The 71,796-nt window shown below is 45.6% G+C and overlaps 2 protein-coding genes across 18 annotated transcripts; one reads left to right on the forward strand and one right to left on the reverse strand.

The window, feature by feature from the left end:
- Positions 1–13,055: 13,055 nt before the first annotated feature.
- On the reverse strand, positions 13,056–49,184 carry AKR1E2 (aldo-keto reductase family 1 member E2). Of its 17 annotated transcripts, none has more exons than XM_070500891.1 (15): positions 49,047–49,184; positions 45,515–45,610; positions 44,045–44,233; positions 41,027–41,210; positions 31,799–31,934; positions 27,387–27,518; positions 24,660–24,827; positions 22,409–22,525; positions 20,096–20,173; positions 18,328–18,450; positions 17,517–17,614; positions 15,460–15,532; positions 14,853–14,937; positions 13,725–13,806; positions 13,056–13,469 (listed from the first exon to the last, which is right to left on the reverse strand). In XM_070500891.1, the coding sequence occupies exons 5-15, from the start codon at positions 31,835–31,837 to the stop codon at positions 13,427–13,429; spliced, it is 1,038 nt and encodes a 345-aa protein (XP_070356992.1). In that variant the 5' UTR covers positions 31,838–31,934; positions 41,027–41,210; positions 44,045–44,233; positions 45,515–45,610; positions 49,047–49,184; the 3' UTR covers positions 13,056–13,426. The 17 variants fall into 17 exon arrangements, 14 of the variants coding, with proteins under 14 accessions (XP_070356992.1, XP_044617876.2, XP_070356994.1 ...); XM_044761941.2 differs by lacking the exon at positions 14,853–14,937 and adding an exon at positions 30,122–30,406 and having other exon boundaries at positions 13,725–13,807; XM_070500893.1 differs by lacking the exon at positions 49,047–49,184 and adding an exon at positions 48,770–49,044.
- On the forward strand, positions 49,086–50,064 carry LOC106827464 (malignant T-cell-amplified sequence 1). Its single transcript, XM_014835340.3, has one exon. The coding sequence runs from the start codon at positions 49,275–49,277 to the stop codon at positions 49,818–49,820; it is 546 nt and encodes a 181-aa protein (XP_014690826.2). The 5' UTR covers positions 49,086–49,274; the 3' UTR covers positions 49,821–50,064.
- Positions 50,065–71,796: the final 21,732 nt, after the last annotated feature.

Below are 71,796 nucleotides of genomic sequence, written 5' to 3' on the forward strand. Positions count from 1 at the left end.
ATGAATTATAGTGATTTTTAAGTGAGTGGTTACTGAAGTATTGTTTTTTTTTTTGAGGAAGATTAGACCTGAGCTAACTACTGCCAATCCTCCTCTTTTTGCTGAGGAAGACTAGCCCTGAGCTAACATCCGTGACCATCTTCCCCTACTTTATATGTGGGATGCCACCACAGCATGGCTTGCTAAGTGATGCCGTGTCGGCACCGGGGATCCGAACCAGTGAAACACAGGCCACCAAGAAGCAGAATGTGCGAACTTAACCCCTGTGCCCCTGAAGTAGTCTCTATTATTAATAATGCTGCAATAAATATGTTTGAATATATCTTTTTTAAAAAATTAGATAGTTTATTTAAGATAGAATCCTAGAAGTTGGATTTTTTTTGTGTCAAAGTTACAATATATTTTGAAGCTCTTACCTGATATTTCCAAATCAATTTCTCAAAAGCCTGTGCCCCCGAATTGCATTCTGATCAACAGAGCATGCAAATTCCTATCCCATTACTGTGTGACAGTATTGGGATAGCTCATTTAAAAGTTTCTAAATAGACTGATGAAAATGTATTTCCTTTTAATGTAGATTTCTTTTTTTTCACAGAAACAATTTTTATTGTGGTGTAATTAACATATAACATTAGTTTCATGTGTACGGCATAATGATTTGATATTTGTATATATTGTGAAATGATTACCACAATAAGTCTAGTTAACACGCATTTAATGTGTATTTCATATGTTTAAGTGAGGTTGAATATATTTACTAGTAATTTATAGTGCTTTTTTATTGGGAGGCCGGGGAGTGAGATGTTTTAATGCACCAAATCAGGAATGAGAGGAAAAAGATGTGAAAGATTAAAACAGATTCCAGGAATTAATCTACCAGTCTTACTTAGCTTCTTTTAATTAAATCCATTCTAATTACCAGGAATAATATATGACAGAAAAGAAATTTGACAACCCCAATGCATTTGTATTATTCTAACACAGTCTCAGCATGATTAATCCTTGATTATTTTGCCCTTAAACTATTTAATGAAGCTCCTACATTTCTAAGTTTGAATTAATAAATAAAAAGAGCAGATGAAATCCAGGCATTATTTGCCTCATGCTGTGATGCAGTAGAAAGTACACAACCCATCTCAAAAGTAGTTTTGAAAAAAATCCCAACAATCTAATCAAGCATTTAGAAATACCCACTTATAGGAAACTCAAGCAATGGAGGGACAACTTCAATAAAACCAGAAAGGAACCAATAAACCAAATCCAGTATGTAGAACAGTAGAAGAGTCTCCAAGAGGCTGATCTGGTTCATGCAGTAAACCAAAGGCATATATATATATGTTTTAAATCGAGGGACTATTGGAGAAAGCTGTGGCTTTCCTAGTTGTACACTAAAATCACCTGGGATGTGAAAAACTGCTGCCTGGCGTCTCCCTCCTCCATCCCGCCACAGGGATTCTGGTTGAATGCACCTGGGGAAGGCTGAGCTATGGGCGTGCTAAAAACTCCCCAGAGGATTCTTTGCAGATGATGACAATGCTCTGAAGTTGTATAGTGGTAATAACTCTATAAATATACTTGAACTGCTGAATTGTATTATTTAAAGGGGGTGATTTTATGGTATGTGACCCATATCTCATTAAAGCTGTTAAAAAAATATATCAATTGTATTATTTTCTTCGCTCTGCAGGTTTCTGTTAATGAAGAAGAAAATCAATGGTTGTTTGGCCAAAAGAGTGAAAGATGAGTCAAATGAGACTCTTTTCTCTAAAGCTGAATGATGGACGCTTCTTGCCTATACTAGGATTTAGCTCCTCTGCTCCTGGTAAGGTAGTCACATGGTTTTGGAGATGCGGGTGGTAAGCAGGCATGAATCCCAAACAGAACTAATCACTGTGTTAATTTGGGAAATTCAGATGGGCCTCACTTTCTTCATTGGCAAAATGCTTCTCTCCAGGTTAGATTATTTTGTGCATTAAGTCAGTGCTCTCCAAATTTTAATAGGCATGAAAACACCTGAGAACATTGTTAAAAATGCAGATTTAGGAAGGGTCTATTTACAAAGGTTCTGATTGAGTAGATCTGGGATCGGGCTCAAAAATCTACATTTCTAATGAGCTACCGTGTGATCCTGACGCAGCTTGTACAAAGATCTTACTTGGAGTGCGCTGTATCAAGGGAGATGGAAGTCATCTTTCAGCAATTCAATGGTGGTTACATCCATTTCTGTTAGTTCCACCTGCTGTCCAGATGTAGCCATTTCATAGTGTATTAGAGTAAATGAAATCCAGTTGTCATGATTACCGCATGTCAGAGACTTTGCAGCAAGCTTGCATGTGACAAACTTTCTCTGTAATTTCTAACATCAAGTTGTCCCTGTCCACCACTACTCATAAAATATCCAGAGAGATCTCGATGGCCAAAGGACCTGGAGAAAGAGAGACAAGATCAATGTTAGAGAGAGTTTTGGTGGTCTGGGGTGGAAATCATCTCCTAGAGGCCAGTTTGTTAATACTGTGCCATGGCGAGAGCCAAGTGGCACGCGGAAATTTTCTGTTTGGAAGACTGAATACCATGCATGTTTCTGGTTCGAACACTGCAACCTTGCAAGAGCACGTCTTTAGTGGTTCTTGGTGAAGAAGTTTATAATTGTTTAAGGAAAGTTGTAGGGTTGATCCCAACACGAGAGCCACAGGGTGTGTAAGTTGAGGATTGCAGCAAGACACCAGCATGAAGTGTTGGTTTTATTTTGACTTGACTCTTTAATCTGTAGACAGTCAATCTCCGTGAGACTAGTTAACTCATCAGGACTTGCAAATGAAAAAATATACCCAAGAGGCACTTAAATTACTGGGTGAGGTAGAGGAGGGTAATAGAGAGGGAAGGATTATGGATAACTTCAAAAGTCCAGCCTGGTGGGCCAGCAGAACATTAGGCAGCTAAGAAAAGTTACAACGTTGTGAAGCAGAAAGTGTCACCTAAGAACCAACTTAGTAACCAAAAAAAGAATTAATTATGAGATATTTTTGAATAAAAAAAGAGTTTATTTTCTTTTACATTTTTATCCTTCCTTAAAAGTAGTTTGAAATATTTTTCCAAGATTACATAGGTAAACCACTAATTTACTCTGTCTGAAGTTATATCCTGATTGCATTGATAGATAATTTTTGGCATTGGATTTCTGGGTGGAAACCAGGTTAATAATCTCTTATAGAGCGAATTTATTTAGGAATGTAAATCTATAGATCGTGTAAATCTATAGATCATGTGGATACTATAAATCCAGAAATAGACAGATAAACCTACTGATGTGCTGGGGCCAGCTCATGGGCTCAGATGATTTGATTGTGAACGTTTCCCAATATTGGTAGCTTCAAATTAGCCATGGTGGGAGTATTTATACCATAGAAATTGGCAAATACTAGAGATCAGGATTCTCTTCTTCAGAGAGCCAGTTGTTAAACATTTATAATATTGGTTATGTCAACTTTTAGCTTTGTCACCTCTTGCGCTTAGCCCTTAGAAAAGCCATAGGTTCTGCTGACCATAAAGACAAGTTGTACATTTTTATCTCAAAAAATACAAATGTTCTAAATTTTCTAAGTTCTGTGATGACTGACTTCAGATATTTTTGAAAAAGTATCACACACTATAAATCTGCTTCATGAAGTGTCTGACAATGAGTGATAAAGTACCTACATTCTAAAAGAAACTCATTGCACTAAGAGAATATTTTGGAAACAAACGTATGAAAATATTCCTGTCATTGTGATATTTTATTGCTAGAATGCTGAGTGTGGGGCCTATAAAAATTCCCTGAACATTTGAAAGTTTGGAGCACAGTTTTTAAATCTGTTTGGAAATCTTCCAAAGAAAAAGTTTTGGTAATTTTTAATCTGGTTGCAACTAATTATCAAGAACATTTGAAGACTCTTAGGCTAAAATTTTTTGCCATGAAAACCATGCTTCAAATTAAACTGAATTTAGAATAAAAACTTCAAATTTCTATTTCACAAAGTGTTAAATCAAGAATAACCAAAAAATAGTAAAGTATAGTCAAACTATTGCTTTGAAAAGAACTTTCTACTGATCACAGTATATTAGAGAGAGCAAAGAATTTAGACCATGAGTACAGTGCTTATTTTCCAATTTTTTATTTCATTTTTGGCTCAGCTTAAATTTTTTTTCTGTTTTGAGTGTATTTTATAATGTATATAACAAATGAGCAAAGAAGTGCACTTATATAATTAATACATAAAGAAACAGACATATTTGGGTGCAAGTTCAAAAAATTTTACTAATAGAGGTTCAATCAAAAAAGATGGATCCACTGTTTAGAGATCAAGTTTCCCCTGTGTGAATCAGAGAGGAAAACAATGATGTCCCGTGTCATAAAGGTTCTTCAGAGCACATACAAAAAGGTCAACATAACAGCTCTTGAAACTGGGTTTTGCTACATTGATTCAGCTTATATCTACAGGAATGAGGGCAAGATTGAACAGACTATTCCTCAAAAGAGTGCAGATGGCACTGTAAAGAGAAAGGACATATTTTACACCTCAAAAGTGTTGTGTGTTTACAGTCTTGTGCTGCATAACGACATTTTGGTCAACCATGGATCACATAGATATGACAGTGGTCCCATAAAATTAGCACCACACAGCCTAGGTGTGTAGAAGGACATACCATGTAGGTTTGCGTAAGTACTCTCCATGAGGATGGCACAACAATGAAATTCCCTAAAGACACGTTTCTCAGAACATCTCCATTGTTAAGCGATGCATGATGACACACACAGTACGAGTGGGGTGAGGTGCACATGAGCATGTGTTCATGACTTGTCTGTTGCCAGAATATTGCTCCATTAATTCACCATTTATCCTTCCCTGTTAAACCCATGGACAAGATGGATGGAACGTGAGATGACTATGAGTTTCTCTGTTTCATTATTAAACAGCTCTTTTTCAGACCTTCCCCACCACTGTTCAGCAGAGCCCATTCTAAACCTTCCCTGCAAGAATGGGAATGTAATTGTGGAAGTCAGAGACCAGAAGGTAAGCCCACGTGGTCGAGTCAGTGCTCAGAGTGGCACTTAGGTGACGCCGAGCCACTTCCTCCAGCTTTACCTCGAGCGTCCCACAGCTCAGGGAGAAAGAAGATTCCCTGCAGGTTTATCTACAGGAATGGACAGTCCAGCATCAGGCTCAGTCTTCCCAGGAATTCTCTGTGCAGGACACTACATAGGCTTGCCTCTTCTCATTGTAAACTCTTCCTCAGAGTGAGATCTCCATTCCTGTAAACAACTCCCTTTCTCATCACCATCTGAAATGTTTCATAGCCTCTGCTAAGGCCGCGCTCCAACTACCTTTGAGAACCATCTACACTGTCCTCCAAAGAAGGGAAGAGGGAATTCTAACTCGGGCCAAGGACAGACAATTGACCCAGGGCTAAAGCCCTTGTTTGTGCATTGAGCGCCTCAGGAGGGTCTCTTTCTCTCACCTCTATTGTTTTTAGAATGCTTACTTAGAGTTGCTCTTTGGTTCTCTTCTTGGTTGAAAGTCTATGGTCACAAAAGATCCCTGAGGCTTTCCCTGCTTGGAAGAAAATGCAGAGACGTTACAAGTCCCTGCAGAAATCAGAGTGGCGTCAAGGAGGAAAGATGGGATAGAGTCCCTAGGCTGATTGCTAGTCTAGGAAAAATGGACTTACGCAGGGCTTACCCAAGCTCATAAATAGGGATTAGAGACGAAAACCTCTGCTGGGGATGCACAGGCCTCGTCTGTGATGTTTTCTCTGCATGCTTCTCTGTCTTAGGTGCCCTGCACTGGTAGGTCAAGTTAAAGTAGACTAAGAAGCTGCATTCACAGTGGTGGGGAGCCTAATGGTGAGAAATAATCAACATGATCAACAACATTCTTACCCCATTATAAAAACCTCAACTTTCTACAATTCCAGTATGAGTCTCATCAATACTGATTAACACAGAGATTTTCCCAATTTAATGTATGAGAGACTTGATGGCTTTTCTGCTAATACTCAGCAGTTTACTGTTGATCACCCCCCATCTCAGCTAATACCATTTTAGGGTGTGCAATGCTGTTCGTCACCCTCTGGGTTGTGTTCATGTGATTCTGTCGTCACATGAAGAAGAAATCAACACCAACCCCCATCTTTCAACCACATTAGCTTTGCTGTACCTTCTGTCTCCCTGAATTGGTCCAGCCAGCCCTGGAAGCATCATTTCTCCTTCTCCTTTGGCCCTGAGTCTACCTCCATTTTGGAAAGATAGCTCTGCTGGACGTGGGGTTCCTGGTTCACAGCATTTTTTTAAAACACTTTGAATACACTGTTTCACTGCTTCCTGGAGTCCACCATTTCCGGTAAGAAGTCAGCTATCAATCACTTTGCAGTTTCCCTTATAAGTGATGCATCCTTTTTCTCCTGTTGTTTCAAGATTTCTCCTTGCCTTTGGCTTTCACCGTTTTTACTACGATATGCTCAAAGAATCCAGGATCAGCTTGCTGCATTACAAGAAACTTTAAAGGAATTTCTTCAGGTTGAAGTGAAATGATGCCAATGGAAAGCCAGATGCATAGTGAGGCATGAGAGCATTGAAATGGCAAGCACGTTGGAATGTAGAAAAGATGCTTTTCTTGTGGCTTGAATTCTTTAAAAGACAACTGATTATCTAAAGGAAAAGTAATAACATAGTATTGTCTATAACAACTGGAGGAAGAAAATACAGGAAAAAATGTAACAGAGGACAGGATAGGAGTGAATGAAAGCATCCTGCTGTGAGGCTGTCACATTAGGTGCCCCGCAGTCCACTGTCTCTCTAAGTGGAATGTAGTACATTAAGGTATATACTGTAAGCCCTAGAGCAACCACTCAGAAATCTGCTAGGTTGGTAGGTCTGGACTATCATAAAGTAGATCCAGGGGCCAGCCCCATAGCCGAGTGGTTAAAGTTCCATGTGGTCCACTTCCGTGGCCTAGGTTCACAGGTTCCGACCCCGGGTGTGGACCTACTCCACTCATCAGCCATGCTTTGGAGGCAGCCCACACACAAAGTAGAGGAAGACTGGCACAGATGTTACCTCAGGGCTAATCTTCCTCAAGCAAAAAAAGAGAGGCTTGGCAATGGATGTTAGCTCAGGGCTAATCTCCCTCACGCAAAAAATATATAAAATAAAATACATCCAGTCCAGCAACGTGGTTAAGAATACAAGGCCCTCAGTGTCTGGCCTCCATCTTTTTTTCCTGCCTCCTCAATAATTTCCTGCTTCCTTTTTCCCTGCCGGTCCTCCCTAATGTCTATCCACAACACACCACTGTTCCTTGAGCTAATGATGCCGTTACACATCTCCTGAGTTTGGTTATGCTGTTTTCTTCCTTGCTGTGTATGCCTTTAAATTTCGACTTATCCTTGGATTTTTCCATTCAAATGAAAAGAGAAAATGCCCAATGGGCAAAAGTATCCATTGAGATGAGCAGCCCTAGTCCTAAACTCATCAGAAACACCAGCCAGACATCTGACACAAGGAGGCCCCTTGAAGAGGTCCCGTTTGTAACTCCCCTCAGCAGAGCCTCTTTCCGCAGTCCCCCAGGTGGGAAAGAAGAACGTACACAGAAGCCACCTTATCTAGAGAACAGCAGGGTTGCAGAGAGAGGATGGCTTGTGAGGCAGAAGATGCACAGATAAAGCAAAAAAAAAAAAAAAAAAAACCTTCAAGTCAAATAAACAGGACAAGGCGCCCTCCCCTGTCAGATCCTCAAGGAGCTTGCCCATTAGGTAGTTCTCTGGCGCCACCTGGTGGCAGGTTTAGCTAACAGCTCTGATGCGGGCTGAGGAATAAATCCTTCCACGCAAAGGAAGGCGATAATTATTCAGGGTTCCATATTTGAGTCTTTGCCTACTCGCTAAAATTTATTTGTAATACCAAAATGAACACTCTCGGTGTCTTCCTTATCATTCTTGGACAGGCACAGAGAAACAAAAAATCTGAGCCACCTGAGCTGGTTCCCAGCTGAAGCAGAATAAGGCAATTCTCTCAGTGTGTAAACGTGTCCTCTGCACGATCTGTTTGGTACCAAGTGTTTATCATTTTTGTGAGTTTTGTTGGTGACTTTGCTATTTAAACTGGTCCTAGCAAAAAAAATATTTAAAAATTTGTAAAATTTTTTCTGTTAAATATAGAGTGATCTAAAAGTGGCAGCTGTTATTGGAACATATAGCCCCCTGGCATTGTTGAGTCTCTCAAGGCTTACGTATGTGAACTGACATTCATCAGCACCCAAGTTAAAGCATAGAGGTCAGAGGAAAATGCTCTCTCCAGCATGCAGTGCCTTTAAAAGATTTGAATTCAATTTATGATAATGAGGAGACTGTAAAATGTGTAACGCAAACTAGGTATCAAGATGTTATGATCAATTAAAAGGATGTCATTTAAAACATACAAAATTAAAGGTTCCATGATATTTATTTGCTTCCTTATAAAACTTTAAGCAAACAGTTGCATAAATGTGTATCCAGTATATGTGTATGTATATATGTGTATTTAAGAAAAGTAAGTTACTAACTATATACACTCTGGGTGATAGGTTTTATGAGATAGGTGTTTATGCACTTTACTATATATGTATATGTGTTACATATTTTATATAATTTACGTGTCTATATATGTCATAGATGGGGCAAAGATTAGAAGAATCCACTGCAAAAAGACAATTCTTCTTGGATATCGGCATTTTAGGCCATTTTTATTTTCTTTCATGGAGCTTTTTTCGGTGTTCTTTTCATTCTGAATCAAGTAGAATTACTTGATTAAATAAAAAATATTGTAAATATTATTAATGGAAAGCTCTATTAGGCATTGGGCAGAAATTTTCTTACACTTAACATAAACAGGGAAACATCTGGTAAGCAATTCACAAAAATGAGCCTTTTTCATCTAACATGATAATTTATAGCAGCTTGAAAAAATAGTGGTCCCAAAGTACAGTGCCAAATGGCTGTCTCTAGTCCCTAAGTGCAAGAAAGCTGTGATGAGACTCACAGAAAAAACATGTGCTAGCTCAGCTGTGTTCAGGCATGAATTATGGTGCTATTGGCTGTGGATTCAATTGCAGCGACTCAACAATATATATTCAATTAGCTGTCTTTAAACAGAAATGCACAAACCAAGGTTATACATTGATCCTTGATCGGTGATGCCAATGCTGTGACCAAAAGCTCACATAAACCCCCCGCTGTGTTTCTTCCAGGAGGAAAGGGTTGGTGTCTGTTAATTCCGTGTTCACGGTGACTTTATAACTAGCGTGAATAATGAGAATTGACTGTATTAATTGAAAGTATTTTGGGAGGCCGGAGCATTTTCAACACAGGAAGAGAGGTGCCAAGTATCTTTTACCAAAAATAATTCTCCCAGGGTTGACAGCCCCTGACTCCCCCTCAAACCTCCTGAGCCCTGGGGCACAGGTTCCCACCATGGGAGGCAACTCTGGTCCTGGACAGGGTTGAGCACTGGGCTCACCTCACAGGCCTGCCGGGGAGAGGTGGGGTGGCCTTGCAGATTGCAGGATCTTCTGTGGAAACAGGACACAGCACCGTCTTCGGGGGCTTCATGGGGGTGGGCTGAGGTACTGTGCGTCTCACAGGCTACACTCCCTCAGGAATGCAGACCCAGCCCCTCAACAAAACCACCCCCCCTGCACACACGCAGACCCTGAAGAAGGGAAAAGCAGGAACTTCCTCCTGGAAACTCAACTAGAAAAGTCTTGTCTCCACATCACCAGTGGTTTTTATGTCCTCTGGGTGTCAGGGATCAGCTGGAAACCAGCAACTGGCTATAAAAGGAGACTCACCTGGCTCTGTCTCCAAGGTCCCTGGCAAAGGAAAGGCGAGGGGCCTGCGGGGTGGTTGGGCAGCTCCCTTCTTCCCTGAGTCCCACCAGAGAACACGGGTCCCTGGAGCAGAGGAGCTGAGTGAAAGCAGAGGCAGGGCTGGCTGGGCCCCCGCCCTGCAGGGCTCGCAGACTGCACACAGACTGCAATGAGTCCCAAATTGCACCCCGATAGACTGGCAGTGTCTGAAGCCCGAGGCCCTGCGTCTGTTCCTCAGGCCACGATCTGGCCAACGGTTTGCTGGCGAAGAGCCATGAGATTCTAACTTTCCACTTTAGAGTTTGGGGCAAGTGCTGACCCCCAGCTAGTGTTCGTGAGCACTCCAGCACCAGCCCGTCTAGTTTGGTGGGAAGCGTGATCTCCACTCCCATCCAGCTAATTCACACCCAAGCCTTCATGAGCAGAAGAACCCTGGGACTGGCCCCTCCCCTGGGAATCAGTGCCTGAGTGAGAGAGAGGCAGAGACACAGAGAGAGAGAGAAACAGAGACACAGAGAGAGAAAGGGAGAGAGACAGAGAGAAATTCCAGAGTGAATGCTAGATTTACATTCTGCAGATGAAATATGCCCAGAAAACCTCTGAACAGTATGCGCCTATTTGCACGAAAAAGCAGAAAGTAGGATAAAAAGAAGAAAGGACAATGTGAGGTTCACCATCAGTTTCTCACTGTCATATATTTGATAGACGGGTTTTCTACAAAATTCTGGTCAAGGCAGAAATAACATGGAGTGCGGATGAAACAGATCAGCAAAATGTTGGAGCCGGACCAAAGGCAGATACATTGGGGTCCGTTATTCTATTCTCTCTACTTTGGTGTCTATTTGAAATTTTTCACAACAAAAACTTGGTTTTTTTTTTTTTTTTTTAACAAAATGTAAACTAGTTAAAACAGTCATTCTCTTAAGGCCCTCTGTCTCAGTAGCAGGGAAACAAAGCCCACCTGGGGCTGTCCGTTAGACTCAACTGGGAGCCTTTAAAGCTGCTGAGCCACACCCCAGGCCAATGAAATGGGACCTCTGGGACCTCTGGGACCTCCTGCCACCCGCCCCGGCACTTCTGAAGGCCACAGCAGATGGGGGTCCTCTTCTGGCAGAGCCTGGGAACAACCTTGTCAGGGAAAATTGCTAAGCCCAGAGGACACATGAGCTGCAGCCTTGTCACTCTCTTCTCTCTGATGGAAACGGGAGTCCTGGAGCACAGCAGCCACAGTGTGAATGAACTGCACACCCTTGGGAATCCTAGAACCATGACGACACAGATACACTGCAAGCGTTCAGCGAGAAACAGCCCACGCAGAAAACTTAAGAGCCTGGGGCTGTGAATGGGAGCTGGAGGCAGGTGAAGGTAGGGGACTCCCAATCCTCACGCACGAGGCTGGGGTTGAAGCATCTCATCGACCAAAGACCACACCAGGGCACTACTGTGAGCACTGACCCTCTCGTGCCCCAGGCTGAACGTCGACTCATTTTCTGATGTGAGATAGTCGGCCTTTGAAGAAGGCAGGAGCGACATCATGTGAATCAGAGTTAAGAAACAAAAATGTTGCAAGTGAGCAAATGAGCAATGGTTTAGGAATAAATGACCAGAGACACAGGCTAAATGGGATGGTTAGATTTATGACTGGGAGTAGGAAATGTGTGCAGAGTGCTATGCAGATCATTTCGTTGAGTGCTTTACAAGCACCGTGTACTTTAATCCTAGCACCTCTCGGTAGATACTGATAGAAAATTTAAGGTTTAAGAGATTAAATAATTCGCACAGTCACGTAACTAGTGAGCAGAAGTGAGGGTCAGAAATCGCCTGATACTATTATGGAGCAGGAGACCCTCAAAGGAGCAAGCTCTCTCTGGACCTTTCCATTTCCTGGTCCTTCACAGTCTTAATTAAACCTCTCCTGGGAGCTATGATCAAACCGTGACACCCCGTCCCAGCTCCACCCCCAGGGTGACTAACATTTGACATTACACAAACTGGGCTTTCTTCCTTCTTGCATCACTGACCAATGTCTTCATCTGGAGAGGCCTGTGGAGGACCCCTCTCTTGGGGTTCCAGAGCCAGGAGATTCATAGACCACAGGGCACGGGAAGGCTGGTGGGGGTAGGTGGACGGACCCGCGGGGGGTCAGTCTGAACGAGGAATCAAGGAGGAAGATGATGGCGACAGTAACGGTGATATAATACCCACATATTACCCGGACTCATCACGGGCTGGCCACCATCTCCACTACCCTGTGAGGTACCAAAATGATCCCCACTTAGCAGGGAAGGGACTGAGGCACTGGAAGGTTACCTAATCTGCCAGGATCCCAGAGCTAGACAATGATGGGGCTGAATTCACACCCAGGACATCAGACTTCAGAAGCTGCTCCCAGCGTGGCCTGGGAAAAGATGGAAATGGAAACCACGCGGAGGCCACCCATCCCCAAACCAGATGCCTTCAGCCACTGGGCAACAAAAGCAGCTCTGGGCCTCCGTCCCTTCCCAGCCATTGTGCCAGCTGGGGGGACTTTGGGGGTTCATACAGTAGACTGAGGGGCCCCAGGGGGCGGACACCCAGGTTTCCCTCTGAGTAACTCCCTGCAGATAGAAGCCAAGTCCTAGAGGCCGGCTGGCTGAAATGACCAGTGGGCCCAGTAAGTCCATCCCCAGAGACTGTGTGCACTGAGGGCACAGACCAGCCCGCAGGGGCACATGGATCACCCTCAACGAGGCTGTGTGGACACCCACCTGTCCTCTCGAGGTAGGACAGGACTCATGCCCCTCCTCAACACAGTGCATGGGGCGGGGCGGGGAAGACCCACATTTCATCTCCAATTTGGGGTTTCCACAGGTATAATCTCACTTCCCAGAAGACTTTATTATAGAATTTAAAAATTAAAATTTAGATTTTAAATGAGAGAAAAGGCCTCTCTGTTGAACTGACACATCTTCCTGCTTTCACCCAGTTTCCTTCTCGATGTGTGAAGGTCAGGATTTTGCTGTGGGATCATCTGGGGGGACTGGTAGGGAGCAGGAGTTTGGACAAAGTGGGCCGGGCCGGGTGGTGAGAACTGCAGCCAAGCAGTGGGAGTGGGTCTCGTGATGCTGTCGTCTCGACTCCAAACACGTTTCAGTATTTCCTAACCCAATTTTTTTTTTTAAATGTGAAGGCAAATGATTCATGAGTCATCAAATATCTTTTATTTTGAGCATCAGGCCACACAGTACATCTTGTAAAAGTCCCATGATACCGCGTGCTCAAAGGATTCCTAACGCTTGTGTGGGTCCTCCACGGAGAGGGGTCACTTCTCTCGCAAGGGACACGTCCTCCCTCAGTCACAGACCACACTCCAGTCTTTGGATTTCTCAGGGGACTCGGCTTCTCTTCCAGCCGGGAATCCACCTGAATCAACCTCTGCCCCTCTCGTCCCTGGCCAAGGCTTTCTCTGCCTCGGGGACACAGGCCCTGTGCCAAGGTGGACGGACACGGGGTTGGGACACGGGCGGGTTGGCCTGGGCCGAGCAGGAGGAGGACAAGGGAGGCCACCCTCAGTACTCGATGTTGAAGGGATAGTCCTTGTGATTTCCAGCTCTGAAAAACAGAAGACAAATCCAAAACAGAAACAGAGAAGGATGATTATTTTTGCAGAGAAACATTTTAAAAGACGCAGTTATGGATCTTTAAACTCCCTAATGTATTAAATTTAGTCTTGGGATTCGTCCAGTGGCTCATCCTCAAACAGAAAAGAATCATGAGAAGCTAAAATGTGTATGATAAACACCTACTGAGGAACCAATCATTCAATCTGAGTTTTCTGAAAGGAAGCAAAGGACGAGCCGTATTTACATGGGGAACGTCGCCAGTCGGAGATTCCTGTCCAGGCCTAACATGTCATTCATATCCTCTTCTGATAATTCGAAGTCAAACACCTGGAACCAAAATAAAATGTTCATAGGAAATTCAGTTCAGTGAGCACTTGGCTGGCATATGTTACCTCCAAAGCATTGTGCTAAACCTATGGGGGGGGGGGGCACAAAGACGTAAATGGGACACTTCACGCAACACCCGAAACTTCCCCTACACGTCAGCCTCGGCTCCCGGATGCTCTTGGACTTGGACCATTTGCCCGGGGTTGGCTGAGCCGGGGCCGATTAGGAGCCCTGGAAAACATGGGACATGTATTGCATTGGTGCTGTAGGAGTGAGGGACATACTGTAACCATTAAAAGGTGCAATGAAGAATTCTTCCCATTTCTCAAGAAAAACCCCAAAACAAAAGAACATCTGTTCCACCCACCCCACCAGCTAGGGAGACACTTGGTCGCCGGGACCATTAACTCTATAACACAGTGCCATTTTTATTTCTGTTCCTTCGAAAACAGTATTCTAAGCTGCCCCACCGCCCCAGGTTTAGGATTTTTTATCCTAAAATTGGAGCTTTTCACACAGGTGAGCCAACCCCACCCCACAGCTGAGGAGCCTGGAAAGAAGAGTGCACGGAGTGATTCCATCTGTGCCCGGGAGGGGACAGGTCACTTCGACCCACAGGACACCCCCCGACCCCGACCTCCAGCAGAAGCAGGGACTCAGTGTCAGTGGTTCTGACTGGAGGGAGAGCTGGGGGCCGGGGTGGAGTTTGGGTTAAGGGTGGAAAGTGCATCGTTCTTGGAGGGTCCCTACACATCAAGTGGGGCAGCATGGGGAGCATCACTGAGCAGCGCCGGGACAGGCAGTGCCCTGAGCTCTGGCCATGCCCTGCCCTCTCGTCACCGCTCCTTCCCCTATAACCCTGTCTGCCAGCCCCCAGGCTGGTAAGTGCCTGCCCCGCCCTTGGCGCCTCCTGATGTGGCTGATGCTTCATCCGGCCCCTCTCCACCGCGTCAAAGCCACAGGGGCTGGGCCTGCTTGGGACAGGGTGAGCCCCATAGTGAACACAAGATCCCAAACCCTCTGAGGCCAAAGAGCGGAACACTTTCCTGGAAATTCTCAAGAATCCAAGTCTGGGTGACAGACTTGGGAATCACTATCACGTGCCTCTGGATGTGAAACCGGATCAAAATCTGCAGGAAAAAAAAGTCTAACATCAGACAAAGGGAGACCGCCTGGGGTCAGCTCGGGCGTCTCCCTCACAGTTCGTGTTTGATGGTGCAGTCAAGCCGAAAAGTCAGGGATGGCAGGAGCGTCTATTACAAGCTCTTTTGTTCCAAAGGCCTTTAGAAACGAAACGGGCATTTTCTGAACGGTTTTAGCAGTATGCCTGTGCTGGCTGCTGCTGGAGACGCTCAGAGGACCTTGAGTCCAGTCCGCCAAACAGCTGGACATTAGAGGAAGGAAGAGAGAGAGACGCTCCTTTTCCGTTCCATCAGCTGCGGGGCTGAGGGACACGGCCCGGGGGTTCCACGTGCACAGAACTGCCCGCTGGTCAATTCTGTGACGGGCTGAGATAGGAGCATGGCCCAAACAAGTGGGAACGTGGCGGCCCCCAAGGGGCAGGTGAACACCGGAAAGTGCTAGTCAGTCATCAGCTTGTCCAGGGTAAGCAAGCGCGTCCTCCTCCAGCCCAGTGGGCAGCCCCCACCCACCTGAGCTGAAGACTTGCTGTGCTTCTCTGCGATCCTCTGAATCACAGGGTCCTCCAGCAGGTGCACCCCCTCACTAGAGCCAAGAGCACAGGGCAGGCGGCTGTGAGATCAAACACGTCTGCATCCTTCTTAAAAAGAAAACAAAACTTTCTCCAAAACGGAAAAGCTAGATTTATGTTTTTGTCTGATCACGATACTTGCTCAGTGTGGGAAATGTCAAAGATGCAGAAAAGCTGGTCACCCAACTCCTACCATCTAGAGATGACCCCATAACATTTTGGTGGAGATGGCTAGACATGTGGCTTTTCACGTATAGTTGGTGCTTTTTCTGAGAACCAGCGGGCATCCCCAGGGCATACAAGATCATAGGCTCTCCAGGGTCTGGCGGGCCCCTATCACATTTAAAGGCTCTCTGACTTCTGAGCTCTTCTTGTAGGCCCTAGAACAACGCCTACAGCACCATAATAAATAATGGTTGATGAGGATGATAACTTCAGAAGAGTTCACCTCAAATACCAAGACAAGTTGAGACTGTGAACAGGCGGGACCTAACGTGCAGAGGATTTGAAGGCCAGCACAGAAGCTCTATCCCTCAACGTGTGTCCTGCAGAGGACAGGCCCCAGTCACTCCGGAGAGCCACTTATTCAGCAAATGTTTATTAAGCATTTACCACATTCAAACACTGGGCTAGAAACAGGCTTCGGCGTCTCCTGAAGGAACCAGCAGAACCCACTCCATTCTGGCCTGGGCCCAGGATCTCAGGGGGCTGCCCTCCCCCCGGATGGCTCCCACCACCCCAAGCTCAGCTGCCGAATATGACCCAGCTTTCTAGGAACTCCTGAGCTACCAAGCTCTGACACACATGCTCTATTTCACACAGGAAACACACAGGTAATAACAGTCAAGTAATCTCTGCCTTTTCTGGGCCCCTGATACGTCCCAGGCACTGAGCTGGGGGCTGGGCAGAAAGTCATGAATTAGGTGAAGTCCCTGCACTCAAGGAGCTCTGACAAGGGGAAGAGACTGAGAAGAAAATAATGAGAAGACAGTGTGACAAGGGCTGTGGACAAAACATGAATAAGGGGAGTCAGGTGGGCTTCCTGGAGGAGGTGATGCTGAATCATGCCTTTCGTCAGAAACTGGAGTTAGCTAGGTTAAAAAAAATACTACTACCAACAAAATCTCGAGGTAAAGAGGACAGTATATGCACCGAGACCAGAGAGAACATGTTCCATTCCAGGAACCTCGCGTAGTTTCCAACAGTACCAGTGTGTCTGCAGGAAGAAACGAGGCCAGAAGTAGGCAGAGGCCAGAACAGTCAGGACTCCTAGGCCATGCCGAGAAGGGAAGGAGTTTTAAGCAGGAAAGTGACACAATCATACTGAGACAGCGCCCTTCAGCTACCGTGTGGACAATGGATTGGAACCGGGCAGATCCAGCAGGAGTTAAGAGGCGGCTATCACAGCCTGAGAGAATTCTGATTTAAGGAAGGTGGCAATGGAGAGAACAGAGACCAGGAGACAGACTCCACGTTCTCTGGCAGCGCCAGCAGTGGATGTGCGGATGGACTGGACTGGGGGCGTTGGGAAGGTGTGACTTCCACCTTTCTGGCCGAGGCGGCTGAGTGGGTGGTGGCTCCTCTGCCGATGTAGGGAGCACAGTACACAGTTCAGTTTCTGGGGAAAGTTCACATGTGGAGGTGGAATCCACAGAGATCGAGCTGTCTGCACAGCATCCCGATAGAGAAGTCTGGTGGAGGACTAGATGTCGTCAGGAGCTCGGCGAAGAGGTCGCTCCCAGCTGGTTATGTCTCTAAAAGGGTCACTGCCCTTCTCAAGGCAGCCCCTCAAAGTGACTCGCCTCTGGCTCCCAGTGCCACCTCCCTCCCTCAGCCCACTGGGCCCGGGGTGGCGACAGTGCCCCCTGCAGGGAGCCTGCGCTCTCTCCACACCCTGCCCACACCCTCATTAAGCCCTCCACTAACTAACCACGTTAAATTGGAGGGTGCGTCTATTTCCTGCTAGGGCCTCAACTGGCAACCACTGGGCATCCCTACCTGGAGCCACCGAGGGGCAGGTAAGCAGTCACGGACACACCTCTGGATTGGCAAAAACTGATGAGATTCTTCTGCGTAAGATACGGGTGGCACTCGATCTACAAAGAGAATCGCAGCTTACCAGAGGAGACTGTCTCCTAGCACCCCTGAGAAGAGGGCCTCCCTTCATGTCTGGGCTCCGCTGCTGATGAGCTACGTGAGCCCCTCGGGGCCTGAGGGCCTAGGCCGGTGACGTGAAACGGCTGGACTAAGTGACGGCTGAGATGCCGGCCTGCTGTAACCAGGCTTGAGGAACACTTACGTCATCTGGACGCTGGCGCAGCACCCGCTCGGTGAGGTCCCCCAGCCCCGCCCCCTCACCTCCTCTGCAGCACCAGCTCTGTCTGACATCTCATGTGTGGCAGTTACTTGCTATTTTCTATCTGCTGCCACTAGGATGGGAGCTCCTGAAGCAGGGCTTTTGGTCTGATCTTGTCTTGTTCACAGACGTCTCCCCAACATCTAGAAGAAGCCAGCCTTCCAGAAGTTACTCAGTAAATACTTGTCAAGTGAATGAACGAAGCTGGGAGTTGCTTGTGACAAACACACGCTACAGGCAACGCCAACCCAACAGGCCTTAGAGAAAGGTCTCTCCCCATTCACCTGTCACCTGCCTCACTGCTCCCTAAGTCACGATTTGGGACAGACACGAGGGAAAAAGGCCTCCTTCACATGCTCCGCTCCTGCTTGCATTTCCAGTCCAGCCGTGTGGAGATAACAGCTGAACAGCCAGCTCCAGCCGTGAAAGCCGCGCGGCTGCTCACAAACTCACCTGGTTGGTCACCGGCTTGAACCTCAGGTTGGGTTTGTTCAACAGCCTCTCAAGCTGCTCGTGGTTGAAGTTGGACACCCCAATGGCTCTCACCAGCCCTGCATCCACCAGCTCCTCCATGGCCTGAAGAGAACTAGGAATTACTTGGGCGTATGGGCTCTGTCTACTCCACTGACAATCCACGTCGCACAGTAGTCTTAAACTGGCTACCCCCACTATTTTTAAATCTTTCACATGAGGCTTCATCGGCATTTCTGCACTCGAGGTCTCCTCCCAGCTCCATCACTTGGTAGCTGGGGCACCTTGGGCATATGACATGACCTCGCTAAGCCTCGATGTCCTCATCAGCAAGACGGGGACGACCTTGTCCAGGCCCCAGGGTCAGTTCTAGGATTCCATCAAATGATACACACAGAGCATTAGCTCAGGGCGGGATCTAGCAAACACTCAACACACTCCAGCTGCTGCTACTGCTAGTATTCTGAGTAACTGCGGATATGGGGTTTGCAAAGATGTCCAGTGCAGCTTTCTTTGCTCACTTCTCCTTCTACCCTAGAGTATAACCTTCTTAAGCACCATGATGCATCAGCACTCTCCTAGTCCACCCTCCAGTTAACATTTTAAGGGACTCAAGGGCAGAGCCAGCCAAAGCTTTGCGCTGGTCACAGATCAGCGAGATGGATTGGCCTTCAGCTTCAGAAAGAGCGTGGCTCGAGGCCAGGGTAAGTGACAGTGACAAGTCTCGAGTGGGTGCGGGGCTGGTGACCAAGTCATTGTGCATCAGTTACTGCCTCAAAGCTGCAACAATCACTGGGGACCTCAATCGTGCCACACAAAAGCCCCGAGTTTAACCCAAATCTTTAGGAGAGGCAACATAGTGTGACAGAAAGGGTTGGCCCCTGACACTGGTCCTGACATCTCAGACACCTCTGGAGTCTCTGCTTTGCTGGGAGGAGAGGCCAGCCTGGCCTGGTACTCCTCCCTGTCTGTGCTCCCCTCCTCGCCCTGCCTGGAGGACCTCCGCATTCCCCGGGCTGCACCCATCAATCTCACACAAATGGCTCCAGAATCTCATCTTCTGAAACTCAGCAAGTCCCGATTTGAACTCGCTTTCTTCCTGTGTCCCACCCTTGCCGTCCTCTACCCTTGTGTTGTTTGCAAGACTGCACACACCTGGTCGCCTGCGCTAGAAGCCGGGGTCGGCAGGAATCCACCTGTCCTCCTCCCACCCCCTCACTTCACTGCCACGCATCTCACACCCATCACCTCCCCTGACTCCCGCTTTACTTCAGGCCTCATCGCTTTTCGTCCGGACTCTGGCAGCAGGCTTGAAACGCAGTGACCCTCCCTCCAGGCTTCTCCCAGCCCCACCCCAAACTTCACCACGCTGCCAGAGTTGTCGTTCTGAAATGTTTACAAAAGAGCTGAAAGGAATCATAAAATATTAGTAGTGGTTACCACTGGGTAATGGAAAAATGGATTTTTAAATTTTTTTTATACCCTTCTATAGTTTCTGTAATGACCATGTGATATTTTTTAACCAAAAAAAATAAACATTTGAGAATAAAAAAGAGGTCTGAATTAGCTATCCCTAAAATAAATGTTTCAAAGATGAAACAAACGAAAGTAAGGAAACCAGACAGCCGTCTGTCGTCTCAGGTCCTCAGCCAGGTGTCCGTTTCCGCTTCAGACTGCACACCTGTGTCTCGAGGAGACAACCCAGTGTGTCTCTGAAACAACAAGCTCAGGATCTCACGGCTCAGCTCACCTCCCACGTGTCCAGGAAGTCCGTGTCGCTGGGTATAACCATGCCTTCTTGGTCCAAGGGCAACTCGTTTCTCCCAGACTGTGAGAACCAGAAGAAAAGAGCTTACTGGGGGCTTGTGGTCACCTGTGAAGAGGAGACGGGGTGGTGGGAGAATCCGGATGTAGGGGAGATGCTGGAGGTGGATCAGCAAGTCCGGGTCAGAGCCATGGCCCTCACACTAAGCTGAGTGCCTTCCCTTCTCCAGGGATGGTGTCACCTGTACAAGACCAAGGGCTGGGTGGACTGGATGGTCAGCAAAGTTCCCGCCAGCCTCGACGTTCACTGCCCACCTTGCACGGACAGGAAAGGGAGACCCTGAACCCTCGCCTGTTACCAGAAAAGCATTTAGCAATTTCAGGTAAAGAATGGGGAAAAGGGTCTTCCTTCACGTCTTAGGAGCCCCCTCCATCAACCTTCTCCCAAGCCCACTATTGGGATCTTCTTTTCTTACAATTCTCATCACAGTGACAGAGAATGGAGAATTAATACAAAGTGCCCGGGAGAGTTGGGCAGAGGGACGGCGTGAAAGGGGGACTGAAGTCATCCCTCAGAGCACCTGCAGGTACCGCTTCGCAATCTGCCTTCCTCGCCCACGCACGGCTCCGTGTAGCATGTCACAGGGGATGGGGGACGACACATGTTTACTTAACGACACCTACTCCTTAGCTCGAGCAGCAGTGGGGAGAATGTCTAAAACTGCGGGCTGATCCACATCTTAGGGGGATTGTTCATGATAAACCGAAGCAACTGTCTGGCTTCAAATCTGCCTCCCATGTGGACATGATATTTCTCTCTGCCTCTGCACAAACACCCTCCTGACCTCGCTCCCAACCAGCAGACAGCACAGCAGGTCCACCGGTTCCCACCTGGCGGAAGACGCACTGTCTACACTGCATGAGAATAAGGCCCAAGGAGTCTCAATATTTCTGCATGATGTTTGGATTCCCCTTCTAAGCATTTATGCTTTATTTTGTTAACTCTCAATTTCTCATAAATGGAATTCTATTTGGTAATAGGTTGAGTGATCTGAGGGCTCTTCCTTTTCTATCCCCCAGGCATCTGCCAGAAGATGCGGGCCTGGCAGAGTAACGGGCATCTGACCTGAGCACCTGCTTCTGGGCCCCGATAATCTTACTCAACCTTTCTGCGCCTCAGTTTCATCATCTGTACGTTGGGGATATTAACAGTTCCCACTTTAGAGAACCATCATAAGGACTGAATGAGTTCACATGTGTAAAGTGCCTAAAACAGGACCTGGTTCATCGTTAAGATAACACTAAGAGCTGACAGTAAGTGCGACCCAGCTGTTATCATTATTTTAAGCATTATTCTCTGAGTGCACTGGATTTCAAGGATACAGAAATAATTTCTGAACCATTCTCTCTTGTTCTGCTCCCTGGGTGTCTCTGTTCTCTATGGATGTGCCGGATGCACAGTGCCACATCCTTTTGTGACGCTAAATACAAAGCCTTCACGGAGAGCTGCGCCAGAATGAAGCAGGTTCTGTTGGTGTACCAGTAGATCCTCTGACAGGTGCACCCACGGGAGGTGCCCAAGGGGCACTCACCCACTCCGACGTGGGACGAATCCTCCCCAGGACTGCCATGCTCCCCGATGCCACCTGTGTGACTGTGTCCTCAGCCAGAGAGGCTGTCATCTCAGTCTGGGGCAGGTGTGCAGGGACATCCTGGCCAAGACCAACATGAGACTGAGGCCAGGAAGCTGCTGAGCAGGGTTTAGAGAGAAAGGGGATGTGCGGAGCAATCAAGTAAAGAGAATAAAACCAAGTCGAGAAATCATCCACTGCCAGGTCGAGTGGACCTGCTGCCAGTGAACAAGCAAATGTCTCCCAGATGGCGAAGGAGCAGCCACTGCCCAAAGAGAACAGGCCCAACAAGGAAAGACGGAGCCAAGGAATTCACTTAGCCTGGGAGGTGACACGGCAGCCGCTCGGAGCAGCAGTATTTCCCGTCTCATATCTGCTCTCACCTGAAGACCTCTAGGCAAACCACTGCTCTCTCTGCTTGGAGAAGAAATGACTGGTTTGGAACAAAGAACCACAGTGTGTCAGAACTGTGGGGGCCTCAGAGGTCCCCATGTCCAAGCCTGCCCTGAGCTGAGGTCCAGAGATAACTGAATGTGTGTGTGAGGCCGACGCAGCCCGAGAACCCACACACCCTGGCTGCTGGCCCAAGCTCGTCCCACAACCAGATGGGGTGTGACTGGGAAAGGAGGCGCTGCCAGCAGGGTATCTCACCATCTCCCGAACGGTACCTGGAAACCCATCGGCCAGTGCATGAGGTAGAGGTCCAAGTAGCTCAGCTTCAAGGCCCTGAGACTCCGGGTGCATGCTGCTTCCACCAGGGACTTCTCATGGCAGGTGCACCAGAGCTAAGAGGAGAGGGAGCAAGCACTGACACACGGGGCCACAGAGCCAGTGTCAACACGACATCTGCCACTGGGGCCCACAAGTCTGGGATCCGGAGGAGGAACAGCCTCCAAGACTACATGGAACAGATACACTAGAGCAATGGCATCATCCTCAGAGGGTTCCGGGACCCCTCAGGGAGGGATCTCCAAAGCTGGGCTCCTTTGGGCTGATTGCTCCAAAGGGGAGTTGGAGACCCCGTGAAATATTTGACAGGAGGGCCGTCTGGTGGTTTGGATCCACTGGGAGCCCCACCCAAAAAACAATGCCTGCGGGCAGAAAGGATATGAGGAAAAGTCAGAAGAATTTCTACATCGTGTTTCTCACTTAAATGCACTCTATGTTAAAGGTCCTCTGCTCCTAAGGCCTCACAATCGTGCAGGATAAGAAGTTAGAGAAGTTAACATACACCGCCTTATCCTTGTTAGACATCTCCATCCACTCCCTCTTTAAGGAGAAAATCTGTCATTTGCTTTTCCCCTCATTTAGTATTAACTGTGACAGAAACTAATCTGAAGGCCTATCACAGCAAGAAGAAAAAACAAAAATAAATAAGTAAAAGAAAGACAATTAGAAGATGTAAAAACAAACTACAAACCCAGTGTATTAACAAAAGTGAGAAAAACTGCAAGTAAATACATCACAGTGTAAACAACAGTATTCTCCGGATGGGGAGGATATAAGTGATTTATTTTTTTTAATTGTATTTCCCTGACTTTTGCAAACTTCAAGCACACTGAGCACACACTTCCACTGCTGGCTGTGATGCACTCAGGAGCAACCCATCCCCAGACTGGCGGCCAGACTTAGGAATCTCCAGTCACCCATCTCCCCTACCTCGACAGTCAGAAGGGATTCCCGCTCCTCTGCCACGTTCACAGCCAGGCCTCTCCACTACCAGCCCTGCACTCTAGCTTTAGACAGCACTGAGGAGTTACAGAAATTATCTATTTTTTTTTTTTTCCGTTTAAAGATTGGCCCTGAGCTGACATCTGCTGCCAATCTTTTTGTGTTTCTTCTCCCCAAAGCCCCCCAGCACATAGCTGTATATTCTAGTCGTAGGTTCTTCTAGCTCTGCTATGTGGGACCCACCTCAGAGTGGCCTGATGAGCAGTGCTAGCTCTGCGCTCAGGATCTAACCAGTGAAACCCTGGGCCGTGGAAGCAGAGTGCGCGAACTTAACCACTTGGCCACGGAGCAGCCCCCAGAAATTATCTTAAAGTAATACAGAAAAGCAAATCTATGACAGAAACAACAGTGAATCTTGCAATTATAGAAATTTAAATCACTCGGGAGACTACTGAGATCCAGAGTCTCGTTTTACATGACGAAGCTTGGCCCCTGAGCCATCCAGTGACTGACCCAGTCTCTCACAGCCCGTGACCTACAGCTGGAATGTGAACCCATGACTCCTGGCCTAACATTCTGCTTTAAAGTCAAAAGCAAAGGAATTCTTTAATTCTCCACTATCTCAGCCGGCATTTCCTATAGGGCCCGCCTCCTAACTGGCCTTTACAGCCACTCTTCTTCTCTATCGTTTCCCACTGTGCTAGTTCAGGCTGTCATCATCTCTCACCACACTGCCGTTAATGTCTCCTGCCTCCTGTTCAAATGCATGCTTCTTTCAGCTGCTACAATCTCCTGCCTACAATACAAGTCTCGCTTATACAGAATATAAGTCCCCTATTTAATAACCTCCAACGGTGCTCCTCTCTCTATGCGAAAAGACTAAGCTCCTTAGATGGCATCCAGGCCTTCCATGATCTGGCCGGTCCACTCCGCCAGCCTCGCTTCTCATTGCTCTCTGCTGCCTAACAGTTTTCGATCCAGGAACGCCAAGCTTCTTCTAGGCCCCTGAACCAACTGCGCTGTGCGTGCCTTGTGCCTTTGCTCGAGCCGTCCCCTCTGCTTGTCACGCTGTCTCCGACACCTTCACCTGCACCACTCCCAGCACATGCATGAAGCTACAGACGTCCTTGTCAGGTCTGGTCCAAGTACGAATGGAGTCATCAGCTCCTCTGAGGAGACCAGAGAGCCTCCATGCGCTGTTTCAGCGACCTGCTACCCAAGCCCCGAGTAGTCCACGGGCATTCCTACCTTACTGACAATGAACAGGTCCTCCCGCTTTACCACGCCCTCCTTGACCTTGAGCTGGATCCCCACTCCAATCTCAGTCTCGTTGTGGTAGAAGGAGGCGCAGTCGAAGTGTCGGTAGCCGGCGTCAATGGCCACCTTCACGGCATTCGTCACGTCCCCCGGAGCCTCCTGCCACATGAACAAGACAGAAGTCACTCAATTTCTCCTTCTCTTTCTAGAATGTAGAGTCAACGATACACAAAAAATGAAGTCATTGAGTCGGTACTGCTGTCAGTCAGTCCTAACATTGGGGCAAGTCAGAGTCAGACAGGATTTATAGATAATCTAAGTTCCAACTCCTTTACTTACTTGGGGAAAACACCACAGGTATTTTTCGTGCCTGCAAGTAACCGAGCTAGAGGCTATGCTTCCTGAACGAACGAAGGAATCAATAAGCGCAGGATGAATAATAATAACAACTGAGACACAAGGAGGTAGAGACTCACCTCCACCCACAAAGACCACAAGTCCAAGTGTAAAGGTCAAGCGGTGTGTCCTCTCACAAAGATAATCCATCACACAGAGCATCTGCCCAAACCCACAGGCACAGTGTGGGTTCCATCGGGAAAGCGGAAGTTCAGAGAAGAAGCAGCTCCCTGTAGACATGGTGCTCAAGCAACAAGGGCTGGAACTAGAGGGAAAAGCATGGCAAAGGCTCACGACACCATGTGACCGAACACTCCCAGAGGGTGTCATAGCTCACAAAGCACTTTCACACTTGAACTGCACAGGGAGCCCATGAGATGTAACAGTATAATGATCTTGATTTATTAAGCAACAGATTCAGAACGGTTGAAAGCTAATGAACCAAGTATCCATCTTAAATTAGAAAAAGAACCACCAAGAAATGAGAAGGAAAGAGAAAATGAAAATAAGAATGAGGGCCCCTGGGGCTGGCTCTGTGGCCGAGTGGTTAAGTTCGCATGCTCCACTGTGGCGGTCCAGGGTTCAGATCCTGGGCGTAGACATGCCACCGCTCGCCAGGCCACATTGAGGCGGCGTCCCACATCCCACAACTGGAAGGACCTGCAACTAGGATATACAACTATGTACAGGGGGAGTTTGGGGAGATAAAGCAGAAAAAAAAAAAAAAAGAACGAGGGCCCGGCCCTGTGGCCTAGTGGTTCAGTTTGGCACGCTTTGCTTCGGCAGCCCTGGGTTTGCCGGTTCAGATCTTGGGCACAGATCTACACCACTTGTCAGCCATGCTGTGACAATGACCTACAAACAAAGTAGAGGAAGAGGGGCCAGCCCTGTGGCTGAATATTTAAGTTCACGTGCTCCGCTTCAGCAGCCCAGGGTTTCACCAGTTTGGATCCTGGGCACAGACATGGCACCGCTCATCAGGCCATGCTGAGGTGGCGTCCCACATAGCACAACCAGAGGCATTCACAGCTAGGATATACAACTATGTACTGCAGGGCTTTGGGGAGAAGAAAAAAAAAAGATCAGCCACAGTTGTTAGCTCAGGTGCCAATCTTTGGGAAAAAAAAAATTTCATTTAAAATAATTATTAAAAAAAAAAAGGAGAGGAAGACTGGCACAGATGTTAGTTCAGGGCGAATAGTCCTCACAAAAAAATAAATAAATAAGAATGAACATCAAATAAAGATATGCTAGAGAAAATCAACAAAGCCAGAGTTCACTTCTTTGAAAAACCTTAATAAAGTAGACAAACTTCTGACAAGACTGAGAAGACCTTTTTTCCTTTTCATGACATGAATGAAAACCAGCACATAAAGGTAAGAGATTTAAAATCTAAGAAAATATTATCAATAACTATAAGCCAACAATTTAGAAAAATGAAACAAAGTGAAAAAATTCATAGCAAAGCTTAAGAAGAAATAAAAGCTGAACTGTCCTATAATTATTTAAAAAGTGAAGCGATTAGTTAAACACACACACAGTTCTATAAAACTTTCAAGAAAGAAATCATCCCAATTTAACATAAAACCTTTCAGAGAAAACAAAGAGAGGAAATACTCCCAACTCCTTCTACCAAGCCAGCATAACCCTGAAATCGAAAGCAGACAAAAATATTGAAAGGAAAGTTACACATTCATTTCACTTATGAATATAATTGTAAAACTCCTAAGTAAAATAATAACAAATTGGATGCAATAATACATATGGAAAAATAATATACCCACCCACATTGAGTTATCTTGGATAGCCAAGGATGGCGTGATATTAGAAAATCCACAATAATTCACCACATTAGTAGATTAAAAGAGAAAAAAAATTAAAAAACAAGAAAATCATCTCAATCGCTGTTGGCTAAGATTCAACACCCATTCATGATTTAAACTCTCAATAAATTAGGAAAGAAGGAAACTCTTTAACCTGATAAAGAATATCCATGTTTAAAACAACAGCAATGACAAAATCAAGAATAAAAACAAACAAACCAAAAGACCTAGGGCAAACATCATCCTAATCCTGGACACAGCAGAAGCATTCCCTTTAAAATCAGGAACAAAGCAAGAAGGGCCCCTGCAGTGGAGGTCCTAGCCAGAACAAGCAGCTCAGAAAAAGCAATCTGAGACTTCAGGATTGGAAAAAAGGAAATGAAACTATCATTACTTGCAGATGCATAAGATCATGTATGTAGAAAACCCAAAAGCATCTATAGGCAAGTTAAAACAATAGTATCGTTTAGCAAAGTGGCTGGAAATTTGATGAGCATACCAAAGACGACTGTTTTTCTATGCACCAACAGCAAACAAGTTGAAAACATAATTTCAGAGAAGTGTCACTTCCAATAGCATAACAGACCATCAAGCACCCAGGAATACATCCAACAAACGAAGTAGGTGTTCTCTAGAGGAAAAACCATATGAAGAGATAATTAGTGACGGAATATATTTAGGACAATTTATTAACAGAGAAATATACCATGCTTGTAGAAAGACAGATTTAATGTCATAAAGATGTCAATTCCCCAAGTTGACCTATAGATTTAACGTGATTCTACAGGCCCAGTCAGAGCTCCATCTCCACCTCTCAAATCTGGGCGGTCCTTGTGTTTTCCTTGGACCAAGAGAATGCAGCAGAGGGGCGGGTTCGAAACTCAGGCCTCAGGACGCCTCGCGCGCTCCACCTAGTCCCCCTTGCTCTCTTCTGCCTCGGCCGTTACCATGGGAATATTCCCAGACCAGCCTGCTTGAGGAGAAGAGGCAAGTGCAGGCAAGCGGGGGAGTAGCCACAACGGTCCCAAGTGACACCTGACAAACCCCAGACGTGTGAGAGAGTCGGGCCAAGACCCACACAGCTGCCCAGCTGACAGCCTAGTGCAGGGGTAACGAACCACACGGTGTTGTAAAGCCACCAAGTTTTTGTGGTTGGTTGTTGATGTAGCTATCTCTTGGGCAAGAGACAGCTAATGGTAGATTTGTGATGTGACATCATCCAAAGTAACTAAATAAAACAAGCCTTTGCATGGATCAGGGAAGGGTGATCGCAATTAATCCAATTCTATGCACCTGAGGTCTAACAATAACCACAAATGAACATCTCAGCCCCTTCAGAACAGTTCTCACAGCTTTTCCTTACCCTGTGTACAAGAACACAGGTGTGGACTCGCACACTGAGCTGTGTGCAGACAACACAGCAGACAAAGGACAGAATTAAAGTTAGGCAAGAAATTCAAAACACTTAAACCCACCCAGTGTTTACGGAACAGCTGCCTACTGTATGTCTTTGGCTAGATGCTGAGAACCACAAGGAATAAAATTACATCCTTGGCCTCTAACAGTTGATAAGTGGATAGAAGAAATAACTGAAATAATAATTGGATGAGCAGGGGTTGGTCATTCTAATTCCTACTCATCCAATAACCTCCTAAGTGACTTCTTAAATGAACATCTTTTTATTAAAGACTAAGTTAAGGGGCTGGCCCCATGGCCAAGTGGTTAAGTTCACGTGCTGCACTGCAGGCGGCCCAATGTTTTGTTGGTTCGAATCCTGGGCACGGACATGGCACTGCCCATCAAACCACGCTGAGGCAGCGTCCCACATGCCACAACTAGAAGGACCCACAATGAAGAATACACAACTATGTACTGGGGGGCTTTGGGGAGAAAAAGGAAAACAATAAAATCTTTAAAAAAGAAGACTAAATTAAAAAAAAAAAGCACATTTGAAAGGCTTTTTAGTTAGTGCTATGTCTTAATCGCTGACAAGAATTAGAAAGTCCCAAGCAGAGAAAGTTCCAGCGTGATCTCACTATCGTGTTTTTGCACAGGGAAGGAGATAAAGTTTCAAAGTTCCTTTTTTACAACCCAGTTGGCAATGTCAGCGCTTCCTTATCCTTTCAATCCAGATAACATTTTCTCATCTTCCAGGCTGGCTGCTGTTCTGATCTAGTTAGGTGACTGTCAATCTTTCTGCCCTTACCCAAGCCTCACAACCTTTTCTTCCTGGCTTTCCCAAACATTCTTTCTGAATAATTATGATTTGGCCTTGTGGGGACCTGGAATTGGCCACCCCAAGATATGTCTCTTTGGCATCAGGATTATTTGAGGCTGATTGCTTTTGATAAACTGGGACAGGGAAGGAGGAATGGAACTTGCCCTTTGTTAGGACACGTTTACGTTTGTAAGGTAAATTTCTATCTGTAAAAGGTGCCTCCCCCTCTGTACCAAGAAGAAGAAAGGCGATGACCTTCTCTCTAAAAACTCTTAATCAATAAAAGGCAAGGACTTAAATCTGTATTTTATTGTGCTAGTCTGGTAACCTCCTCTAACTAACTTCCCTCCCCCTCCCAACTTTGGCATTTCTTTAAGGATTAAGCATCTTTCTTTAGGCTAGGAACTGATTGCTGAGCTCACCTGTGACCGCCCAGCTCCACACAATCGACTTGCCTCCCACTACGCCCTCTGAGACAGCAGACCCACTACCTGCTGTGTCCTTCAAGCACTGTGCCGACAGGGCAATCTTGTGACTATTGTGGGAGGGACATTTCAATCACATGTGAAACACCCTGTTTGTGGGTATATAACCACTATGTGTACCCCACTTCTTCGGTGCCCTTTCTTCCTTCGGGAAGAAAGGCCCCGGGCCATGGTTCCTCATAAAGCTTTGTTTAATTTTCTCTTGCTATTCTGTCTCATGTGAATTTAATTCGTTCTCCAGCCAGACGAACCCACATTTGGGAAGAGGAAATGTCCTGCTCCCCTACAGCCTCCATATGAAAATACCACAGGGAGACCTCCATTTTCAGAAAATCTATCTAAAAAGTCCATCTTTCAAACACAAAGGAGGAGGCTCAGAGGGAGGTACGGGCGACTAGCTGAGCCGGGTCAAGGCTGCAGCAGGGGTCCCTGCGGGTGTCCGCGTGGGTGGCCCCGCAGGTGGCCCCTCCGCGTCAGAGCGCACGCGGAAAGGAAAGGCGCCGGCCCTCCTCGATTCGGAGGCCCGCTCACCTTCCAGGTGCCCAATCCCAGGATAGGGATCTTCTCTACCGTCTCCATGCTTCAGGACGTCTGCGGCAGCCCCACGGCTCCAGAGGGACGCCCCCACAGCTGACGCCCAGATTGGATCGGGGCGCCCACGCGCCGGTTAACTGTCGCCGGTGGGCCCACCCACATCCTTGGAGGAGGAAGGTCGGAGGTCGGGGAGTGGATGTGCGCAAGCGCCAGGCGTTGCTACCCAGGCAGGACCAGGGCGGGCACCGGGTCTCCCAGCAGGACGCCCGGGGAGCACAGCATCTGGAGGGGAGAGATGTCGGACTGACGGGCTGGGGTCCCGAAGTTCCCAGGGTCGGCTGGGCCGGGCCGTCCCCAGGGCGCCCGGGACGAGGGTGAGACCCCAACACCCACTGCATGGGGAGAGAGCTGATTCCTCCTCTAGAAATTGACGTGCTTGGGGCGGGGACCCCGAGGGTCCCACAGGCTCGTGGAAGAGCTTGTTGGCCTTGGTTCTCCATCGCTAGCCCTCTGTGCTGAGTCTAGTAAATGCTTTGCACGCCCTGCGGTCTCTGGGAACAAAGGGCAGCCTGGGGGCCTGGGGCGGAGGACCTGGGTATTGCGGAACATGGCAGAACACTGGACTGCTCTTGGTGGGACCAGGGACCGGATCACCCTGCAGGAGCCTGGGGTCCTCAGTTGGAAGTGAACGGAGTCATTGCCCTAGCTGGGGTGTGGAGGCCTCGTGAATGATCTGGACACCCCAGGATGGTGTATGGAAACTGGGGGACATGGAGGATCCGAGGTCCTCATCCCCCCTGGAGCCCGCAAGTCCTGCTTCTTTGCCTCCTGGGGCCTGGGAACCCCACTGCCTTGATGACTCCCAAACAAAGGTGTGTTTTAGTTTCGGGTTTCCTGCCTGTGCCTGCAGTGCTGACGCTGACCACCAGGGGGCGGCTGTGCCCAACAGAGCAACTGGAGCCTGGAAGGGATGCCTAGAGGTCCCTCTGGGCCTCCCCCTGTCTCCGACCCAACATGCACCTTTTGTTACTAGCATCCATGCCCACAGTGTGAGCTGCTCAGATGCGAGAGGAGACTCTGAGATCCTCTCATTCAGCAACTGTTTTCCCAGCACCCGCCCTGAGCAGGGGCCTCCTTAGGCCAGGGGGCGGTGCTGAAAGGACCAACATGGTGGCTGCCCTCCAGGAGCTCACAGCCTGGAGGGGGAGGCGGACAAAACCACGAAAGCAAATCCACGTGAAAGAGAAGAGCAGGTGCTGTAGGGAAACGAAGCAGCGTGCTGGAGGGAGGGGAGGCCCCGGGTTGGGGGCTGAAAGGCCTCCATGGGGACGTTTATTCTCTAACCAGCCAGCCCTGCACAAGGTTGAGAACAGCGTGCCAGCTGGAAGCCCAAAGGGGCAGAGATTCTGCGGCAGAAGAGACTTGGGCCAGAGACGAGCTGAGAAAGGAGCCGATGTGTCTAGAGTGAGCTTGGAAGGAGAGGAGGGCAGGGGCAGACCCTGGGGCCTGGAAGAAAGTGCTAGTTATCTATTGCTGTGTGACAACATTACCCAAACTTAGCACTTACAGGAACAGACATTTATTATCTCACAATTCTGTGATCAGGATCCAGGCTCTGCTCAGCTGGGAGCGTCTGCCTCAAGGCCTCCCAGGAGGCTGGGGCTGCACTCTCACCTGAGCCTCCACGGGGGCAGGATGCGCTTTTGAGCTCATTGACGAGTTACTGTGGACCCACAGTCCTCAGTTCTTTTCAGTCAGCTGATCGTTGATCAGAGCCCTCTCTTGATTCTTTGCAGTGGGAACCCAGGAGCTGGGGGGATAAGCACAGGAAAGCAATCAAGACAGAAGTTCAGACTCTTTGTAAATCCTCTTGGAGGTGATAGCCATTACTTTTGTCATATTCTATTGGTTAGAAGCCAGTTACTGAGTTGAATCCACCCTCAAGGAAGGGATTACACAAGCACATGTGGACCAGGAGACAGAGGTCTCTGGGGGCCATTGTGGCTGCCCACCACATAGGCCGAGATGAGTCTCTTGGGCCTGATTCTGAATATGAGACGTCATTGGAAGTTTGATGCCAGAGGAGGATAATATCTGAATTTCATTTCATTTCAACCCTCCCATGGGATAGACAGACTAGGAAATGAGGCCAAGAGGGACAGTGACTTTCACGAGATCACAGACCAGAACCCAGGCCTGTTTTGAGTTGTATCCTGTGCTACGTCCCCCTCCTTTTTGTCGTTCTCCCATCTCTAAGTTTGTGTATTAACCATATATATCACCCTACGAGTTTCATAGGTCTTCTCTCTCATATGCCTGATGACATCCTTAGGAAGTAAATGCTAGAATGGTCCCCGTGGTGCAGACAGGGAGACTGGGAGGCCGTGTGTGTGTGTGTGTGTGTGTGTTGCAGGGGAACATGAGGCACCCCGTGTGGGATCAGGTGGTTGGGGATTACAAACACAGGGCTTTGCCCTTGAGTGGCCACATCCCGATCCCAAGGAGTGGGGGCTGCTCCCTTCCTCTGCCTCCACCCATCAGCCCCTACCCCTGGCCACTTGCAAAATTACTTTAATGCACGTGTGGAAATATCTGAGAAAATTCTCTATATACTGCTTTCTCTTCACGTTACGGCCATGGGTATTTTTGCGTTTTGCTACTGTTCATATTGTTGGCCCGTCCCTCCTTTGTCCTGCCTCAGCATCAGAATCAGTCGGCCCTGAACCTGGGTGAGACTTGCAGGCTGGAGACCGTGAAGGCAGGCCGGCTGGAGAAGCTGGTGGAGCACCAGGTGCCTGCCCTCCAGAGCAGAAGCGCCTGTGTCCTCACCTGCCCGTCCACCTACTGCAACCTCGCCAGCACCCAGCACGTCATGGTTTGCTCTTCAAAAGGTAGGTGTTTCCCCCCTCTACAGCACAGTGGTCACTCAGGCACCTCCTAGCTGTGTGTCTTGGGATTGTCACTTCCCCTCTCTGATCCTCAGTTTGCTCATGTGAAAACTGGACTGCTAAGAGGACCAAACTCATAGGTTGTTGCCAGAAGTGAATGGGATATGCCCTGGACAGTGCTGCCCCTGGGCCTGGCCCTGTGGGAAGGGATGCCAAGGGCTGTGGTTGTCCTTATTTATGATTTTCCTCTCCCCCGTGAGGAAGCTCTCTGCCTCAAGCCTCACCTATCGCGTGGCCTTCAGCAAAGTTGTTTCCCATTTGTAAAGGAGGTTTCACATTCTGTGTGGGGGAGCCCATCCTGGGGGTAGCCAGAGCAGGGATCCCTGGGGGCTGGCTGAGGGGCCCCAGGTACACTCAGATGTCTGAGAAGGTTCATTCTGTCAACAGTATATCTATTAAGTGCACACAGTAGGTACAGGTACTTTTCTAGGCACTTAGCCTAGTTTAATGATCGGAGCAGACAAAGCTCCCTGCCCTCTGGGGCTTCCATTCAACTCGGGGAGTCAGCCAGTCCCACCAGACATCAGAGCAGGCAGAAGACACAGGATGTTCAATATGACGCCCTGCTGGCCTCTTTGAGATATGGATTGCTCTGCCCTCATGGTCAGAAGGATGACAGATCCCAGGAACTAGTAAAGAAGTGAGTGGGCTTTGGGTCAAGAGAGAGGGCTCCTGTCTCCACAGTGGGGGACATTTGAGGGCTGAGGCTGGGGTCCTGGGCAGACCCTGGCTTCCATACCTGCTTTGATTCCCACTAGAGGGCCCAGGTCTGGGTCTGCTCCTGCAGGAGAGGAGTCAGAGAGCTGCCTCAGGGAGCAGAGGGGAGGCTGGGGGCTCAGAGCTGGCCCCTGAGAGAATCTATCCCCACCACAGCCCCTCCCAGCCCTGCTCGCCCTCTGCCCTGATCCTGGGGCCCAGGACAGGATGTGTGGGGGGCACCCTGCTCACACATCGGCCTTGCACCTCCGTCCCCTGAGCCCAGCTGCACCTGGGGCTGGGGCTGGCTGTGCCTGCCATTCCTGAGAACAGTGTTGGTGGGAAGACGAGCCCCACACATAGCCACAGAGAATAAGGGAGCATGTTGGTGCATGAGCTGCAGTTGAGGTGCCACGCTGGCCCGTGAAGGCTGGGCAGGACACACTCTGCATGTTCCCTCCTCCTGCACATATTTCTGCAGCACCTACTGTGTACCAGCCAGTGCAATGAATGGAGCAGGTACAGCCCCTGCCTGCCTTTGTGGAATTTGCCTTCCTGTGATGAAAGGGACAGAGAAGTGTGTCAGGCTTCCCTGAGGAAGGGGACAGGGGTCAGACCCTTGATCTGGGCTCCTGCAGTAGACACTCTTTGTAGCCCCTGCCTAGACAGCCAAATGGGGGTGCACTGGAGTGGGGCTGGCCTCTGGATGGGTAGGAGCTGGCACAAGAGCCCAGGTACTGCAGGTGTGTGAGCAGGAAAGGCCAGGCCTCTGACTCTGCTGCCCACCTGCCTACCTCCAACACGGTCCGCTCCTTCTGGGCACCTGGCTGGACCAGCATCCAGAGGATTTTTGTCAGCCTGTGGATTTGACTGCCCTAAAGCAGTTTGTGGCTTATGTGCAGCTCACCATGCCTGGCTTGAACCTGGAGCACTGTGCCCACCTTCTCCTGACCCAGCTGGATGACCAGGAGCCCAGTGAGGCAGAGCCCAAGGGTGAGGAGGCCAGGGACGGGTGCATGTGAGCATATGAGGAGGGATCCCTACTGGACCACTGAAGGACGAGCCCCCAGGGGCTGGTGTAGGGCCAGAAGCAAACACTGGCCTCAGACCACCCATCAGGTGGCCTGCAGTCTGGGAAGACTTCCTCTTGTGGGGTCCTGGGCTGCAGCTTCTCTAGAAGGCACTGGGAGGTGTTCTGTCTTTGGAAAGGCACATGGGAAGGCAGTCATGTTGATCTTTTCTCCTCTTGCAGCTCCAGTGCCATCTCCAGAGTGGCACTGGCTCCAGCACCAGCTCCCCGTACAATGTCGAGAGCTGGATCCAGCTGCAGACCTGCAGAAGCAAAGCTTCTCGAGAGTTAGAGGCATTTCCGTCTTTAGATTTGGCCCCACCTCCAGGAGCAGGTCCACAGCTAGAGCTAAGTGCACAGCCGGTCCGAGCAGAAACTCTGGTGCTAGGGCCAGCCTGCATCTCTTACCACCTGTGGGGCTGGAGCTACTCCTGGCATCCCTCAGTGCCAGCTCCTGAGCCACACCCAGCATGGAGCCTGCTTCCTCTCCCCCTGATGGTATCATTTTTTTAAAATTTATTTTATTGTATTTTTCTCTTTTATATTTTCATTTTTTTAAACATATTAAAATTTAGATTAAATAAAATCTAACCTTTTAATCATTTTAAATCGTTCAAGTCAGAGCCATTAAGTACTTCCCCATGCTGTGCACCCAGCAGTACTATCTAATCGCAGACTACGTTCCTCTCCCGAAAAGGAAAGTCTGTACCCCAAGCTGTCACTTCTCGTCCATCCCTTCCCCACGCCCCCAGCAGTGGCTACCCTGTTTTGTCCCTCTGTTTCGTTACCTAGTGTGGATTATTCATATAAATGGAGTCCTAGATGTCGCTTTTTGTGCCCGTCCACATATTTTAAGAGGGGACTAATTAATTTTGGCTTTTTTTTTAATTTAAAATACTTTTTTATTTAAAACGGAAATCCCAGATGAACCAAAGGTTGTATGTGAAAACTGAAGCCTTTATAAGAAATAGAAATATTCTAAATCTCAGGGTAGAAACCACTCTTCTAAGCGCCACATGAGAGCCAGGAGCCATAAACAGCTGGCCGTTCTGTAGCCAACCCAAAACAAGGAAAATGTCACCAGTGGAAGGACAAACCAAAACTAGGAAAGCATTCCTCAGAACCCAAGGCCACAGAAAGTTTTAACATCCCTGTGGTACCAACAGGTCTCAAAAAGCAGTGTTTTAAAAAGGGAGAAAGAACAAACACATGCAGTTTAAACAAGAAGCAATGTACGTGGCCATAAATGTCAGAAATGCTCCCTCCCTGCTAACGACACATTCAAATGTGAGCACTAGGGAGATGCCATTTGTCACCATCACTTATAGGTTTTGTTTTTTTTTTTTGAGGAACATTAGCCCTGAGCTAACTGCTGCCAATCCTCCTCTTTTTGCTGAGGAAGACTGGCCCTGAGCTAACATCCGTGCCCATTTTCCTCTACTTTATATGTGGGACGCCTGCCACAGCATGGCTCGCCAAGTGGTGCCATGTCCACACCTGGGATCCGAACCAGTGAACCCTGGGCTACCGAAGCGGAACGTGCGCACTTACCTGCTGCGCCACCAGGCCAGCCCCCACTTGTCTGTTTTTATGTCTGGTGAGACCAGTCCTGGTGAGGAAGCAGGGGCCCCCGGGATGGAAGTGTGAAAGGACTCTGGGAGAAGAGCTCACGGACCCATCAGGTCCCACAGGCCCACCTATAACCCAGCAGTGCTGATCCCAGGAATTTATCCAAAAGAAATTCTTCCACATTTTTCCAAAGATATAAGACTACTCGTTACAGTCTATACAGACTATTCACCGCAAGGCTATGGTCCTGCTTCTGGCCCTGTCCATGCCTCCCGCCACCTCCTGCTCCATGATCCAGCTTCTGAGGTCGGCAGCCAGGCCCTGCTCCCTGCGACAGGAGGGCATGGCCTGGCTGCTCCTGCCTGCTCCCTCTCCCTCTGGGCACAGAGCCCCTTCCTCTCAGTCAGGAAAACTCAGCAAGTCAAGGGGACAACTCTGAACGTGCTCCATCCAGATGAAATTCTCAGTTGCAATAGCAGAACCCACGTGAGCTTATGTGAGCAGAGGAGGTCTTTAGGAAGCACAGAGGGGGCTCAGGGAAACTGCTGGAAGGTCAGGGCATTGGGCTGGGGCTTTGGAAATGGAAAAAGTACTCAAACCACATCTGAGGCTTCACCAGGAGTGACCCCTGCGCCAGCCCCCAGCCCACATATCCAGCACATTCAGCTTCTACGTGGGAGGGGGCTCTGCTCAGTGGGGGAGGGAGAGGCCCTCATCTCCCTCAAAGTTGGGTCAGGTGGAGTCCACTTGGTGTGAGGCTGCTGGGTGAAGCCGCGGTCAGCCACGTCTGCCCAGACATGGAGCTGCCAAGCAGAGAACATTGTCCTCAAAGGGGGAACTCGCCAGGTTCTCCCTGGAGGAAGAAGAGAAGCCCCTGATTGTACAATGAGCAGGTAGATGTGAGCAGAGGGCAGTGAGGTACAGCTGCCATGTGAGGGGGCAGTGCCTCCTAGTGGTTAGGGGCATAGACAGACCCATTGACCTTGGAGAGGTGTTACTATATGAGCCTCAGTTTCCTCCCTGTGAAATGGGGGTATGGCAGCCTCACATCGTACTATGAAGACAAGTTCGATGAGATTGCACCTGGATTGCCCCCTCCCATCATACTAAGAGCTCGGCATCTCCTGGCTCCCATGATGAGGACCGGACACAGGACCCACCTGGAAAGGGTGGCCTGTCCCAGCGGGAGGGACATTCTTGGGTCACAGGTGCACTGTGAACATCTGTAGCTATCCCTCATGTGTGACAAGAGTTGTCAAAGTGCCTGTCCCCTGTGCCCCAAGAATGGGACTCTGGAAAAAGACACAAAGCAGTGATTTGCCAATGGTGTCTCAGCAGTGGTGTCTACAGTGCAGGAGGAAAAATGCACTGGGGGCCCAAGACGCACCATGGAAAATGCCAGGTGGTGACTCCAATTGCTGCTCTCTCTAGATGTGACTTCATTGCTTGAGCAAAATAGCTCATCCCCGTCATACCTGACGTGCATCCACTGATCTGGGAAATGCCTTTCCTGTCCTACCTCGGGGTATATCAGCTCTCCAGCCATGCCACAATTTAGTCTGCAGGGATCTTAGCTGTCTTCCCTTCCACAAGACATCACACTGGTCCATCCCATTGATGACATTATGGAGACTGGACCCAATGAGGAAGAAGTGACAACTATCTAGACTCATAGGTAAGACATTTGCACGTCAGAGGTGGGAAATCAGTCCAACAAAATTCAAGGGCCTATACCTAGGTGAAATTTCTAGAGTACCAGTGGTCTGGGGCAAGTTGAGATATCTCTTCCAAGGAGAAAGATACAATGTTTCATCTGGCATCTCCTTCAACCAACAAAGGCACAACTCCTAGTGGGCCTCTTCCCATTTTGGAGGCAACATATTCCTCATTTTGGTGCACCACTCCAGCTCATTTATCAAGTGACCTGAAAAGCTGCTAGTTAGAGTGCGGCCCAGAACAAGAGAAGGATCTGCAGCAGGTCGAGGTTTGCTGTGCAAGCTGCTCTGCCACTTGGGCCATATGATCCAGCACAGCCAACAGTGCCTGAAACGTCAGGGGTAGACAGATGCTGTTTGGAGCCTTTGACAGCCCCTATAGGTGAATCACCACGCAGGTCATTTTGAGATTATTTTTTTCTATGGTGTGACATAAGGGTACATCTTCATTCTTTTGCATATGGATATCCAGTTTTCCTGACACCATTTGCCGAAGGAACTGTTCTTTCCCCATTGAGTGGTCTTGGCACCCTTGTCCAAGATCACTTGACCATATACACCAGAGTTTATTTCTAGGCTCTCTATTTTATTCCATTGATCCATTTGTTTGCCTTCATGCCTGTGCCACACAGTTTTGATTGTGGTAGCTTTGTAGTATGTTTTGGAAACTGGAAGGTGGCCCCTAGGATTTTGTTCTTCGTTTTTAAAATTATTTTGGCTATTCAGATTCCCATGAACTTCCACATGAATTTTAGGATGAATTCTATTTCTGCAAAAAATCCTATTGGGACTTCGATAGGGACTGCCCTGGACCTCTAGAACGCTTTGGTATGGACACCTTCGCAACAGCAAGTCTTCCAAGCCACAGACGTGGATATCTTGCCATTTATTTTTGTATTTTTAAAATTTTTTCAGCAATATTTTGCAGAAGTCTTTCACCTCCTTGGTTAGGTTTATTTCTAAGCATTTTATTCTCTTTGATACTATTATACATGGAATTGTTTCTTAATGTTCTTTTGTTGTTACTGTATAGAATTGCGTGTTGATTTTGTATCCTGCAACTTGGCTGAATTCTGTTTTAGTTTTGACAGTTTGTGAAACTTGTACAGTTTCCACCTATAAGATGTCATCTGTGTCTCCAATGTGGTTCCTCGTACTCATTTTTACTGTCTAACTGTTCCAGCTAGGACTCCCAGTACTATGTTGAACAGAGGTAATGAGAGTGGGAGTCCTTCACTTGTTCCTGAACTTATGGCAAAAGTTTTCAGGTTCTCACCACTGAGGATGATGTTAGATGTGGGTTTTTCACAAAAGGCCTTTATTAGGTTTAGCTTCCTTTTATTCCTAGTTTGAGTACCTTTATCATGAAAGGGCGTTGAATCTTGTCACATGCTTTTCCTGCATCAGTTGAGATGATCACGTAGTTTTCCCTTCACCCCGTTAATGTCAAGCACTATGGTGTTTAAGCCGTCCTCAGAACGTGCTCTCATGTTCGGCTCCCCTCACTGTTCTTGCAGCATTCATGAGTGTCTGTTTGTGGGAGTCTGCGCTGGGATCTATACTTTCTGTGGCTCCATGTGTCTATCGTTGCACCTCTACCTCACTGCCTTGTCACTGTAGCTTAGTAAACAGTCTGAGTGTCTGGTATTGTGTGTCCTCCAACTTTGTTCTTCGGGACTGTTCTGAGTGTTCTTGGCCCTTTGTATTTCTCTGTAAGTTCTGAAATTAGCTCAGCAGTTTCCACAAAGAGATACCTGCTGAGGCATTTCATGGCAATTATATCAAAACTATAAATCAAATTGGGGAGTGCTGACATTTTAATATTATACCAGCATAAAAGATCCTAACCTAAAAAGGAACAGATAACAAGCTGGGAAAAAATATTTGCTACTCAGAATCTCAGGCAAAGGGCCTATCAACTAATATAGAGATCTTAGAATCTGATAATAAAAAGAGCAGCCATACAATATAAAAATGGAAAAAAGACATTATCATACACTTCACAAAAACAGAAATATAAGTAGCCCTTAAACACATGAAATATGCTTGGTCTCAGTCATGATATGACAAAATTACTAAATGCAAAATATTGCAAGTATACTCTGAAGCTTTGTAGAAATAGGAACTTTATTCTTCGTTGGTGGAAGTGCAAGCTGCCTTCCACGGAGGCAGTGGCCGCATCTATCAAAACTATAAGTGTGTTTACCTTGATTCACAATCCCCGTCCAGGGAGTTTATGCCACGGAGCACCTCTACCTTTGATATGTGCATCTATCAAACTATAAGTGTGTTTACCCTGATTCACAATCCCCGTCCAGGGAGTTTATGCCACGGAGCACCTCTACCTTTGATATGTGCATCTATCAAACTATAAGTGTGTTTACCCTGATTCACAATCCCCGTCCAGGGAGTTTATGCCACGGAGCACCTCTACCTTTGATATGTGCATCTATCAAACTATAAGTGTGTTTACCCTGATTCGCAATCCCCGTCCAGGGAGTTTATGCCACGGAGCACCTCTACCTTTGATATGTCTATCCGGTTATTCAGTGCAGCCTTTGTCGTATGAGCAAAACATTGGAAACCACCCAATTTCCTTCCTTTGTGACCTAGTTAAATGGATGATGACCACCCATGAGATGAAATATAACGTAGGTGGGAAAAGACAGGAAGAGTATGTGAAGGGAGGGAGCTCTTTACTGATGTGCAAAGCTCCCTCCCTGGCTGTTGGCTCGCAGGGCTGACCCTCACTGTTCTGTCCCTCCCACTTCAAGCTGGCTTTTTTGAGCAGCTGGAGACATGGCTTGACTAGTGTGCCACCAATGCCAGGGTGTTCATGCCCACTGGGAGTTAAAGCCCAGGAATCTGGGCCCAGTGTGGACACTGACCAGAAAGGGGACCCTACCCAGTCTCCTGGAAGACATTTCCCAGGTCCCTCGGTGAACTCAAATGCCACTTCTCTGGGTTACCAGTGGGAAGACATCACAGGGAGCTCTTTGTCTGTCTAGTAGGATCAAGACGAACTTCATGGAGGAAGCTAGGAATGGATTTCCTCACATGCCCATTTTAAAGATGGCAAAACTGAGGACCTGTGAAGGGAATGGTCACAGGGGATCACGTGTAGCATGGGTGTTTAGACCAAGGAGCCCACATCCCTCCATCCCCACCTAGGTTGGCAGTTCAGCTGCTGGACAAGGACAGGTGTACGATCTGCTGATCTTGGCACCTGCTCCCAGCTGAGCTTGGACCATTGCCTGTGACCCACACTCCCTCATTTAAGCCCTGCTCCAGTCAGCTCCATGCAAGCATGGGTTGTGCTTTTTCTTGGCTGTATTCCCAAGCCTCTAGAATAGTGCCTAGCACATAGTAGGCACTTACAGATGTACTGAATTAGTGTAATCCTCTCTACAGTCCTATGAGGTAGCTGTTGTTCTTTTACAGATGTGAAACCTGAGACACAAAGGGTTGATTCATTCATTCTTTCATGTATTCAGCACCTGAGTACTGCTCCCTGTAGTGTGCAGGCACCCGGAATATAAATGATGTGAACCCCAGACACCTTCCCTGCTCTCAGAGCTCACACCCTAACAATGGGACAACATCTAACCCACAGCCAGTGAGTGGTGGCTACAAAGCTACAGCCACCCCTAGCACAAGATCTCACACAGCCATGAAGTTGGAGATAGCCCTAGGACCAGCCATGGAATCAGAGACACCTCCAGCTTGAACACTTGGACCAGCTCGAGAGTTACAGACAGCTCTGGTTCTAGCTCCAGACATAAAGCAATACCCATCATCAGTTCTCTCACCAATTCTGGAACCAGCACCAGAATTAGAGTCAGCCCCAGAACTGCAGCCAATTTTAGAACCAGATTTAGCTCCACTGTCGGAGATAGAGGAGCTCCAGCACTGGCACCAGAGCCTATGCCAGTGCCACAGCCAAAGCCAGATGCACCTCTAGCATCCGCCATAGCACCGGCTCCAGTGCTGAAGCTGTCCTTCCCTCCCTAGTGATGACAACTTTTGCTTTAAATTTTCCTTTTCTATTTCATGTACTTATGGTTTATTAGTTTATGTTTTAAAATTTACATACAGTGAAAATTTGCCTTTTAATCACTTTAAGTTTTTCAGTTCGGTGGCATTAAATGAATTCAATATGCTGTGCAACCATCGCCACTGTCTATTTCTGGAATGTTTTTATCGTGCCAAACAGAAATCCTGTACACATTAATGCAGATGCCCGGACTCTGCCAGGCACACCAGGCCTGCTTCTGGCTCTGGAGGATTCCAGAAGCTCTGTTCAGGAGCAGGGGATACGTGGCTCTTTCTGTGTGTGCAGAGTGGGAAACACTGGCACCAGGAAGGGTCTAATCCCCATACCCCTCAGCCCCTGACCACCACTAATCTCTTTTCTGTTTCTATGCACTTCTTTCTCCCTGGCCCTGGCCCTCTCCTGAGCACAGCTGACCCTCTCTGTCTCTCTCCCCACCAGAGCTGCAGACCCCTAACGCCAACCTGTGCTATGCCATGAACCCCACCACTAACTGTGACTATGTCCTGAAGAAGTGGACTTTCACCAAGGGGGTGAAAGTCAAGCACGGAGCCAGCTCAACCCTCCCTCGCATGAAGTAGACAGACTCAAGAGTGACAAGGACACCTTTGAATTGGTCCCTACCACTGGCCAGCACAAGGCCGCACCCCCCAGGGTCTGGCTAGTCAAGTAGCTAAGCACTTACAGACTCCAGTGTCCCAGACCAGGTGGGCATCTTCGGCCCAACCTGCCAGCCCAGGCCACCCCCAGAGTCCAGATTCACCCTGAAACTCTCCTGCTGCCAGCCATCATGCCTGCCCTTCCACAAGCTGGACTGGCCTCCCTTTGTCCGCTCACGGCCATAAGTTTCTTCTGCTTTTTGGGAACCAGACAACTTGCTGACACTTGCCAAGGAGCACTGGCAATGGGGACAGCAGGCTGCCCACCTCACGGGGACCACCCCCTGTACATATCTCTCACTGCCTTCCAGAGTGCTGGTCACAGCCACTGGTGCCCACAGGCATGTCTCACTATCCAGCCACAAGGGCACCAACATGGAGCCCAGGACCAGTGGCAGCTCCACCCCTGGTCCTGGGACCACTCAGGTGTGGCCCCCACCTCAGCAGTAGGCATGTGGCTGATGTGTTCAGCGTGCATTCGGTCAGCTCCTCCAGCTCTGAAGTGGAGGTCGTCACCTTGAGCTTTGTCCTGAAGTCCACTGATGACCAAGAAAAGAAGCTGAGTGCCCACCCCTTCTCCCTGGCACTTCCACAGGCCCTCTCTTCCCAATCTGCACCCACAAAATAAGCCAAGAAGCCCCCATTTCTAGAAGCCTCCAAACCTGCACCCTGACATGGGGTGTCTGCAGAGTTCAGGGCCTCTGCTGACCTTGCCATCCCGCTCTGTTCTGGGAGTTGGCCTCCTCACAGTACCCCCAAATCTACGGCATCAGTTCTGCCTCCAGCAGCATCTCCTCCTCTTCAGCTTCCACCATGCCCATGACGGCCACACAGCTAAGAGCACTGTCTCTGGGCTCTGCTAACACAGCTCTTTTGTTTTAGATCCAGCAGGTGACCGATGCTGCTTCATCCCCTCAGCCTAGAGGAACCCAACACCACCACAGACAAGCACGCTGGTGATGTGGACAGGTGGCCCGGCCCCTTGGTCCCTTTGTCTCCTGCCCACTCCCAATTTGCAGTGGTCCCTGACTCCCTGCCTGGCATTCAGAGCCCTCTGTGATCTGGTCCAGAGGCCTTCCCTGGAACCCCACCCCCACTCCCGCCCCAGCCTCCCTAGAGCCTTCCTCACCCAGGCACCCCCTCCAGAGCCCTGGCCCCCTCCCAGCCCCAGCCTGCAGTGCCCTCCCCTTCGCCCCATCCTTGATGGACTTACCTCCAAAGATGGGCTCAGAAGCCACTTCCTGGGCTCCTGTGCACAGCACAGCCTTTGAAGTCAGATTGACCTGGGGCCACATCACAACCCTGTGATGGCAAGCTTATTTCGTGACTTCTCAGAGCTTCATTTGGGCTAGGCTTGGTCACTCAGAGCTGAGTGACCTTGAGCACTGGTGCCACCACTCATCTGTAAAGTGGGGTGAACTCACTGAGCGTCCAGGAGAGGCTCCTAATAACAATATCCACCCTCAACCCTTGCTCTGCCTCACTGTGGGGCCACCTCCTCCCGGGGCTCCCTGCAGCCACTCACACCAGTCAGGGCGGCCAGGGACAGGCTGGCCCTCATGTCCCAGGGTCCTGCCAAAGAAGACAGGGAGACGGGGGTGTAGAGGAGGAGGGGGAAGGAGCGGCCTAACCCTCTCCCTGTCCAGACTGTGTCCACTGCTGCTTCCAGAACCCCTGACCCAGCCATCCATCGCACTGACCCCTGGGGTGGAATCTGGGGGCCAGGACAGTAGAGTGGGGGGTATTCTGTGACTCTCATGTCCCAAGTCTCCAGCCCTCCTGGCTGGAGTGGGGTGGCCCAGAGGTCCCAGAGCAGCAGCCTGTGGGGACGTGTGGTACCGACCAGCTGGGCACCCTTGGTGTATTGTGGGTGCTGTCTGTCACTGTGGACAGGAGGTCCCTGTGCCCCGGAGGGACCCCGCCACACTCACCCAAGGGGCAGGAGCCTGGGCAGCATCCACACTGAGCCAGGTTCATGCAGTTCCATGTGCAGCCCCCATGGGACAAATGGGAAACTGAAGCCAGGAGAGGCAGGGACTGGCCCAGGGCTCAGGAGGTGGGCAGAGCCCAGAGGAGAAGGGACGGTTTCGTACACCTAGGCCAGGGCTCAATCCTCCCATAGGCTTTGCTTTGGGAATGAGAACCCCTAAGATCCTGGGGATCCCTGCCCACTCCTCCCGTGTGGAGCCGTTTCCTCTGGGCATGCCCACACACGCACGCTCCTTCTATCTATCCATCGATATGCCTGGTATGCAGAGAACATTTTTGGAGTGTATGAGAAACTTAGCAGTGTTACCTATGGAATGGAGCAATGAGGAAGAGATCATTTAAAACATTTTGGATATTAGTGGATTATTTTTACAATATATATAATTTTTTAATTTTCAAAAATAGTTCATAAATTGAAGCAATGTGAGAAAAGGCACTTTTATATTTCTTTGAGCAGATCAAAAATGTAGGGCTAATGTATTTTTTATAGAAAGTCATTTTAGAAATAATTATTTTATTATTGATTATTTAGAGACAGATACAGAGAAAACTCACAAATTATAAATCAAGTAGATTACTATTTAGAATGTGCTTCACCCGAGCTTGGGAAATATTTTGTGACTCTGTACAGATGGGTTTATTTATTTAGGGAATACAACTGGGGAAAAATAATTGTATGATAAAAAATTGTGACCTTTTGGTTGAGAATGTTTCTTCTAATAACATTCTTCAGTTGTGGGGAACTGCATGCAGACTTCAGTTTGGGTCTCCTGCCCTCTAGTGGTCATTCCTAAAACCGCAGACAAAGCTGTATTAAGGTCAAATGTTTGAAACTGTTAATACAACCCAGGTCTGTGAATCACGCTCTGAATTTTAAAGACTTGAAGAACCTGAGAAATTTTCTCACTCAGTTTCCTCATTTTAATTTTGTAACATAATCACCAAGTCTAGATTACATACTCCCTTCAGATTACTGACATAAAACTGAATTGCAGTATCTCTTGACTTTAACTTAGAGAGTAAATTATTCAAAGCTACAGTAATTTTCTGTAAAATGTTTACAAATATAGTATAATCTTATAGCTTATAACTACCACATAAAGGTTTTTACAAATAAATAGATAAATGAAACACTTTTAAAAGTACTTACTGTGTTTCCTACTATTAGGCAAGTCATTTATATACTGTATTTTTTATTCCTCAGAACTTCTCCATACACCTTGTGAAGTATATATTGTATCCAGATTTCAGGAGGAAATAAAGTGATACTGAGGGAGGCTGATAAAATTTAGGAAGTGGTACACCCCAGACTTGAAAGACTGAATTTTGTGCCTTACCTTTCCTTCTTCTTTTCAAAATCCATAGTTAATTAATTTTAAATTGATTTAAAATGATTTAACCAGAATAAATTGGTAGTGTTTTAAAGTTTTAACTTGTTAGTTTGTTTACAGCAACACTTGTATCTCATATTTTTTCATATCTAATGTATGTCAGCCTCAAAGACCTAGGTTCTTCTATAAAGTTTAAGAACCAGGCCGCAAGATTTTAGAGAAGGTGAGTTTTTAGAAAGTCTTAAAAAAGAGGTTTTTCACTTTTTAACTGAAGAACTTAGCAGCAGAAACTAGCAAGCACTTAGCATCCTTTTCATGGTAGACAGCAACAGACGCTTGTGGGCCAAGAAACATGCACCTTGGGAAAGAGTTACATCCTACAGAACTAAGAGTATGACTTCATATAAAAAGGATCACTAACTTCAAAAAGAGTCTTCATTGCTATGCAACTCCAGACTAAACTTTCTTAAGAGTCCTCTGTCTAAAAGAGCTTCATTAAAATATCCTTTGGGCATTCCTCTGACAGCCAGTTCCAGGTCAGATCACTAAGCTCCTAGGCATCCACAGACAGGTCACCCTGGTCATGCTAGCCAGCAACGACATTTCCTCTCGTGAATTTCTATGACATCTGGTTTATGCTGCTTCTACGGTATTGTCTTTACACATAGGAAAAATGAGATAACTCCCAAGAACTAAAGAAAAAGAATCATCCTACAAGAGTTAAGCACATAAAACCCATCCGTAATGGACAAGGTGAGCTGTTTGTAAAAGAACCAGAGACGTGTCTGGAAATCTGTGACTCCCCACAGAATCAAGCGACTGGAGTGAAGCCTCGGGGAGGCAGATCAGAGGCTCAGCTATAAACAGGAAGCTCAAATCTAGAGCCACTCGTACCATATCCTGTGTGAAAAGTGTGTAAAAATATTCATGTGACTGTTTTGATGTTAATTTAATAATAATAGCTATGTGAAATACTTAAAATCCAATGGTTCTCAGTATTAATTCAAGCAGTTTTCACACCCACCCCCAGGAGACGGGGTTCTTGTTAACCAGACAGTCATGATAAATAAACTGAGACATGGACAAGTTCACTAACTTCCAGGATCTCAGTCTACAAGTGATGGAGCAGGACTCACTCCTGGGTTCTACAGTCAGCACACACAAACACCCACTATCCTGTCTCATTTAAGATAGTCCACCCTTGTGATGGTCAATTGTGTGTGAATTTGACTGGTCCACGGGTGCCCAGATATCTGGTCACACATTACTCTGGGTGTCTCTATAAGGGTGTTTCTGGATGAGATTAACATTTTAATTGGTAGAGTAAAGCAGATTGTCCTCCCCAGTGTGGACAGGTCTCATCCTTCTGAAGGCCTGAATAGAACAATAAGGCTGACTCACTACTGAGTAGGAAGGAATTCCTCCTGCCCGATGGCCTCTGAGCTGGGACCCTGGTCCTCTCCTGCTTTCAGACTTGGACTCAGACTGGAATTTACACTATCAGCTCTCCCGAGTCTCTAGAGCTCGTTGACTGTTGACGTTGGGGTTTCTCACCCTCCATAATCATGTAAACCAATTCCTTATAATAAAAATTAAATATATGTGTGTGTGCATATATATATATATATATGCACACACACATACATATATATATATATATAGACTGGGAGAACCCAGACTCATACAGGTTTTTGTCCCGAAAACGGGGATACTATATATATAAAAATACATATATACACACACACATACATAAACACACACATATGAAACCTTTATAGACTATAAGCTCCCACCAACGTAGAAATGCATGTTAGCTTTCCACTGTATATCCAGCACTTGTTAAAATTCCTACTGAAATATAGGCTTCCTAAATTAAGTACGTGTTTCTTGGAGAAGAGAAGTGTCCAGATAGCAAGGATCTGCCCTTATTCTTTTCACACAGCGCTGTCTGGGAAAGAAAGGGACCAGATCTCGAGGAAGAGGAAGCATTTGTTCCCTTAGTTATCAGTCACTTACTGTGAATGTAGCATGTACTGTGAAACAGATCTTGTGCTGGGTGAAAGAACACAGAGATAAAATACACAATTCCTGCCCTCACGGGCCTCACACTTTTCAGAACGACAAGTAAAATCCACGTGGATAAAATGCTAACTAACAGGGTGACTTCTGTATTAACCTTAAACGGGCATGGACCTAACAACGAAGCTTCAAAATATATGAACCGAAAGCTGATAGAAATGAAAAGGGAAACAGATCCACAATGGCGGCTGCAGGTTTCAATCCGCGGCTCGGTAATCACAGAATGAGTAGGCAGAAAACCAGTCAAGATAGAAAAGATCTGAACGACTCTATCCACCAACGGGACATGACTGGCAGGTATAGAGCACATGCACATGCTTTTCAGGAGCACTTGGAACATTCGCCAAGAGGGACCGTATTCTGGGGCGCAGCATGAGTTTGGGAATGTGTACCCTGGACCGAAATCCTGCGGCCGGGTTTGCACTCCTCCTAGCCGCAAAGCCTCTCCTCTCGGGGGGAGGGGGCAGGCGGAGAGGACTCGGCAGGGACAAGGTCGCATTCGGGGGTGCCAGGCAACCACTGTTTGCAATTACACGCACCTGCGCTCAACAGCGTCAGAGGGCGTGAGGGGAGTGGAAGGATCCGAGAGACCTGCAGCCGTAACGGAGAGGGGTCGACTCCCGCAGAGACCGTGGGGAGGAGGGGAGGCGCGTCAGCCAGGAATCGCCCCGGCCGTCCAGCACGGCTAACAGGATGGATGACGATTCCGTTCCCCAATAATAAAAAGGAATGGCAGGCCCCTCCATTCCTCCCTTCCTACAAAAGGAATGATCGCTCTAGCTCGTCTTCCTTCTCCAGTCCCGCCCTTTCACCTACCCGCTCCGGAGCCGAAAATCACGCGCTAAGAGCGCCGCCATGTTCCGAGGAGCGGAAGAAGATTTCGCGGAGAGCCGTAAAGCGCGCCTCCCTTCCGGTTAACGACACCCGCACCGACCATCACTGTCGGCCCGCCTCCGGTAAGAGCGTCTCCGGGACCCTCGCGAATTCAATTTTTTTCCTTCTTCCGCGCCGTTCTCTGTCGTTTCGCCCCCTTCGCCTTGGATCATGTTCAAGAAATTCGATGAGAAAGAAAACGTGTCCAACTGCATCCAGTTGAAAACCTCCGTTATCAAGGGCATCAAGAACCAGCTGGTGGAGCAGTTCCCAGGCGTGGAGCCCTGGCTGCATCAGATCATGCCCAAGAAGGACCCGGTCAAGATCGTGAGGTGCCACGAGCACATAGAGATCCTGACCGTCAACGGGGAGCTGCTGTTCTTCAGACAGAGAGAGGGGCCTTTCTATCCGACTCTGAGGCTGCTCCACAAGTACCCCTTCATCCTGCCGCGCCAGCAGGTGGATAAGGGCGCCATCAAGTTCGTGCTCAGCGGCGCCAACATCATGTGTCCCGGCCTGACCTCCCCCGGGGCTCAGCTCTACCCCGCTGCGGAAGACACGGTGGTCGCGATCATGGCGGAGGGCAAGCAGCACGCCCTGTGTGTGGGCGTCATGAAGATGTCTGCAGAAGACATCGGAAAGGTCAACAAAGGCATCGGCATTGAAAACATCCACTATTTAAATGATGGGCTGTGGCATATGAAGACGTATAAATGAGCCTGCCAAGGAGTGCGCTTGGGCTGGAGATGGACCTGAGCCCCCTAAAGGAATGCGCTTGGGCTCCAGACGGACCTGAGCCTCCCAGGGAATGCGCTTGGACTCAATATGGACTCTCTGCTGTATCTGTGTCTGTGTCTGTGTGTGACAGCATGAAGGCACTACCTCTGTGGTTATGCTGAATAAATTCAACAGATGCTAAAAAAATAAATAAAAGACAAAGTAAAGATTTGGCACAAGCGCATATGTCAGTGTATCTGTGTCATTGTGTGCATATGAGTGCGTGTGTGAGTATATATGCCTGTGTGTTTCTGTGGGTGTGTATTTGCAGAGGGGTGATTAGTTTAGATTTGCTGTCTCTTCTGTCCAAGCAGATATCAATTCAAACGCAAGTGAATTACCTCTCGTAGAAGCATAGATTTCAAAATCAAGAGGATACGGTTGTTAGATAGACCCAAAGTTGTGAGTGAAGAGATGGGAGGAGGAGAATGGCTGGAGGGGGGGCCCTGAACAACTGTATAAATATGAACATTTAAGGGATGAGCAGAGGATGTGAAGCGTCAGTAGTTGTACTAGAAGCAGAAAATCCAGTGAAAAGTGTACAGCAGGCATTATTGGTTGTTACTCAACAAACATCCCACCCTTCATCCTTGCTGGCAGAACTCTGTCCATCCCTTTTCTACATAAATCAGGGAAACGCTGATTAGTCTAGGCCCATTAAGATGGTCTTTCCCTGTGAGATTAATTCATTTATAGGTGGGCATGGAACCTAAGGCCAAGTGGGATCTTCTCTATTTAGGAACCCCTAAGAAAATGGGAATCTTTTCTCTCATGGTTTTGAATGGTTTATAGGTGGGTATATGACCTGTGTTAGGGGGCGCTGCTAAAAGGTTTCTGGAAAAAATTTTCAGGTTTTCAAAGATAGGTACATGCGGAGAAACAGTCTCCCTACTTTGGATGGACATTGGCATGTGCAATCTTGTCCTTGCCAACACACACACACAACCTTGATAAGCAAAAAGTCAGAACATGGTAAAATTGAAAATGAAAAGCAGCAGTGCCCTTGACGGTGTATGAACTGATGATTAATCAACCATGGAGACTCCATATATTGGGACCTCCTATTAAGGGGTGTGGCTAGGTTATGTGAGATAATAAAATTTCCTCATAGATTACTTCATTTTTACTTGAGTTTTCTGAAATTTAGAGCCAAAGACATCCCAATTTTTATAGAATGGCATGATAGACATCCAACTGAAAAATTCCTTAAAGGATGATAAAATAGGTCAACTGAGAGTTCATCAGTGACTTTCCTGTGAGCAGTTTCAGTGTAATTCATATGAACGTAAGATGCATTGCAGTAGATTTAGGGGTGAGTGGAAAGTAAGAAGGTAGGATGTGGAAGTTTAGAATTCATGTTATTTTTTACAGAATTTTGATTATAAATGGAAATATACTGGGTGAAAGATAGAGGAAGGTTATAGTCCAAGATATTTTATTTTGTTTTGGAGTTTAGATAATTTTGCTGTTTTTGTCATTTGTTGTTGTTTTTGCATGTTTGCTAATGGTGTATCTGAGTAGGTTTATATGCTGAGGGGAAAGATTAACTAAGAGAGGGAATACTTGACAGCGACATAATCAGCAGAATAGGGAAGCAGGAAGGAATGGCTTCAAAAGAAGAGGTGGAAGGACTAGCCACCTGTTCTCATAAATCCACACATTTGGATTATCTCCTTTCACCACAGAGTTGTCATGTAACAACTGAAACACTTCTTATCAGGGGCTGGCCCCGTGGCCGAGTGGTTAAGTTCGCGCGCTCTGCTGCAGGCAGCCCAGTGTTTCGTCAGTTTGAATCCTGGGTGCGGACATGGCACTGCTCATCAGACCACACTGAGGTGGCGTCCCACATGCTACAACTGGAAGGACCCACAACTAAGAACCGGGGGGCTTTGGGGAGAAAAAGGGAAAAAAAAAATAGAATCTTAAAAAAAAAAAAAAAAAACTTCTTATCAGCACACTACTTTTTCCTCAAAGGATTAAGGCTTTTGCCCCTATTAATTCACCCCAGTCAACACCACTAACTCTGGCCGTTGGTGGATACCTGTGGAGGACTTCAAAATTTCTCATGATAATATTCTGGAGTACCGACAACTCTGACGAACATTGAGGGAGACAGTCAAGGTAAGCAACCCTACAGTTCTTCTTTTACCACGTCCTAACCAACTCTCTCCACCAAAAGTGGAAGGAGGACCCTCTGGATCCTTGAAAGAGACTTCTTTCAAGTCTCTTCATCTGTGCCTGTGCACCCTTTCTTCCATTCCTTCCTGGTTCACCTGGTCTTGTTGGATACTGTTGTAATCATACCAACCAACTCAAAATGGAAAGCCTGTGTACACATTGGAAAGGAGATGGAGATCAAGAGTTCTGTGAACTTCCTGGAATTTCATACAAAATTTGGTCTGTATGTGCATAGATAGATTTATTTGTTAAAGTGTTGTCTACATTCATCACGTTTCAGGTGATCTGTGAGCCAAAAGTGTGTATTATGAACAATTAAAGTAGAAGAGGATCATCTCCACTTACTCTTGGCTAATGCCAGTGCATAGTTCAATGATAAGGCACAAAATACTAACTAATACTGGCTAACAAAGTACAAATGATAGTCACATCTTCCTCCAGCATTCTCCCCACTCCAGGGCTATTTAGCCCAGAATAGTTCAACAAATATTATTTGGTACTTACTTTGGGGCCAGACACTGGGCTAGAAGCGGGGGACAGAAATTTAGATATAATACCACCCTATCTGTTTTCCAGGATCTTATTCTTGTTAGGAAGGCAATCTTATAGATAGGTAATTTCACTTTCATATATTTGCGTATGTGTATACAACTATGTATAATAAATATCTGAATTACATATTATGATATAGTATGAATAAATGGGATAAAGTTGCCTTTGCGTAGAGAATCAAAGGGGGTTTCTGCATGAGAGGCTGCCTGAGTGGAGATATATATATAAAAAAAAATGATTAAAGGTATCTTCTTAATGAAAATGCTGAATAAAATTCCAGGAAAAGAAATAGTGTGAACAATGAAGAAATCGCAGAAATACAAGCAGTTTGGCTTTTGTAGGCCATGATTTTCCAGGAAAAGGTGAGAGGAGATGAAGCTACAGGCTTATGATAGAGACCCATTTTTAACATGCTAAAGAATTTATATACTTATAGTTGAAATGGGTCTTCAAAAGGCTGTTAAAAAAGAAGGAGACGTGAAGAATATTATATTTTGGATCGATGGTGGTGGGGAGAGGGTGGATTCAAGTGGAGCTAAGACTAGAGGAAGTAACTAATATTCCAGTGTTGCAAGTATTTCAGACAAAAGATGATGACACTGGTTAAAAAGATTTGAATTATTTTAAATATATTTGCAGAGGAAAATTTCTTAGGACAATTACTGGATTGATTAATATCAGGAAAGGAAGTTTTCAAATGAATCCTGGATTTGTTCGTTAGGAACTTGGTGAAAAATGGTCCCATAAATGGAAGAAGAGCCACAAGGGAAAGAGTTGGGATGGGACAGTAGGAGAGAAAAATGAAATCATTCCAGGAGGCATATTAAACTTGAATTTCTTATAGGACATCCAAATAGAAGTATGCAGCAGACATTAAGTAATGAGTCTGAAGACCAAGCAATGCTAGGACTTTCATACAGATTTGAAAGCCATTTGTACGTAGATGGTAGCCAAAATGATGAAAAGTAAACTCCTGTGAGTGACAAAATCAGAAGGCTAAAGATGGGGTAGTGGGAGCAGTGACATTAATGCGTGAATGGAGGAATATCTATCCATTTAGAAAACTAAGGGGAAAGAGTCAATGACACTATCAATCCTATGATAAACTATCTAATTTCTGGGAAGAGTAAAGCAGTTTCCTTCACCTCTAGGGGAGTAGGTATATACGTAGAATCAGTGACTTACAGGGTCTGGAAATTTGTCCCTATCCAAATATAGAGTGCCTGCTGATAGCAGAAAAGGGATATGTGCATTTTCTCGTCACTCATTAATGGCCAATCCCACTAAACTTTTTGTCCAGTTAATATTCCTAATTCTGGCCAGCCATTTTGAAAACCTATGTCATTTTCAGAATTCAGAGAAAGGATTGGGTTGGGAGAGGCAATCCAGCATGGCCCTGAGGGCAGGCCAAGAATGCAGACTCTGACCACTCAGAGCCATTTTCAGGATTATGTTGGGAGGCAGTAGCCATGAAGGATGGGGTAACATCTTCCACTGGGATAAAGAGCAGACTTGCTTCTTCTCACTATAAAAGCAGTGAATGCAGCGAGTTCAGCTTCCTTTCCTGTAATGTGACCCACTATGTTTGCAGTCATCCCTGGTAGGCCCCTTGCATCACCCCTGTGGCACTTGTGGGGCATGGAGAATCAATGCAAATGAACATGAAGCTCTGGGCACTGCTTTTGTCATGACTCGTAAAGTCCTTTGTCCGTGACTCAGGAGTCTCGTCTCTTCTGCCTGCATCCATGAAACAAGCTAGCTTGTTGGCTTGCATGTGGGGTAACATCTGAGACCCTGCACATTTCTTGACAGTTTTGGTGATGAAGATGGGATGCTAATGAACACATGGCATCTGGAAGAGAAAAAGTCAGGACCCCACAGGCTAGGTGAGAGGATATGAGAAGACTTCTCAGGGTTCTGCAGGGAATGCTCTCACCCTACTAGTAGGTAAGAAGGAGGCAGGGTAGCCATCTCTTCCATCCGTTCAGGAATGTTTAGAGGCTTAGCAGGGAGAAGTAGGATTGAAATCCACCTTTCAAATGATACCTTAGCAGTCGTGCACTCTCTTCCCAATCGGAGGAGAGAGAGATGATGTCATGGTCAAGGGCAGGGAGCCCCAGTACCCCAGCTGAAAGGTGATATGGCTGTGAATGCTGACTCACAGGGTCTTCAATGCTGAATTAAATGATGTCCATAAGGGGATGAGGACTTTGGAGGAAAAGTTTGTTTTTTGAGCGCAACAGGCAGCCTCTGGAAAGTAACTGCCAAGCATTGCTTCCTGTTGAGAAGCTATGCTTTTCCCTGAAGGACCCTCCTGCCTCTTCCCCCCTCAACTCTGGCCTCAGCTGCTCTAAGAACAAAGCTGAAGGAACTGGGGAAAGTCAGTGGGGTAAGGACTAAGGTGACCAACCATTCAGTTGGCTGGGATTGAGGTGGTTCCAGGACCTGGACTTTCAGTGGAAAAATCAGGAAAGTCCAGGCACACAAGTATGAGTGGCTAACTCTAGGAGGAACTCAAACGTTTATGGCTCTTTTGGGTGCAGATGCCAAGTCACCATCCTGCTTTGTCCTGTGGAGAGAGCAGTGCTAGGTGTAGGGGTGACTGAAAGGGCTGAAGGCAGAAACTAAGTTCTCCTGAGCCAGGAGTCTTTCTGGATGCTGAGGTATATGCATGGGTAGGGATGCCACTGATGGAGACAGAGGAGAAGAATTCCCCCTGGCTGCTCCACCATCAGCGGGCTAGCTTCTCCTGCCACCTTTCAGTAGTAAGAGCTCTCAGCTGGGAGACATCACGCCCTCCTGTGGCTTTTATAGCCTCTAAGCTAATGTGCACGTGTTAAATCCTCAGTCTATGTTAGCACAGGGGAGGAGATGGAGGAGCGCCTGAATTCAACTGAGAGGGTTTGAGAAAAACTCACAAAGAAAAAATGGTAACACACTACCAGCTCATTTAAGAAGATAGGTAACTAGAATAGTCTTCTATCTATTAAAGCAATTAAATTTGTAGTTAAAATTCTTCAGACAAAGAAAACTCCAGACCCAGAAATTTTCACTGGTGAATTCTACCAAACATTTAAGAAAGAAATAATAAAAATTTTACAGAATTTCTTCTACAATAAAGAAGTTGAGGGGACACTTTCCAACTCATTTTATGAGGCCAGCATTACCCAAAAATCCTAACCAAAGACATTACAAGAAAATAAAACTACAGATCACTATCCTTCATGAACATAAACACAAATATCCTAAAAAAAAATTTAGTAAAGTGAGCCCAGCAATACGCAAAAGTGGTAAAACATGAGGTTTATTCTGGAAACGGAAGGCTAGTTTAATATTTAGAAATCAATCAATATAGTAAACCATATTAATAGATTAAATAAGGAAATACACATGATGATTCACTAGATGCAGAAGAAAATATGTGACCTAACTTAATATTAATTCATTCAATAAAAGAAATCTTCCTCAACATAATAAAATAGATCTACAAAATACCTACAGCTATCATATGTTTACTGGGGAAAGACTGGATGCTTTCTTCCCAAAATCAAGAACAAGACAGGAACGCCCCCATAACGACTTCTAGTCATCATTCTAGGTAGTGCAATAAGGGGAAAAAAGAAATAAAAGGCAGACAGTTTGCAAATAAAAAATAAAACTGTCTCTATTCACAGACAACTTGTCTAAGAAAATCCAAAGGAATCTACAGAAAAGCTGCTAGAACAGACACTTGAGGTTAGTAATCAGTATTTAAAAATCAATTGCTCGTCTATATGCTAGCAATGAACAATTGGAAATTGAAATTTAAAAATAGACCCCTTTCAGTAGCACCAGAAAGCTTGAAATACTTACGTATCAATACAACACTGTATGTGCATGATCAATGTGCCAAAACCAAAAGACACTTAGCAAAGAAGCACTGATGAAAGGAGACATGAATAAACACAGCCGTTGGCTCTGTTCCTGAACTGGAAGACTCAGTAAGGTGGTTACGTCAACTATCCCAAAATTAATGAATGGGTTTAATATAATTCGAGTCAAAATCACACAAGATTTTTTATAAGAATTGACAACTATTTCTAAAATTTTAATGGCAATTCAAAGCAACAGAATAGCCCAAACCATTTTGAAAAAGAGAGAACAAAGTTGGAAGGCCTGGCACTACCAGACTCCAAGCCTTGCTAGATGCTACAGTAGACAAATCAGCAGGCTGTTAGCAGGTGGATAGATACATGAGTCAGTGCAACCGAGAGGGGTCCAGAAATAGATGTGCTAAATGTTTTCAACTGATTTTCTACAAAGTTGCAAAAATAATTCAACAGAGGAACAATAGCCTTTTCAACATATGGTGTCGGGGTCGTCCTTATCCAAAAATATTGAACTTTGGCCCCTACCTTGCAATGTATACAAAAGTTAGCTCAAAACAGCTTATAGACCTAAGTGTTAAAACGTATCGAATTTCTAGAAGTAAATGTAGGAGAAAAAGTTAGTGACCTTGAGTCCAGCAATGATTTCTTAGAGATCACACCAAAAGTACTACCCTTAAATGAAAAAATAGAATTACTTGAAATCAAGAATTTCTGAGTTTTGAAAGACACCTTTAAGAAAATGAAAACACAAGCCAAATACTAAAAGAAAATATTAGCTATATACTTAGTAAATAATTAGCATTCAGAATATACAACAAACTCAAAATTCAACAGTGAAAAGGCAGCAGCAATAAAAAAACTAGGCAAAAGATTTGAACAGACACTTCACTAAGTAATATATGTGAATAGCAAATAAGCACATGAAAAGATGCTCAACATCTTTAATCACTAGAGAAATTCAAATTATACCACAAAGAGGTACATATCTACTAGAACGAAGAACAACAAAAAGACCAGCCATCTAAGTGTTGGTAAAACTGCTGACTGACCAAAGTGAACTCTTATCCATTGCTAATAGGAATGCCAATAGTGTAGCCACCTTGTAAAGAAAATGCTTACAGTGGCTGTATTTGTAATTCCCCAAATTGAAAGCACATAAAGGGACATTCCTACCATTGTCATACATTCACCCACTCTCAATTTTTATTTTACTAGGAATCTTTTAATGGTAAACATATTACAAATAATGACCAATAAGGATTTTGAATATTATACATCAAGGTTTTCAAATTCTAAGGATTAACGATAATGTACATGTTGGCACTTTTTACTTTTTATCTTTATGCACTTTCTCATTTTTTTTAAAATCAAAGTCTACATTAATCCTGAGACTCCAGTCCCTTCAATTCATCCTCACTTGATAAACTCCAGGAAAACTTCAAAACATTTACAAAGAGCGTGATTGCAATCTTGCACACTCTTTCAGCAGAGCTAAATTCAGGACATAATTATTTTCTTTAAAAATTCAGTCGGCTCAACATATTTTCAAAAGAGGAAATTCCAAGGCTTTGAAAAGCACATCTGTGTTACAGGGAAAACATTTTCTAAGCAGGAAAAGTCTTTCTGACTATGCAAAATATCAAATTTTCAATCACATGTTTCAGGGTTATCACTATCCAAAGACTTTTTTTCTTTAGTCCGAATGATTTAGAAACGTGGGCAAGCAGGTCATGGAAATGTCAGAAGCTCAGCCAAAGAACCATGAAAACCAAATGCTATATTAAATGATTTTCTTAAGACAGAATTTTTAAAGTAAGCTCTGCATTTCCAGTATGTTGAGGATTCGACCTGAAGATGACCATACTTTTCAAAAGCACGAAATGAATAGCACCTCCAAGGGCTCCTTACAGACCCACCAACCATTGGTAATTATGTCTGTATTCTTTTGAGGTCAAATGTCAATTGATTCTCTTAAATTTGTATTTGTCTCTATATCTCACTAAAAATCTACAAGAATGTAAAAGAAAGGAATAGAAAGAAGAGCTTAGATGGAAATCCTGACATTTGAGGCAAGATGGGTGGACCTAGAGGGCATGATGTCAACTGAAGATTCATTCTTAAAGCCATGTCAGATTCCCAAGCTAAAGAGAGCTGTGATGTGTTTGTTGTGTTTACTGATTAGGTTTGTTTTCTTCATTCTTATTAACTATCCAAGTTGTACTAGACAACATTTGAGAGCTGCACTAAGGTGCTGAAAATCACTCAATTACCGATAAAGCACTGTTTCTGTGACTATGATTTAAAAGTGAGCCTTTAACAAAGCAAAGCCCACATTCTGCTGGATGCACCAAAGAGGCTTAGATTCATTGGTTTTGTTAAAATTCAGTTAGTATACAATCACTCTGTGATTACAGGCTGCTGTTTCGCGCTACGTATTTGCAGATGGACACAGGAGAAATCCCCTGAGCTGTGGACACTTCCCTGCAAGATTGAGCGGTGATTAACTCTCCATAGCGGCTACCACCATTTCTCCATGCTGCCTGTCTTGCTGCTTCTTCTCCCAAACCCACACAGCCCTTCCTCCGCAGCCTCCTTTCCCCCCATATACCCTTAAAACTATCTGTAATTTGTAAGAACAACCCTCTGAGATGGGACTATAAACTCCTTTTTGGAGCTGACAAACTTGAGGCACAGAGGGGCTAGGCTGAAGGTCACAGAGGTCACCCAAGGTCACAGAGCCTGTGAATGGTGGAGATGGAATTGGGTCTCAGTCTGACTCCAGAATCTGTGAGCCAGTCTATGGAAGAAGCCATGATATTTCTCCTACTGATTCAACATGTTAGGCCACTTGTTAACCCACCCCTAGAGAGGACAAGAACTTCCCTTAGTTTGCTATTACTTGCTGCAAAGAAGAGGGATAGAGAGTCTTAGTTTTCAATAAGATCATCTCCACAAGCTGAGCCCTCCACTCCAATCCAGCCAACCTGTTTTTCTCACTCAGATCTTTTGTGAACATTTTGGAGTCTAGCTTCGGTTCAAATTATTATTTTATCTTGAGCTTGCTATTCCCTCTTGGCTTAATTACATTATTACTTTTCTTTGGGACTTAATGAAAGTTTTACATTTCCTCTATTAGATACTCCTTTATTATTCCACTCACCAAAAAGTCAAATCTTCTGAAATATTAACAGAATGTACTGTCTGTGTATCTCATTTTCCCATTTTATCACCCTGGCCTTAAGGAGTCAAATAAAAGCTGCATCGATTGTCATCTAGTTGCAAACACACAGTGCTGAGTACTTCTGGAACCACAAAGCAGTGTGAAACAGGGCTGTTGCACTCAGTGAATTTATATATATATGTGTGTGTGTGTGTGTGTGAAGTCAAGATATAAATACAAGGTTTGTTTTTTTTTTTGAGGAAGATTACCTCTGAGCTAACACCTGCCGCCAATCCTCCTCTTTTTGCTGAGTAAGATTGGCCCTGAGCTAACATCTGTGCCCATCCTCCTCTATTTTATACGTGGGATGCCTGCCACAGCATGGCTTGATAAGCAGTGCGTATGTCTGCCTCTGGGATCCACACCAGTGAAGCCCAGGCTGTCAAAGCAGAGTGTGCAAACTTAACTGCTATGCCACTTGGCCAGCTCCATAAATATGAATTTTTTTACAAAACCAAACAATAAATGATAAGGTGAGATGAGAGCAAAGGAGCTGGCACTACACAGATATGATTTATGCGGAAAAAACATCACTGTATGAATGTAGAGAAGGAAGAGGTAACTCATCTCAAGCAGTCAGGGAAGATTTATAGAAAACAAAAATGAAGCCCAGATGCCATGAGAATGTAACTTGTATTCCTTCTGCGTGGAAGTGGACTATAAGCATGGAAAAGGCAGATGAAAGCCACGTAGGAGAGGGCTTGAGTTCTCAGTCATTACGCTTATCTGAGGGCAACAGATCACCCATTCTTTTGATCCCAGCAATGGAGTATTTATTTTGAAAATGTCACACAAGGGAGACCAGACATAGGAAACTGAGTGCTCAAAACCTGGAGGGCTGAGACCCTGAACCCGGAGCGCGAGCGAGAGAGGAAGGGAGGGGAAAGAAAGGCGAGAAGTCATGTCTATGAGTTATATACGCATTGTTGTGTGTGAGTGAGCGTGTGTGAGTGTGTATGTATGTAAGTGTGTGTGAGTGCACACATGCACACTCTAGCAGGAGAAAAATATTTGAGCATTGAATAGGCCAACTCTATATGGGCTTTTTCCTACAGAATCCCCGAATAATCAGCAATTCAGTAGAAAGGATAAAGTCTGTTATCTGACATCAACTAGCCTAGCAAGAACAAATGGGTGGTAGACATTCTTCACTCTCTTACATTATGGGCTGCAGTTACTTGGCACTGTCTTAGTGTCTGAACTGTGTCTTTTTACTCTACCCCACAGTAAACATCAGAAAGAACATCACACAGAGAAAATGTGAGTGTATTTGTTTTCTTTTTAAACTCAATGTGAACTATGAGAGCCTAGATCTTTTTAGCACTAGGAACATGGATGATTTACAACACGCAATCGAATTCAGGTAAAATAAAATTAGTTCAGAAATATGGCTATGAAAGAAACACCAAAGAAGAATAAATAAAAAATATATACAAAATACAATGTGCGGTGTTTTTTTTCCCATCAAACTCTAGTTCGGGGATAGATTATGCATATGTTCGTATATTTAAACACCCCAAAATTAAGAAATATATGACATAAAATATGCATGAAATCTAAAACATGGAAATTGAATGGTTATGTAGTATAGCTTATCCCCTTAGAAGATTTCAAGATTTGAACTTGATAATGCATTAAATTATTAACAATAAAAACAATTTTATAAAACACTTTTCTCAATTTTAATACACAATCCAACAATCCCATAACAATGGAAAGCCCTCAGTACTTCCTGTAGCTTTCAAAAATTATAACTCTTCCTTTTAGACCTACAGCCAGAACTGTAAAGAAGAATTAGCTTTTTTTGCTTTTTCATTTGTGAGGCGGATTGGCCCTGAGTTAACATGTGTTGCCAATCTTCCTGTTTTTGCTCAAAGAAGATTGTCCTTGAGCTAACGTCTGTGATAGACTTACTTTATTTTGTATGTGGGAGGCCTGCCACAGCATGGCTTGATGAGTGGTGAATCCCAGGCTGCTGAAGCGGAGCACGTGAACTTAACCACGATGCCACTGGGCTGGCCCCATGAATTAGCTATTTTTAACATTAGAAAATACAATTTTTATTGAGAACCATATGTTAGATATTTCTTGCCTGGAGAGTTTCATACGGAAGGATCTCCTTCCCCCATCTCTCTCTCGCTCTCTCTCATGCTCTCTCTCTCTCTCACATACACACAAAACACACTACACAATCAAGTCTTTTCATTTAAAACAAATATGTTGAACAAAGTAATCATAATAGCCTATGAAACACAAACTGCCTCCTTTTTGTGGGGAGAGGGTGGAATTGGGAGTGAAAATGTAAAAAGTAGATGAAGATAATCTGTAGGAAGATATAGTAGAAAGCCTTATGTTGTTAATAAAATTTTAAAAAGTCATCTGAAGCCATTGACTTAATTTATGTATTCATTTATTCTTACATTAACTCATTTAACAATTATTAATTAACAACCACATGAAGTGTAAATTAAAATACTTAGGCAAGTCTTTTTGGTTGCAAGTGCGAAAACCTCATTGCTCCAGTAGAAGCAAAACATGGTGGGCTGTAGTAAAGATTCAGAGTGTCTAAAGGAAGGCTCAGGCTGGGAGAGGACCTGGTTCTCATGGGGCCTGTGCCCACAGAGCTGTCATGACTCAAGGCAACAAGACTCTTGTCTCTCTTTTCTCTGCTTTGTTCTTTCTCTCCTTGCAAACCAACGTGCTCTGATTTTGGTGTACATGAGTCAAAACTGCCCAGACTATTCTAAGTCGGCATGGACACCAGTGCAGGCCACCTACAGACGCTGATTAGTGTCTGAAGCCCAAATCTGAATGCCAGGAAGAATGGATACAATGGGCCCTGCTTTGCTCTCATTACACTTCAGGATCACCGATTACATTTAGGAACAGGGTCAGGCAGTGTAAACACTGCCCCAGGATCCTAGCCCCATGGATTCGTAAGGAGTAGTTCTCAGAAAAGGGAGTGACGTGGGAAGTGGAGTCAGGAACTGTGACACACCCTTAGAGCAGTGTCTTCAATGCTATCATCCCAGCATCTCCCTTTATGACTTGGATGTAAAATCCACAGACAATATTATACAACTAGACAAATGACTTTTAAAAGTCAATATGCTGGCCTAATTTTAATGTACAGCAAAATAAAAGGAAGACAATTAAAAGGTTTTTCACTCTCAGGAGGGTCCTGCAGCATATTGGAAAGCTGGGTAGGGTGCTGATGGTTCTATCTGTGTACAAAACTGTTTGTGTACTGCACGATATCCAGGTCCTCTGATATAGTCTATTAAAGGACAGGAGCACCACAATCATTGTGACAATCCAGAACACTTGCCCACAAATTCCAGACTACTGCTCCATGGGCTTAGAAATACATTTCTTGAAAGATTACTTTACAATCATAAAATTCCGACTCTCAGCTGCCTTTCAGTTCTCAAACCCTGAAATTTGTCTCTTCAAAGTGACCAATGTACTCCTTAAATATATTGGCAATTTTTAGCCCAGATCTTATTTGCCCAAATTCTTTGCCCAAATTCAAGCAGTTTCCCGTGCAGACATCTCTTCTGATATCCTCACTTTAGGATTGGTGTTCCTCAAGTCTCAATCCTAAAATTTCTCCCCTTCTCGTCCCACACACTCCTTGGGTAGTCCGTGTCCTCTCTCAGACCTTCTGGAATGAACTCTATGATGATGACTCAAGCATTCATATTTTTGGACCAGACCTCTCTTCAGAAATCCACAGAATATGTTCTACTTTCTATTGAAAATTGCCCTTTGACACTCCCACAGGGACGTCAAATGCAACATTTACAAAACTGACCTTACATCTCCTTACCACCCTGCCTCTGCCTGGACCCCAGTGACCCCATCTTAGTTTAATGGAGTCATAGGTACAATAAGATCCTATAACTAAGGAGCTACTAGCACCTGCCTGTGCAGGCAGAGATTGATGGTCATATTAGAGCACAGTTATCTTTGGCCCTCCAGTTCACTAAATGATTGATTCTCACGGTTATTTAAACATTAGTAGACCAGTAGAGACGTAGGTCCTATACATAGATAACACTACTATCTTCTGGTTCTAGCTTTGACTGGATGAGGAAAAGCTGAATTTCCCTGTGGTATGCAGAGCCCGTGGAGAGGGTGTACAGTGTGAATGAGAAACGAGGGAAATTTGCAAGGAAGAGACTGCAATTCTTATTCCTTCTCCCCAAGAGATGAAGAGAAGGCTGGAGGCTTTGATCTTGGTTCTGATCATGGGCAACTGGCAGATAAGTTTTACGTGGGCAGGTGGCTACTCATTCACAGCCCATGTTCCCAGTGTCCTTTCATCTCCTGACTAAGCACGGGCCATCGGAATGGGGCGGAAGTTTTGTCTGCACATCTGGTGACCTCAATGTCAGAGCTCATTGCTCTGGGCTTTCTTGTCCCTCCCAACATGGAACACGGACATGGCCATGACCTGGCTTCCATCCTGCAAAGTAGGACAAGTCTCCAGAGAGACTCTTGGCCTAAGCATCCATGAATTAGTCATGGAAAAAATGGTTATAACTTTTTTTCATGAACTTCTAAGAAATTTACCATTTCCTTTAACTGTGATTTAGAAAAGAACCCACAACAATATCAGCAGTGTCTCTGTCTTTGTCACTAATAGCTTCGTGTCATATCACAGTAATTAGAGACATCTCAAAATGAGCACGTGGTGACGTTCATCACTACTTGACGGGGGTAATAGGGCCTCTTCTGGACTGTGTTATTTAATGCCTTATTAAAGAAGCACAAATATTACTATATGTAATACTCTGCTCAGCCTGTCACAACGATATACCACAGACTGGGTGCTTAAACAACAGACACTTATTCCTCACAGTTCCGGAGGCTGAAAGTCCATCAAAGATCAAGGTGCTGGCCCATTCAGTTGTTGGTGAATCCTCTCTTCTTCACTTGCTGTGTATTCACGTGGACTTTCCTCGGTGAATGCACATGGAGAGAGAGAGAGGGAGAGAGAATGAGAGAGGACAAAAGCTTTCTGGCGTCCCTTCTTATAAGGACACTAATCCTGTTGGATCAGGGATTTATGATCCCTTATGACCTCATTTAACCTTAATCACCTTCTTACTCCAAATATAGTGACACTGGGGGTTAGGGCTTCAACATATGAAATTTTTTTGGGGGGCGGTGGGACATTCTGTCCATAAAACTACCACAATTTTTTAAATTTTATGTTTTTTTATTTTATATTTTGATAATTATATTCATATATTGCTTCCTTTGTAGTCCTCTTTGTTTTATGTTTGACATTTAAAATATTTTTTGAGGGGTCTATGGGTCTTGTCAGGCTGCTGCAGAGGAAGACTACGCAGAACAAGGCTAAGAACCCTTGACTAGCGTGTGGCTTTACGACGCCTCCTGAAGAACATGAGTCTCTAAACCACTCCATGGGACACGCTGCTCCACAAGTCTTGGCACTCTCTGTGGAACCGCTACATGAGAGAGAAATCAAATTCCACATTACTTAACTCACACCTCCGTGTGCCTCTTCATTTTAGGAGTTTAACCTAGCGAACATACCCAGGCTAGACTATGGGGCTGCATGCCTATGGTACGTCCTCTTTCTGGAGCAGCAGGAGCCTGAGTCTGGCAGTTCCTCTGGATCTGGCCACCCTGAAGGGCACTGAGCTTTAGGAAATGGTGGATGGGATTTGGGCCTCAGTCTGGGGCAAGAATTCATTCAAGAGTGCACTTTTGAGGCACTAGATAACGTGACGTGTGTGGGGATGACTACTCACCCTCTCACCTTGTCATTTGAAGTTGCAATCTGCCCCTTTGGCCTGAGAACTCCTTGGGTTTCTCAGGCAATCTGAGCTAAATGGAGTCATTTATGAGGGACCTTGGACTTTATGCTACTTAACTGAAGTGGATGATAAAGACACGTACTGGCAAAGTGAAAGAGATGATCAGTGTCTGCACCTGTGCTGGTGAAGGGGTCGTACACCAGTGATGGCACCTCCAGTTACCCAAGACAGAAACCTGGGGGTGATCTCAATGCTTGGGTCTCTCTCCAACCCCATAGTTGTGTGTTTCCACCTCCTAAATTGTCTCAAATCTTCTCCTTTTTTGTTATTCCCGCTGCACTTACTCCCATTCCAGCCACGACAATCCTTGAGGTACCTCAACAGCTTCCTGACCTCCCTACTTCTGCTCCTTTATTTTTCCAAAACAGTCTCCTTGCTGCATCCAGAGGAATCCTTCGGGAATTCAAATCTGATCATGTCTCTCACCTACTTATTAGTCTTCAAAAGACTGCATTACTATTGGGATAGAATAGAAGATCTTAGATGGAGTGCACGACACTTCCTAATTCAGACTCAAATTCTCAGGTCTCCTCTCCCACCAGCTTTGCTAATTCCACCACTCCATATGGCAGAATCACTGGATGTGTACTTTTTCTAGGGCACCATGCTGTCCCCTGCCTTTGGATTTTAACTTCTATGTTTTCTCTGCATGGAACATACTCTCTGCCTTCAGGTGGCTCTCTCTTACTCCTTCTGTGGTAACTGCATGTTGCATCCTGCAGACTTTCCTGATACCAAGTCAGAGCGGGTGCCCCTTGCATGCTCCCCTTACCCTAGGTACCAACCACTGCTCTGCTGCCCTGGACATTTGTATGGTAGCTGTCTGTTCATATGTTTGTACAACTCATGAAAACTTGTTTTCACCTATTACATACTGTGTCCTCAATAAACACTGATTAAATAGGTAAATAATCAAATCAGTGAACTCCACAATCAAATAATGGGATTCCCAAGTGGGAGGGAGACATGAGTATTAACTTCGCCCACCATGCTAAGTAAACTAACTGTCAGAGAACACTATTGTTTAAGGGAAATAAACTGATGGTTTAACTCAGCAGAAAGCAGCTTGGGTGATGGAAAACAGGAGGGATTAACTTTATTGTGATGAGTGTTTGAAAAATATAACGTCTAATCCTGGTTCTTCACAAATTGGTTGTGTGAAATTAGTCGAATTGCCTTACCAACATCCAAGCATTGTTATAAAATTTAAATAAAATGATGTAAGTATTTAGAAACTGTAAAAGTATCTCCCCAAATAGTACAAAGTCTAAAATGCCATTATGAATAAATATCTATATAAATCAATAAAATAACAAGTCTAAAGGGCATCTGAATAACTTGGAGATTGGCGTTCACATAATACCTGAAGTATTAGTTCTTGTCTTGGAATTTCTGGGTTCACATAGCCAACCTCATGCTTGTTCTGGGTGGTGGCACTCAATATGTGTTTCCCTTGTTCCTTTTCTGTGTTTGGAATCAAATGAGAGAAAGACAGGGGCTGGCCCCATGGCCGAGTGGTTAAGTTCGCGCGCTCCGCTGCAGGCAGCCCAGTGTTTCCTTGGTTCTAATCCTGGGCGGGGACATGGCACTGCTCATCAGACCATGCTGAGGCAGTGTCTCACATACCACAACTAGAAGGACCCACAACGAAGAATATACAACTATGTACCGGGGCGCTTTGGAGAGAAAAAGGAAAAAATAAAAAATCTTTAAAAAAAAAAAAATGAGAGAAAGACAGAGAAATCAGGAAGATGGGGATTCAAATATTCACTACCACAGATACTATCAGAAAACATGGCTTAATTGTGTGACAACATGTTCTTACTAACACTGTGACAAACGCACAAAATTTAGTGTCAAAAACTGTTGGAATTAAGGCTTTGAAACCTCTTAGCCCTAGTGATTATGGCCAAGTCATACATCCTTGTTTGAACCTTGATTTCATTGTCTGTGAATGGAAAAAAGACCTACCACCCCTGTACCCTCTCTTGCAGTTGTTTTGTGAAACTCATTGATATCATGTGAATATATTTTATGTATTTTTAAGTGGTGTAGACATCTTATTAATTAGGCATTAAAATAGCAATAGTACATTGTAACTTCCCCTAGATGGTATGAGATTTAGTTACTCAAGAGACTGAGAGGCATTGGCTACAGGGCAGATTGCTCACCAGGCACTCTCTCAGTGTATACTTTGGGGACAAACATGTAGTTCAAGAATTTGTACCTTGAATACATTTAAGTGTATTTTCTCATTTTTGTTCAATATTTTAGTCAACCATGCATTTGAGTGTCTTTCTTCTAGTCATATCATTTTATCGTACTGTATAAAGAGAATTAATTTGGGTTGACTTCAGTTGTTTCAAAATGTGACCTAAATACATTTACTCATCTGGAACATCCTTTATTGTTGTGAGCACTCTTTCTCTCCATCGACATCATCCATTTTTATCTTCTTTTTTGTTTATTCTGAGTTCCAGGTTACTGATGAGTTAGGTAAGTTCTTATTTTAGAAACCATTGTTCTACCCCTGGTCAAAATAAAGAAAGGTTTTGACTTGTAGTCAGTGAGTTTAGAAAGAGGGAAAATTCAGAAAACAAGTGAGTGAGTGAGAAGTGAAAATACCTCTCGGGTGCCTGGAATAGACTATAGAATCACGGCCTTAAAAGATGCTTAAATTCTCATTCACTCACACAACCCCTTTGGCCCTTGAATGGGGAAAAGAATGAGTGACCATAAACCCTTGTTGTCAACCACCACCACCATCATAAACCAAATTCCAACAGTAGATTTTGTGAGCAGACACATTATTCACAGTTAAATGACAGAGAAATTATGATGAATAATTTCCAAATCCACCAAAATGAGAAGCAGCCATACACTTTTTATAGAGAAAATATACAGCTTATAAACATTATATACCTACAGAAATCCCACAGTTCCTGTAAATAAACTATTATCTGAGTAATATAATAATATTGTGAAGGTATAAGTTGGGAGTACCTAAATCTTGCTGTCAATCAGACGCTCCTTCTCACCATGAGCTTCCACAGCAAGATATCTGCTGAAATCCAGCCTAGGAAAGTAAAGTGGTACTTTATTATCAGCGGATCTGCGGCCCTCAAATCCAGTGCAGAACAATCCTATTCAGCTGACCTAGTTCTCAATTAGCCTAAATCCAAAGGATGCTCAAGAGTTGCCACAGTTATTGACTCTGAAGGGGGTTCCTCTTTCCGGATTCAATGTTGTCACTCTAGACAGAGATTGCTTTGAAACCCCAAACTTAGATTCTTGAAGCTAACTGGCACTTTTAATTTACACAAAATATAAATTTTATGTATAAAACACATGTGCGTGTGTTTGCATATACATAGTTACATAAGTAAGAAGGTGTACTAGTCTTGAGAATGAATGACTCTCCTAGGTAAAATTTCACCATGAACATTAAGCCAAGTGAAAAATAATTTAAAGAGCAGTTATTATATATAAAAAATATAAATGAGAATTTGTCCCAATTAGGTATTTTATTTCTCTTCTCTCTTCATTCTGATTATATAAGTGCAATTTATTTGCAATTCTCCTTGAAATATTTTCTTCTATTTGTGTAAACCAGGCTATTTTACTTGGAAAAATATTTTTCAGTTTTCTTGGATAGCAGCTGTAGTGACTTGAATGATGGCCCCTAAAAGACATGTCCACTGGAAACCTCAGAAAAATGAACATGGAATAAGGATCTGTGCAGGTGTAATTAAGAGAAGGATCTCAAGATGCTATCACCCTGGATTAGGATGGTTCCTGAATCCAATGACTGCTGTTCTATAAGATAAAGGAGAGTCATGCAGACACAGAGGGAAGAAGGCCCTAGGAAGACACAATGAGAGACTCGAGTGATGTGCTGCAAGCCACAGGACTCCCAGGATTGTCATAATCACCAGAAGCTAAGAGAGAGGCATGGGACAAACTTTCCCTTAGAGAATAAAGAAGGACTCAGCCCTGCTGACATCTTCCTTTTTTTTTTTTAATATTTTACTTTTCCTCTTTCTCCCAAAGCCCCCCAGTACATAGTTGTGTATTTTTAGTTGTGGATCCTTTCAGTTGTGGCATGTGGGATGCCACCTCAGCACGGCTTGATGAGTGGTGCCATGTCCGTACCCAGGATTCAAACTGGCGAAACCCTGGGCCGCCAAAGCAGAGTGGACAAACTTAACCACTTGGCCACAGGGACAACCCCTGCTGACGTCTTGATTTTGGACTTTTGGCCTCCAGAACTATTGAAAATAAATTTATGCTGTTGTAAGTCACGTTTGTGGTAACTTGTACAGCAGCCCTGAAAAAGAAATAGAGTAGCCAATTAGAAAATTCAAAACAATTTTATTTAGATCATTTCCTACTGACTTTCACTAAGATAGCTCAATAAGAAATTGTCATTAAAAAACCAACCAATTTCCTGCCCTTGGACTTTGCTTTTGCCTTTTTAAAATTTATGTTCTGAATTTTTATAATTTTTATTCTATTTCAAAAATAACTAGGTCAGCTAGAGTTTATAGCTTATTATCATCCAAATTATTAATTGGAAAAAGGAACTAAAACACTTTGAACAGTGAAGAATGCTCACTTAAACTTATCCTTCTTAGGTCTCTTGGTCAATTTACTGTAAAGTCATAACATTCCTTTTGAGAACTTGGGATATAATTTAGATGATCTCAAAATGTAGATGGCCATGTAGGAAGGAGGACTTTGGGGATACAAGATGGAAAAGAAAATTCAGAAATTAAAGAATTTGTTGTCATAATAAACATTATCATCATTATCTAAAAATTGTTCCTGAGGTTATAGTGTTGTATGCAGACCATTGTAGTAGGTTCCAGAAAGTCTAATACAAGGTATTGTTCCACCCTCAAGATGGACACAACATAGATAGAGGAATAGAGATAAGTAAACTTGACTTGTCTGAATATTTCCTGAGACTTGTTTGTATGTTTCCAAGTGGAAGGCAGAATCAACAGGACTTAATCATCACATACATAAACTGCGGGGGGGGGGAACCCAAGATGATTCCATGTGCCCAAATCTGAGAGAACAGTGGTGCTGCTGAGAGAAACAGAGTGTCCTGTGGGCTGGTGTTTACAGGAGAAGGTTTGTGTGCTCTTTTGTAGAGCTCAGCTCTTACACTGAGTTGAGGGAACAACAGGACAGCTGCATTATATAGCATTCAGTTGCAGATGTGTGTGTGAATTTGAAGATAGATGTTAGGAATTAAGATGCAGTTTTGAGCATCCTCAATGCACAGTTATCATTCCTCTGTTTTAAAGGAATAGTTTTCCAAGGCTTAGCTACTATGACCATTTTGTTTGGGCCTAAGTGGAGTAAGTAACTCTCCACTTCCTCCTTTCTGAATAAAATCACCTAGATTTTTGTTGGAGTATTTCCCCAACCCTCAAATCAGTTTGTTCCAGGAGGAACTAGATCCCCATGCAGCCCTGGGCTCAGCCTGAGCTCATCAGTACAATCTCTACCCTGCCCCCCACCCTGGTCTTTTTACCACCTAGTGGGGGTCATCTGCCCACTGCAAGACATACCAATAGTCAAGAGGCAAGGTGGTAGGAGAGAAAAGACTTTTTACTACAGCTTGCTAGCAAGCGGCAAGATGGCTGACTAATGTCCAAAAGTACGATTTTACAGAACAAAGACTACAGGCCAGTTATATGGGGGCTGGTCTCCAGGTCAGGGAGGCATCTGGGCTTAGCTCCCGATAGTCTTTTGTTTTACTGGATACGCATCAGAGACCAGAGCAATGCCCTGTACCCTGATCTTTCAGTTGTCATTGATGATGGCTATCAGCATAGACTCTCTGCCTGGGGGTCATCACATTCCTAAGGAACTCAAAAGAACAAAGCTATCATCTTATCACAGCCGGAAGGGGCCATAAAATCTACAGAGCCTGCAAATCCCCCAGGAGACAGACCCTTACTTATCTGGGCAAGCTAAAGCAAGAATTCAAAGGAGCTGGTGAGTCAGGGTTAGTTAATCAGAAGTCGTTCAAAGTTGCAATACGGTTTCTTTTCTACAACATGGCTTCCCTCATGTCAACCTTGTGTTGAGCTGGCATCAGCCTCATTGATTGCGTTAGGGATCTAAGCAGTTATGTACTCCTGTTTGGCCTCATCAGAATGATGCCCAGGACTTTATTTAACGATGGAGGAAGAAACTGGGCAGCAGGCTTGGAACTGTGGTAAGCAGATTGCTAC

The sequence above is a fragment of the Equus asinus genome, chromosome 29 (genome assembly GCF_041296235.1).
Source record: "Equus asinus isolate D_3611 breed Donkey chromosome 29, EquAss-T2T_v2, whole genome shotgun sequence".
Lineage (NCBI taxonomy): Eukaryota > Metazoa > Chordata > Mammalia > Perissodactyla > Equidae > Equus > Equus asinus.

Coding starts and splice junctions, on each gene's coding strand:
- AKR1E2 (XM_070500890.1), bottom strand. CDS start 30,169: ATGGAGACGGTAGAGAAGATCCCTATCCTGGGATTGGGCACCTGGAAG. Junction 18,451..20,095: donor ACTTCCTGGACACGTGGGAG/GTGAGCTGAGCC, acceptor AGTTCTCTTCAG/GCCATGGAGGAGCTGGTGGA. Junction 13,470..13,724: donor CGACTGGCGACGTTCCCCAT/GTAAATACGGCT, acceptor TCTGTTTTTCAG/AGCTGGAAATCACAAGGACT.
- LOC106827464 (XM_014835340.3), top strand. CDS start 49,275: ATGTTCAAGAAATTCGATGAGAAAGAAAACGTGTCCAACTGCATCCAG.